At 38.4% G+C, this 72,089-nt stretch overlaps 2 protein-coding genes across 3 annotated transcripts in view; both read left to right on the top strand.

The window, feature by feature from the left end:
* The first annotated feature begins 31,394 nt into the window (after window positions 1-31,394).
* On the top strand, window positions 31,395-39,192 carry SPP1 (secreted phosphoprotein 1). Of its 2 annotated transcripts, XM_049630859.1 has the most exons (7): window positions 31,395-31,497; window positions 32,587-32,651; window positions 32,763-32,801; window positions 35,917-35,997; window positions 36,292-36,333; window positions 37,383-37,661; window positions 38,356-39,192. In XM_049630859.1, the coding sequence occupies exons 2-7, from the start codon at window positions 32,598-32,600 to the stop codon at window positions 38,758-38,760; spliced, it is 900 nt and encodes a 299-aa protein (XP_049486816.1). In that variant the 5' UTR covers window positions 31,395-31,497; window positions 32,587-32,597; the 3' UTR covers window positions 38,761-39,192. The 2 variants fall into 2 exon arrangements, with proteins under 2 accessions (XP_049486816.1, XP_049486817.1); XM_049630860.1 differs by lacking the exon at window positions 35,917-35,997.
* A 22,383-nt stretch (window positions 39,193-61,575) lies between these two features.
* PKD2 (polycystin 2, transient receptor potential cation channel) overlaps window positions 61,576-72,089 on the top strand; it is a 54,696-nt gene continuing 44,182 nt past the window's right edge. The window contains exons 1-2 of the mRNA XM_049630861.1: window positions 61,576-62,278; window positions 69,944-70,057. Of these exons, the coding sequence (XP_049486818.1) occupies window positions 61,678-62,278; window positions 69,944-70,057 (715 nt within the window). The 5' untranslated portion in view covers window positions 61,576-61,677. The remainder of the gene's footprint in view (window positions 62,279-69,943; window positions 70,058-72,089) is intronic.

Below are 72,089 nucleotides of genomic sequence, written 5' to 3' on the forward strand. Positions count from 1 at the left end.
TTCAACACCCCAAAAACAAATAATCCAGTTAAGAAATCGGCAGAAGACGTTAATAGACACTTTTCCAAAGAAGACATCCAGATGGCTAGGAGACATATGAAAAGATGCTCAACATCAGTCATCATCATGGAAATACAAATCAAAACTACTATGAGATACCATCTCACACCTGTCAGAATAGCTCAAATTAACAACACAAGAAACAACAGGTGTTGGCAAAGATGTAGAGGAAAAGGAACACCCTGGCTCTACTGGTGGGAATGCAAACTGGTGCAGCCAATCTGGAAACCAGTATGGAGGTTCTTCAAAAAGTCAAAAATATAACTACCCTACAATCCAGCAATTGCACTACTAGATATTTACCCAAAGGATACAAAAATACAGATTCGAAGGAGTACATGCACCCTGATGTTTATAGCAGCATTGTCAGTAATAGCCAAGCTATGGAGAGATCCCAAAATGGATAAAGATGAAGTGGATAAAGAAGATGTGGGGTGTGTGTGTGTGTGTGTGTGTGTGTGTGTGTGTGTGTTATGGAAGATTACTCATCCATCAAAAAGAATGCAATCTTGCCATTTGCAATGACATAGATGGAGCTAGAGTGTATTATGCTAAGCAAAATAAGTCAGTCAGAGAAAGACAAATACCACATGATTTTACTCATATGTGAAATTTAAGAAACAAAACAGATGAATGTATGGGAGGAGCAGGAGGGGAAAAAGAGAGGGAAACAAACCATGAAAGACTCCTAAAGATAGAGAACAAACTGAGGGTTGATGGAGGGAAACTGGTGGGGGATGGGCTCGATGGGTGACATATATTAAGGAGGATACTTATTATGATGAGCACTGGGTGTTGTAAGTAATTGAAGAATCACTGAATTCCACTTCTGAAACCAATATTGCACTGTATGTTAACTAACTAGAATTTAATTAAAATTTGGAAAGAAAAAATAGAAACCCATGTGCCTTCCCTATTTAAATTCCAGCAGGACTGGCCATATAATTTGCAGAGTTTGGCACAGAATAATAATGTGGGGTCTCCTGTTCAAAGAGTATTAAGACTTTCAGTGTAACAATAGTAGACCATTAAACCAAGCATATACCTTCCAAACACAGGGCCCTGTTTGACTGTACTGTTCCTAAGCCCCTGACTCGGGTTTCCTCTCCCAGGCTAAGTCCCACACATGAGAATTTTGGAGTGTTCTTTCTTCATCTGTTCTTTCCCTAACTTGCTTCGTTTTCCTCTTTTTTCATAGCATATACCTTAACTAAAGCATTTTTCCTCCTCCAACTAACCTCTGTCATCTCCAACATCAATTTTCTGAAAAAATACTTCCTTCAGAGACAAACAACCCATAAATGCCACATATGCTGCTTTTCCAGGATTTCCACAAAGTTGTCCACCTCAACTCCTATTTAACTGTTCCAAGACCACCCTAACTGATCCACATTTGTTCTCTTTTCAAACTAACTCTTATTAAACACCAGGCAAGGTTAACCAGGTGGCAGATTATGATGCCATTACAGGAAGCAACCAGTTCAGAAGATCGTCCAATAACAAAGACAAACACAAAGAGTCAGAAGACAGAGAAAGGGAGCAAGAATTCAAGAGACAGTCCTCTTTCTGTAACCACACAGTGCACTTCCAATGACCATGCATTGTGTACCTGTTTTTTCATAGAACAAGGTTATGATTCTAGAGAGGATAACCTGGAGAATAGAAGTCACAGAAAGGTGCAGTGTATATTAATCAGAATTTGAACTATCTCACCTATTTGGCTTGATGTTGGTAGGAATGCTCTCCACCATTCATGCAACTTTGACCTGGTTAACTCCTGCTTTACCTTTCAGGTCCCTTGACTGGTGTCACCAAATGAGGTTAGGTGCCCCTTTTACGTGCTTTTATAGCAATGGTGTGCTAGCAAATGTTTACAGCTGGCTCTCTGAGGGAAAAATTTTGACTTGCAGCAATTTCAGTGGTATACACACATACCCACTCATGTATTATATAAATACATGTATATATACATCACTATGGTGTGATGTCACTAAATTCAGAGTTGGAGAAAGATGCACAGTAACACATCATTATATGACAATTCCATCAAACAGATTTATATTAGATGTAAATAACTTCAAGATAATTAGGAAATGATGAATTTTGAGAGTTTATTACCTTTGCTTTTAATATAATTTATTTAATCGTAAGTTTAAATGATTTAATTTTTAATAATGGCTGTATTTAATAACAGCCTGCAAAGTTCCTAGAAATTTTATAATCAGTTCTCACAAACAGATAGGAACCAGTGTCAATGTACCACAGGCCACAGCATCCTGAATTTATTCTTACTTATAATAGCACCTATCATTGTTGATTTTAATTGCTTGTTTAATTGTCTGTCTTCCCTCATAGACTTTTTACCTGATAAATACAGACTCCTAACTTGCTGGTGGGCTACCATAGTGCCTGCCACATAATGTTCCAGAAATATGTGTTGTATGAACAAACAAAATGGAGAAATGAATGCCACATGTACCACACTGGGCCACTTTCAGCACCAGCTGCCACCAGTGTACCCTGAGATTTGGATCCTGTTTCAAAGAATCAGCTAAGCATCACCTAACCAATTTTCAATGAGTTAAGAAATCTATAGCATAATTGAATATAAGTAAAGATATTACAGTTTGAATGAATACAGAGTCACACATTCATTCTATGAATATTTTTTAAGCACCTACCATCTTTGAGGCACTAGTGATAAAATAGTGAACCCAAGGGGAAATGTCCTACTCTCATACACCTTACATTCTAGTGAAGGAGACAATGAACAAATTAATTAGTGTATAACAAAATTTCAAGTGAGGGTAAGTTCTATGAAAAAGAAAAATAGGGAAGAGGATAAAGAGTGAGAAATGCTAGGATGATCACCAAAGTTCTCTTGAGGAAGTAACATCTGTTCAGGGGACTTGAGTGAAGTGAAGGAGCCATATGACTATCTGAGGAAACATTCTAGACAAAGTACAGATACAAAGGTTCTGTGCAAAATTAGGCAGAGCATGTTGGAGAAATGGGACAGAGGTAAGTATGCCTGGAGTGGAGTGCTTAAGCTATGGGGGAGGATAGATGAGATAAGAGAGTAATAGAAGACAGGTAGTCTTGACCTACAGGTCAAGTAAAGGATTTGGTATTATATTGTGCATGTGATGCCATTCATTTGTTAGAAGTGCAGTTTAAAATACTTCGCCTAAGCAGAAAGAGAGAGAGAGAGAGAGAGAGAGAGAGAGAGAGAGAGAGAGTCACCCTGGAGGCAGTTACTTAATATACTCTGAGCAGTAATTTATACTCAGGTGCTTTAAGAGTTTAGAAGACCATAATCAGGACTCCACATTCCAGAGTTGTTTCAGCAAGCATTTCAAATATCACTAACTAAATCTCCACACAAAGTGTTACAAAACAGCATTAAAGATATTAGAAATAATCTTTCAGGGCACCTGGGTTGGCTTAGTTGGTTAAGTATCCAACTTCAGCTTAGGTCATGATCTCACAGTTCAGTTTGTGAGTTCAAGACCCGCATCAGGCTCTCTGCTGTCAGCACAGAGCCTGCTTCATATCCTCTGTCTCCCTCTCTCTCTGTCCCTCTCCACCACTTCTCAAAAATAAATAAACATTTAAAAAAGAAATAATCTTTCATTGTATGATTGGTAAAATTTAATAAATATATTTAACTAGAAAGTCTGTATAAGCACTATTGTCCTTGCATGAAAAAAGTGTAAAAGTCTGGCAAGCCCAAGACATCTGACTTTTACAGGGCAAGGCTTTTGACCTGGAGTTCCACAAGGTCCTGTGTCTCCCTACCCCCTCCCATAGCCTACTGCCATGGGTACACATACACCACATAAACCGAACAAAGGACTCTGTTGCCTGATCCTGTTAGAAGTCTGGCTCATTCTACATTGAAATAGTGACATGGCTGCCTTAAAGTGAATCTTGCAATGTGGCAAAAGGATAAAAACTAAATGAGATTAAATAACTGCTTTTATACTTGTTTGCTAATAACTGTTTATACATGTGGCAGAATTCTTCCAAACATTCCCAACATCCTACTAGGAAGGGAAACTATGGGGAAGAAGACATATATCATCATCCACCTCTAAATATAAGTGGAAAAATTGAATGGAAAGCCCCAGAAGGATGTTGAGCTGGGTGGTGATATGCTAAGACTTCTATTTTAAATTCTTCTTTAGTGTAACAGTTACTAAGTTTTGAAGATTTTTAAGTGTTCAATAGTAATTAGCCCATAGACTTCAAACTTCTTCACATATTCAGAAATATAATAAATAATTATTCCCTTCTGAGAAGAAAAATGAGCTGAAGAACAATATTAGAACATGAGTAACTATACTTTGCTATATGGGTGATATGAGTGTTCAATGGAAGCTCATGCTTTTGAGAGCCCTAGCCCCTTCCAAATCTAAAAGCGTTTCACATTTAAGTGTTTTTCTATAAGCAAACTTAAAATTTGTTCAATATGAAGTTATCTACGCTATTATTTTATAATTTACAGAAAACCTCTGTCTCCCGTTAAGCAGATTCAAGTGATAAAAACAGAATGTTTCATTACTATTATCGCAAAACAGATAATTACTATCAAAACATTTTTTTCACTCCTGGTATCTCTGTGTCATGAATTCAGAAAGGACCCAACTAGGTAGATCTGGCTTGGGGGCTCTTAGGTTGATGTAGGCAAACAGTGGTTGGAGCTGGTGTAATTCATGGGAAGTGGAGCAGCTGGGTGATGGTCAGAACTCTCTCTCTCTTTCTCTATCTCTCCCCATCCCCCTTTCCTCCCTCCCTTCCCTCCTCCCTCTCTTTCTCACACTTTCTCTCTCTTCATTTGGTTTCGGGGTCTCTTCATGTTTCCTCTACCTGGGCTAGTTTGGGCTTCCTTACAGTATGGTGCCTCAGGCCCAAGGGCAGCTGACTTCCTTGAGAGCAAATCTGCCAAGAGGGTGTGACAGAAGTATGAGGCATCTATAACCTAGTCTCATCAGTCACTTAGCAACACTTCCATCATACTCTCTTCATCAAGGTAGTCACAGAGGTCCCCCAACTTTGAGGAGAGGGAACTTAGGCCCGCTTTGATGAGAGGCATGTCAAGGTCACACTGTAAAAAGAACACTTGGATGTGAGATGTTATTATCATCTCTGGAAAATACAGTCTGCAACACAGAACAACACAGCTATGCTACACACAGACATGACTTCTGTGCCACTCATATCCTGTTTCAGGAATGATCCTATACATTGGGCCTTTACCATGTTCCCAGCACTTTCAAAGTGATTAAAATGCCTAATTTAATCTTCACAACACTTCTCTGAGGTAGAGACTACTAATTTTTACATTTTCCAGAGGAGGAAACCAAGTTTCAGAGAATTAAAGTAACTTGTAGTGGAAAGCTTCTGCCAATTCTAATAGTGGTATCATTAAAATATAAAACTTTAATAAATCAAAAAACAACAAAAAATATCCAATGGATAGAAAGTATATTACATATTTAGAAAAATTACATGAGAAAAATAGAAATAGTAAACTCTATCTTTTTAATTCAAGTATAATTAACATACATGTCATATTATTTCAGATGTACAATATTCAACAATTCTATACATTACTCAGTGCTCATCACAGTAAATATACTCTTAATTTCCTTCACCTACTTCACCCATTCCCCAGCCTATTTCTGCTCTGTTACCCACCAGTTTTCCCCTACATTAAAGAGTCTGTTTCTCTGTTTGTCTCTTTTTTTCTTTATTGTTTTTGTTCCTTAAATTCCATATACGAGTGAAATCATATGGTACTTTTCTTTCTTTGACTGACTTGTTTCACTTAGCATTATACCCTCTAGATCCATGTATGTTGTTGCAAAAGGCAAGATTTTATTCTTTTTTATAACTGAGTAATATTCCTATATACATACATATATATGTATACCAGATCTTCTTTATCCATTCATTAATCAATGAACACTTGGGTTGCTTCCATATCTTAGATATTATAAATAATGCTACAATAAACAGGGGTGCATATATATTTTTCAATTAATGTTTTCATATTCTTTGAGTAAATACCAGTAGTGGAATTACTGGATCATATGGTAATTCTAATTTTTTGAGGAACCTCCTCCATACTGTTTTCCAGAGTGGTAGCACCAGTTTGCATTCCCACCAACAGTGCATGAGGGTTCTTTTTTTCTCCATATCTTTGCCAACACTTGTTTTTTTCTTGTGTTTTTTATTTTAGCCATTCTGACAGGTGTGAAGTGATATTTCATTGAGGTTTTGATTTGCATTTCCCTGATGATGAGTGATGTTGAGCATCTTTTTGTGTGTCTGTTGGCCATCTGTATGTCTTCTTTGGAGAAATGACTCTTCATGTACTGCACATTTTTAATTGGGTTGTTTGTTTTTATGCTGTTGAGTTGTTTAAGTTCTTTGTATATGTTGGATATTAACCCTTTACTGGATATATCACTTGCAAATATCCTCTCCCCTTCAGCAGGTTGTCTTTTTGTTACTTTGGAGTAGTATTGGAGTGCTGGGGCTGCTTGCACTCTACCACGAGTGTGGTGCCACTTTGGATGGATTCCTGCAGAGGCCAGGTTGGAGGGGACAGGTCCATAGGAGAATATGGGGGTAGGGCATGTTGTTAGCAAGGTAGGTGGAGAGTTTTCACATTGTGCTGCTTCCTGCAGGTGTCTGTATATCTATTCTGGGGTGTTGGGGAAGGACATGGTGCCCACCAGCAATTTTGTTCTTAGAGAAGTCTCTCAAACATCCCTGCCCCTCCAGTACACATTCTGAGATTAGTAAGTAAATTTTCCCTTATATCCCAGACATTTTTCAAACTGCTGTTTCTATGGTGTATCTCAGTGGAGGTTTTATCATGCTGCCTTTTCAAGAGTAGGGACTCAGTGTCCTATCACCCTCCAGCTCTCCCAGAGCTGAGCCACTGATTTTTATAGTTCCAGGTTTTAAGCCGGACTGATTGCAAAGATCTCATGAAGTTAAGTCCTATGGTTTTCAAGTCAAATGTTATGGGGATTTGTTTTCCCAGTGTGGGTCCCCCTTTCTTTGTGCTTATGGTGTCCCTTCCTCCAGTGGACAGTCCCAAGGATCAGTTTGGTTCCCCACTGCATCTCCACCCTTCCTACCCTCTTCAGTGTGGCCTTTCCCCTACATTTAGCTATGGAGAGTCTGTTCTCTGGGTTATTTACATGTGCTGGGTATTTATGTGATGTGGGTGTTATCTAGGTGTATCCACGGGACAAGATGAGTTTAGAATACTAATCCTCCTATTCTGCCATCTTTCCCAGAAGTCTATTTTTTTTATATTTTTATTCTGTTGTGTTTTAATAAAATCCTGTTCAGAAATGTGATGTATTAATAATTAATCCCTTCAATGTCATTACCTTCCACGTCTACAAGTAAGTGTAATGATAATTACGGAATTATTCAGAATGACAAAATCACTTTTCAAAAATCTCCATTTCCTGAGCACTGGAATTAGCCATGGTTTCCCCTTAAATTCATTTGCTGTGTACACTACTGTAGACATTTTTTAAGCCTATGATCATACAACCTAAAACTAGGTGAAAACTATGGAGAAACTAAACCTTTCACACTAACTGACAAATTCTTGGGAAGATAATTTTCCTTGTCTGTTGAACTTTTCTTATGGGACGTTTTGTTAAAGACCCATGACCATGAAAAGGAAATTGAACTAATATTTATAGCCCAGTCTACTCTTATGCTTGGGATAATGATTACAGGAAGAACTATTCACAGGAAAACATTTTGTTCAGAAAGCAACTTCTCCCTTTATCCAAACCACTTCAAGCATAAAAATTGTCGTGTGGATTTTAACATGTTATCTGACTCTACTATTTCTTACAAAATGTTCAGCTCAGGCAATGAAAACTTATTCACATCTAGAATTTCTGTAACAAATGTTAAGTTGAATGGGACACCCCAGCCCTGTGGAATGAGAATGTCTTTAAAACTTGGAGGAGGGTTGGTAAACGAAAAATCAGGATGAATCCTTTTTCATGTATTGCTTTTAGTATCTGGGTAATGAGAACACTATCAAGGGTAATATTAATGTTACAGCACAATCAGAGGTAATGTTTACATGGGCACCAAGTTGTGAGATGACCCATAAGAGATATGGCATCCCATTAGCAGAACTCTCTCTGATCCTCATCCAAGAATAATTCACTGGATCCTCATTTGTTTATACTGTATCATTATTTTATCTCCTAAAACACTGCATAGTAATCAATTCAAATCCTCGCTAATCCATTTACCCATTGTGTAAACATGAGAAAGTTACTCAGCATTCCTCTGCCTCCATTTTCTCATCTGTACAATGAAAATAATAATATACTTCACTGATAGAGGTGTTAGGAGGATTTAAGCATGCAATTAAAATTTCCTATGATTATATTTGTGTCTCTTTTCCCCATCATGATGACTTTAGAAAAAAAGGAATTCAGAAGAACCACATAATACTCACCAAGCAGTTAACTTAGATATCTATAACACAAGAATTTCTTATCATAGAGAGGTAGACCCAAAATTCTAGTCTTAGTGACATTTTAACTGGGTCTTAAGGATATAGCTAAGAAATGCATAAAGGATAATGTCACCACAATCGAAGGTTTTGTTCCTGAACCACACTTCACCTTATGTTTATTTCTTTTGGCCCTTGGCCATCTTGTTTTAGTCCCTTGCCTCTTCTCCTGGGCTTTTCATCTTGATTCACCTTTTGAACTATTTCTTGGTTCATGAAGTTGCATTTATTTCCCGAAACTTTCACCAGCTTTCTGCTTCCTGGAACAATGTCTCAATAATTTACTTTCGTTTGCATTGATGCAGGACTCCTTCCCTTCAGTGCCTCCCACCAACTGCTATGCACCTCCTCCTGCTGTGTATGACCTTGACTGGCATGACTCAATTTTCTCCTTGAAAATTTCTTGTGGTTCATGAGTGCAAGCCCTGTGCCAAGGGCTGCCCAAGGAGGCTTGTCAATATGTTAACTGAGGTCAATCAGGATGGTAAGGTAAAATGCAAAATTAATGAGACTAATCTTAGGGGATTATTAGATTTGGGATAATCCTATCCAAAAAAAAAAAAATCTTTAATTTTTAAAAGAGGAGAAGAGGAGCATAAATAGGGATAGACCTTACAGTATCCAAATATTTGAAGAGAGGACTAAGAATGTTGAGAATTCTAAAATCTCATGACAATTTCAAAAATGGAAGTTTCTTATATCTGCTCTTCTTGTGGAATGAAAAGAGCAGGGACATTAGGTCAAATTCACACTCTGTCAATAAACAGCGTGAAACTAAGACATTCTATGAGGCCCTAACCCATAACCTCTCAACTACCTAATATGTTTAATAATGCCTATCTTGCAAAAATATCTAAAAGATCAAAGACAATATAGACCAATTGCTAATAAGAATTTCTTGAATGACTGGGTGCTGAGAGTGAACTTCAATTGAAAAAGAAGGAGAGGCTTTCAGAATGGGAGAGACTGGGAAAGGAAAGGTATGGAGAGTCAGGTTCATTCCTCTGGCTTGTTAATGTTAGGTTAACAGTTATGTACTGGATACCTTTTGTTTGAAAAAAAAATCTTGAGGCCTATATACTAGCAACTGACAAGATATTTCCTGACAGGATATTTCCTCCTGTCTCTGAATTAATATCTCTATAGGTTCTTATTGCAAGCCAAGTGAGTAAACTCAAGAGAAAATACATGAGCTCAAAAAAGAAAACCGGGCATCTCAGACAACTCCACCCATCCAGTGAGGGAACTTCACAATAGATAGTTATCACTTGGCATATTAGTTTACAATGAATCTCACATTAAGGCAAGACAATTACATAGACTCACTGAGACTTCACACCGATTCCTTCTGTAAAGGTCCAATGAAGTAAGTAGTCAATATTTTTCTGATTTAACATTAGCAGAAAACAGGAACTTAGAGGTACGTGTTGCATCTACGCTCCTAAATTTAATGGCGAGTAATCCTGATTAGACTAGTGTCTCAATCTGCATCTTTGTCTTGATAGATTGCCATATAATCGATAATAATACCCTGGTACATAATCAATAAAAAATACCCTAGTACATTAATGTGAAAGATACTGGAAAGAATGAAAGTAGACTAAAAAGTTTTTTCTTGGATATTCTCAGTACTTCAGTATCTCTAAAGGTCTTAACTAAGATGCAAAACAAATACAATGGAACAGGGTTACTTTTTTTAATACTTTATTTTTCCAGCCAGCTAAAGAAGGATTTCTATGGGGGTGCCTGGGTGGCTCAGTTGGTTGAGCATCCAACTTTGGCTCAGGTCATGATCTCGTGGTTCATGAGTGTAAGCCCTGTGCTGAGCTCTGTGCTAACAGCACAGAACCTGGAGCCTGCTTCAAGTTCTGTGTCTCCCTCTCTCTCTGCCCCTCCCCCGCTCATGCTCTGTCTTTCTCTCTCTCTCTCAAAAATAACATTAAAAATTTTTTTAAAAGAAGGATTTCTACATAACAGGAATAGAATTTTCCCTCTAATGACCAGTTTTTGAAGAATAAATTTTAAAAATATTATTGAATTTTGCTTCTAGTAATTACTATTTTAAACAACTGAGTTTTGGGGTCTCAAATACTAATCCTTTTATAATTATAGTCTTTTGTCAGTTTCATTTAGGTTTTCCAGTGTAATTCCCAACTTCTAGATTGGGACTTGGATTATGCAATTTTTGGTCAATTCAGCAAAATGTACACATGTGCTGTGGTGAGGGTTTCATCTTCCTAAGCCTATGCTTACGGGCAAGGGAAAAACAAAGTTCTCCAATGAATAAACTGTCATTATCGCTTGGTCATAATGGACTTTCCTAGACTTCTGTTTTATTACTTAAACAGGAAGTTAAAGAGATGAGAGCTTTATTCACAAACCTAACTTTGCATATTGGAAAAAAACTGCATAAACTAGAACCCAAAATAGGTATTTGATACCTTTTTTCTTTAGATCCAAGTTACCTTCCAAATTATTCCTTATTATAGTAAGCAGACTATGTTGATTGTATTTACAAAGAAGCATTCTTTCCATGATTTTCTAAAAAGGCAAAAATAAAAGATTCTATAATGGCCAAATTTGAATATAAGTATTTTGATAGTCAACACTATGAACACAATTCACTATTTAAAAAAAAATTTTTTTTTTTTACATTTATTTGTTTTTGAGAAACAGAGTGAGACAAAGCGTGAGAGGAGCAGGGGCAGAGAGAGAAGGAGACACAGAATCTGAAGCAGGCTCTAGGCTCTGAGCAAGCAGTCAGCACAGAGCCTGATGCGGGGCTCGAACCCATGAACTGTAAAATCATGACCTGAGCCAAAGTTGGACGCTCAACCGAATGAGCCACCCAGGAGCCCCATAATTCACTATTTTAATACATTTATCATTACATAATATTTTATTATATTTATTAAACATATATATTATATATTATATTAAATATATATTATATATATTAAAAGTTATTATAACTTTTTTATAGTTAGCCTTGCCATTAGAATTCAAACCCCTGGAAGGCAGGGGTTTTGTTTCACTGGGTTTTGTTAACCGAATAAATAAATAATTAATTAAATAATTAAATAGCACTATTGTGCTATTTAGAAAAAAGGGAACAGTTGCCCCATTTGAGTCCAGCGTCTTGTCCTCTGTAAGCTTTGTGCTATTGTTGTCCATTTGTCAAACTTCACTGCTTTTACTATAGTCATTTGCCTCTCCTATGCTCATAAACTAGTAACTAAGAAATTGTAATAAACCACATTTACCTTAGCTGCTCTGGGCCCTCTGAGTGTTTGCAAAATGGTATAGAGTCTCATGGTAGGAGGGAGTCAAGGAGCAGTGATGTGGTAGCAATTCCACAGAATATACAAACAAAATCAAGAGAAAGACAGAAAACTGGGTTTTGGAGCCTCCCACTCATCTCCCTTTAGGACAGGGCACATGGTGACTATTATCTTACTCACATCCATGTGCTCTTATTTCTAGTTCTGTAAATGTTGTTCTAAGGTCATCTTTAATAAATGTTCTGTGCTACCATTGCACACTTGAGTATTTAATTTTCTATTCAAAAACCACAGATGTTTCCAAATGCTAAAGAGGAGGGATTGGTGTCAAAACACAGTGTGTGTTCGGCATAAAGTGCCATAGGTAGGTCCATGAATCCACTATGAAGAAGGATTGCTCAATGCCTATGAACTCAAAATCACACTGATATACTCCTATCTTTCCTAGAAGAATCATGTGGCCATCCCCACACTGGCATATAGACTTGTTCCAGCCAAATGAATTGGATGAGATAGGAATGCCAACTTATTTGAGTCAACAAGTGTTAACTTTGTTCTGGAGGGGAAGAGTATGATCATAAGTTCCCTGAAAGCGTGTGCATGATCATTCACACTTTCCTAAACCTGACTGCATTTATAAATAGTGCTGTTTAAATCTTTTGTTTCCAGAGTCCTCATACTGAAAATTCTACATGGACCCTATCAACCATCCAAGTCATAGCAGGACTTGGTCAGCGCCTGCTACAAAACTGGTGTCCTAACAATGACAGTGGCAAAATGGATGTCCACTTAAAAATGAAGCTGGCAGCCTTTATTGCTGGGTTGATATTTGTTAATATGAAGATTGGGACCACTATCCATCAGAAGGAGGGAAGAAAGAGAGAAGGGAGAAAGAGAGCAGGAAAGAGTGGAAAAGAAAGAAGGTTTTTATCAATTGTTTTCTATCTAAACTGTTTTTCAAAGTTTCATTTACAGTTATGGAAAGGGTGATGTTGCCCATTAAGACACGTGGTTATTTCCCTAAATAGCTTACAAATTTCCATCTGTCAAAAAATGTCACTTGACTTCAGTAACCTAAAAATTCTCAGGAAACAGAGGGTACATATGCTAATTGTTACAGTTTCAGACCTAATATTCCCTACATATTGTCCATCTAAATGCAGTGACTTTATGCTGCTGCAGATTTCCCAATCCCAATTATTCTGCTTTTTTGCTACTAGAGCATATAGACACATTTCTTTTCAACATATATGTGCAGAACGTGCCTGAAAGAAATTTCATATTAAATGTTTTTCTTCCTGTCTGTCAACTCTCCCTATCACTGTTGAGTTTTGTTGTTTTGTTTGTTTTGTTTTGTTTTTGTTTTCTTTTGTCTTCTTGTAAGATAGAACAAGTTACAAGCCAACAGAATTTCTTACATTTAATATAATACATGACTATGCATTTATCTCAAATGTATTTCCCATATTTGAATTTAACACAAGCTCTAAAATCACAGGGATCATCTCTGAGTAATACTAACATTTAACCTTTATTGAGGGCTTACTAAGTTCCAGGTACTGGCCTAAGTTTTATGAGTGTGTTTAATTCTCACAACAACATTATGTAAGAGACGCTGTTTTTGTCTGTATTTTACAAAAGAGGCCCAGAGAGGTTAACTAGCTCAAGATGCCTCAGTTAGGAAGTGAGCAAGGCAGCGTTGGAACTGAGGCAGCCTGACTGCAGAGCCCTTGCCCTTCAGGGTAATGGTATATTGTACAACAGTCAAGCCTTGGAACATTTAAGAAAGACCTTGTCTTCTTTATATTTGATGCCAGAAAGCAGTGAGTGGAACTATGATTTACGCAAATCCTACATCAACATTTGATCTTTTTAAACAATTCAGCTAACAAGGCCCTTAGCTCACCAGGCTGTAAGTATTCTGGAGTAAGGCATTTTACACCTGTATATTAAACCAAGGACATGCGATTGCCTTCTCCCTTTCATCAGGTTTGTGCTATCGCTGCCCATTTGACAAAATACACTGCTTTCACTATGAAATGTTTTCCTTTCCTTTGCCAGCAAACACAGCTCACTGAGAGGTTGTGATTGCTACTATTTACAATGTTACAGCAAACATCATTTCCTATATTTAGTACGGTTTATGATTTCACACAAATATCTGCAATGTGTTAACGAACTTCAGGATTCTGAGTAACATTTCTGAGAAAATAGATTTTTTAATCCCCTTTTAATTAAAGTTATTGCCCTTCTCAAAGAAAATAGTTATATTATCTGACTCCATTTCATCTTCCTATAGTCTTTCCCTTATCTCAAAATTCCTTTTTTTCCCATTTCATTCTCCTTTCACTTATATATTTATTTTAAGATTTATTGATCTAGAAATGATACTAACCCCCCTCTATTAAAAAAAAAAAAAAGGAAATTGTATGTGTTCACAAAATAAAGGAAAACTTGGTTTGAGGCAAAGACAGTTTCATGCTCTACCAGCCCAAAACTCTCAGGAATCCTCTGCTCTGGAAGACCCCGAGCAATCTCTGATCCTTGAAACAGAGAAATCATTAGTGACAAAGGAACAGGTGTTTATTTGGTTATTTGAAAAGCCCTGAAGATGATGCCAAGGAGAGAGAAATGTGGATCCTTGATTTCTGGATATTCTTCTAATAACTCCCATGTTCCCCAAATCTATCTGGAAAACTAGAAACCATTTCAAGTACATATAACAGAAATAATTTAACTCAGGGAATTGATACTATGGAAGATGAAAGACTTGAGAAGACAAATAGTCTCCATGAGGCAAAAACATCAGGTAGCCATGGCTCTCCTTAAATCAAGGGAGGGAAAGGGAATGGCATAGCACAGGTCCCGGGGCACCACGTGAAAGCTGGGACCCTGAGGAAGGCACAGGCACTGTCAGAGATGCTGCCTTATGCAGGACAAGAGAGAAGGGGTGGCAGTGGGGGAGGGAGGCTTCCCATTAACTAAAACTAGCCAAAGGTGAGCTGACATGAGGGCTCGGTAATGCAGGCTCCAAGGTCATTCCCTCTGACCCAGAGCCAGGCAAGGAGGATGTGAGCCCTGGATCTGCGAGCAATCAGGCCTTGGACAACACACTCCAATTCTCTCTTCCATTTTTCTGTGGCTACACATAGTCATCCTTTCCCCACCAGAAGGCTGTTACTCAATCTAAAAATATGAAACTTTAGAAGTCATGCAGTAACTAACTGGTCAGTCATCCAACTATGTTACATCACTGGGATAAACTTCAAGGAATAATGTGTTTAAAACAGAAAAAAAAAATCCACTAAATCAAGGTACAAAGGAACTTGACACAAAGCTCCATCTCTGGGACGTTTATTAAAATTTAGTTGCACATTATTTCCTTATTGAGTTTTGCTTCTCTATTTTCCTGGAATATAATCATAAAGTCAAATTTGGCAAACTTATGTTGGTTAATCACATTCTACAAAATTATATTACTTCTTTATACTTCCACAGAGATATTTCAGTGACTATTTCAGAAGAATAGAAATAATGATAAGGACTCAAAGAAAACAAAAACTCTTTAAAACTATTTTTTTAATTTCTCAATTTTCAAAAATATTGTCTTAAGCATACTGTGCTTATAATTGTTAAAACCACCCCAAAGCATGAAATTTTGAGAGCTAAGAGACATTCACAACATTTTGATCTGTTTTTATCAGATTTGCTATATTCTTACCTTTAATAATCTCCCCAAATCCTATAACAAGTATTGGCCAAAAAAGGCTTTGAGTTTGGGGCACCTGGGTGGCTCAGTTGGTTCAGCATCCGACTTCGGCTTAGGTCATGATCTCATGGTTTGTGGGTTCGAGCCCTGCGCTGGGCTCTGTGCTGACAGCTCGGAGCCTGGAGCCTGCTTCAGATTGTGTGTCTCCCTCTCTCTCTGCCACTTCCCCATTCACGCTCTGTCTCTCAAAAATAAATAAACATTTAAAAAAATTTTTTAAAAGAAAAGGCTTTGAGTTTTTTGAGGGTGAGAATGGAAGCTTGTTTGATTTTGTATCTCCAGTAGCAGGTGCAGTACCTCACACCCAGCAGGCATTCATAAATGTTGGTTGAATGGATTGGGCCCTGGTAAGAAAGAGAAGAATGAAGATCTTCGGGTATCACAGACACTCATGAAGTAGAGAGTGATCCTTTTAAAATTCCTTTTTACTATGTAAGCCTTCTGCTTGAGAACCTACACTGCTTTTTTCATTGCCCAGAGGATAGAGTTCCAGAAAGAGTACAGGACATCTAGTCAAATGTGAGTTTCAGATAAACAATGAGCAATTTTGTAGTGTACGTCCAAATACTACAAATACGTGCATATTTGAGACATACGTATAATAAAATATTATTCATTGTGTATATGAAATTCAAATTTAACTGGGGATCTTATATTTTCATTTGCTTAATCTGGCAAATATAGCATAAGATAAAATACAGGGGTGCATAGGTAGCTCAGTTGGTTAAGCATCCAACTCTTCATTTCGGCTCAGGTCATGATCTCACAGTTCATGAGATTGAGCCATGCATGGGGCTCTGCGCTGACAGCATGGAGCCTGCTTGGGATTCTCTCTCTCCCTCTCTTTCTGACCCTCTCCCACTTGCACACTCTCTCTCAAAGTAAATAAATAAACCGAGGTGTCTGTGTTGGTGCCAGACACTTGGTAAAGTGTCTGACTCCTGGTTTTGGCTCGGGTCATAATCTCATGGTTCATGAGATTGAGCCCCTACTTGGGATTCTGTTTCCCTCTTTCTGCCCCTCCCCAGTTCTCTCTCTCTTTCTCTCTCTCTCTCTCTCTCTCTCTCTCTCTCTCTTAAAATAAATAAACTTTTAAATAAATAAATAAGTTTTAAAAAAACAATAAAGGAGAACTATGTTAAGCACTGCTCACACTCACTCTCTCTATTTATAAATAAATAAACTTTAAAAAATTAAATACAAATTTCTGTTTTATCATGGCTTAAAAACGGCTTACTTACCAGATATATTGAACAGAAATGGCCATCCAATGAAGATAGCCATGCATCACCAAAGGAACAAACACCCATAATTCTTAAAAGTAGCTTTTAAAATTGTTAACAATTTTTCTGAACAAAAAAAAGTTAGTTTTGAAGTAAATAAATAATATAACTAATAAATAGGAGAAAAAAAGTCTTTGATGTTCGGGAGAACTGTTTTGAATCTTGATCCTGCAATTAAGTTACCATATGGCACTGGAAAGCCATTTATCCTCTGCAACTTTATAAAATGATTCTAATCACTTTCTTGTCATATTGAGAAGAAAAAGAGATAGGTTAAACTATAAAATTCCTTTACATCCATTTCTTCTCATTTCCTTCCACAGAAGCAATTATTGCTAACTGCTATAGTTTGAATGTTTGTGCCCCCTTGAAATTCATATGTTGAAATCTAATCCCCAAAGTTAAGGCATTAGGAGTTAGGGCCTTTGGGATGTGCTTGGGTCATAAGGGTGGAGCCCGCATGAATGGGATTAATGCCTTTGTAAAAGAGATTCCAGAGAGCTCCCTCACCCCTGTCCTCATGTGAGGACATAGCAAGAAAATGGCTGTCTGTGAAATAAGAAGTGGGCTCTCATCAGACATCAGATTTGCCCATGCCCTGATCTTGAACTTCCCAGCATCCAGAAATGCGAGAAATAAATATTTGTTATTCATGGAGTGTGCTTGTTGTGAAGAGCACTGAGTGGTGTTTTAAGTCTTGAATCAGTAAATTGTACACCTGGAACAATATTACACTGTATGTTAACTAACTGGAATTTAAATAAAAACTTTTAAAAAGTATTTGTTCCTCATAAACCATTCAGTCTATGGTACTCTATTATAGAAGCCTGAATAAAGACACTAACCATTTGATTTATATCATTATCATTTTGTACATACATATATGTGTATATATATATATATATATATACACACACACATGTATATATGTATGTATACACATGCTATTTTTTATTTACAAAAATGAATCACTTTCCATATATTACACTAAGACTTTCATTTTCATTTAGTCTCGGATGCCTAAAAACACTTTTATTTACATAATTTTTCTAAATAGTTAAAACACACACATTATGGCAGGCAGACTCTAAAATGTATCTCCTATGATTCCCAACTCCTGGTACTCATGCCCTTGTGTAATACCCTCCCTTTTACCGTAGAATGGCCTAAATACTTGTTTTAACAAACAGAATGGGACGAAAATGATGTGATGTAATTTTCATGATTAGGTTACATAAAATTTGACTTCCATTTTGCTAGCAGACTTCTACTGCCTTCTTGGCTTTCTGGCTTTGATGAAGCTGGCTGTCATGTTGGAGACGAATGGGGGTGGGGGGAAGGCTCCAGCCAACAAACAACTAGGAACTGACGTTCTTAGTCCAGTAGTACTCAAGGAACTGAATCTTGCCAACAACCATGTAGTTTGGAAGCAGATTCTTCCACAAGCAAGCCCTTTAGGAGAGACTCCAGCCTTGGCCAACACTTCCCTTGCAGCTGTATTAAGACCCTGACACAGAAGACCCAGTTAACCAGGCCTGGATCCCTGACCCCCAGTAACTCTGAGTCCATAAATGTGTGTTGTTTTAGGCTGCTAAGTTTTTGGTAATTTTGCTGTGTAATAATAGATAACAAATGCACACATGATGCAAAATTTAAAAGCCATTAAATTTAAGTTTCCTTCCCATTTTATCTCTAGCCAGTCAGATCCCTTTCCCAGAGGAAAACCCTGTTACAACCATCAATTCAGATCATCAATCTGAAAGCACTTTAAATGTTTAAAAGACAATAAATAAAGTATTAATAGAATTATTCATACTAAGATTCCCAGATTTATAAATGATACTAAGATCTTTGAGGAAGGCAAGAACAGGAATATTTACAGAATTATCTTACATGGGACTACATGGAAATAGTAGAAAAAGTGACAGATAAATGACAGATAGAGTGACAGATGAGCCCATATAAAAAGGGATATTTAGGGGCACTTGGGTGGCTCAGTTGGCTAAGTGTCCGACTTAAGCTCAGGTCACGATCTTGCAGCTTGTGGGTTTGAGCCCCACGTCGGACTCTGTGCTGATAGCTCAGAGCCTGGAGCCTGTTTCAGATTCTGTGTCTCCCTCTCTCTCTGACCCACCCCGTTCATGCTCTATCTCCCTCTGTCTCAAAAATAAAAACGTTTAAAAAATAAATAAATAAATAAATAAATAAAAAGGGATATTTATATCTGGCAGAAATAACAAGTACATTTACAAAACTGTATCTAGTGAGCTATTGCTTATGACTAGGAAGAGATCCCAAAATCATTAACCACTTAACCTTAATATCATTGGTTCAGTGTCCTATGCTGACTGTAAATCAGAACATTATCAAGATGAGTGAAAACAAAACAAAAAGCATTGTATTGCATGGTTCAAAGCCACGTCTATGCATCTGACACTGACTGTACATGGAATACTGTTCATCACAACTCAAAAATGACTTGGTGTAGCCAGAAATGACAGGGTGGGAACTAGGATGAGAGTCTGACTCATATGCTTGAGTTAAAGAATAGACTAAAATAAGAAAGGCTTTTCATCTGGAACAGGTGTGAGCCCTTTTCTGTAAAGAGCCAAATACTAAATATTTTAGGCTTTGCAGGTTATATGGTCTCTGACCCAACAATTCAACTCTAATGTTGTAGCGCTATATAAATAAATGGGCATGGCTATATTCCAACAAGACTTTATTTACAAAAATAAACTTTGGTGGATTTGGTCCAAGAGCTTACTGGGCCCTTATCTAGAAAATTAAAACAAAGGATATCCAAGACAGCTGAAGTCTTTCACTTTGGCACCTGATTAAAAGACCCAGATGCCACGGCGCCTGGGTGGCTCAGTTGGTTGAGCATCCGACTTCAGCTCGGGTCATGATCTCATTGTTCCCAAGTTTGAGCCCCGCATCTGGCTCTGCTGACAGCTCAGAGCCTGAGCCTGTTTCAGATTCTGTGTCTCCCTCTCCGTCTCTGCCCCATCCCCACTCGTGCTCTGTCTCTCCCTCTCTCAAAAATAAATAAACATTAAAAAAAATCTTTTAATAAATTTTTTTAAAAAGACCCAGATGCCAAGAAGAACTCCCCTAGCTCATAATGCCAATTCCAGTGCTGCATTCTGAACACACTGATTTGACTACTATTGAAGACACTGGTTTTTATTTGAACCAAAACTTCTAATCTGATTTCCAATCTTAGTGATTTTCTGCCCATCCAGAACCCGAGTTGCCTTGGAGCTAAAATAAAGCCAGGTCAAGAATACCCCTTCTTTTCTGAATGCCCTGCCTTCTTACCATCCCTCCTCCAGCTTCTTAGGAGATTCCAGGACTAGGACAATAGTACCAGATTGGGAAATGTCATCCTTAATAGCCAAACAGATATACACAGTATATATTTTTAATCATATTGACTGCAATCAGTGTTTTTAAGCATTTGATGCTAAATTATGTTGTTTCAAAGAAACTAAATGAATATTTATTAACCAATGTATAGAACTAGGCATTTTATATTTTTATACTAAAATTTGCTCCAAAAGTTATAAATTTTATTGATTTCTTAGCATTCTTTCCCAAATCTCTCAAGTATGTATTATATGCTTTTATGTTTCATGGATTTTGTTAAAAAAAAAAAAAACAAAACTCAAATCCTTTGTGTGAGAGAAAGATCTACACACAGATAGCCATGTGTTCACACATACCTGGTACAATGGGATAAAATTTAACTGATTTTATTTCCTGGTTCTTGTCTTCTAGCTTACATGGATAAAACTTGGAACACACGATAGAACCATAAGAAATAAATCAGTTGCCCAATTTTACAAAAATATTATGAAAGTAAAATATGTTTTAGGCAAATTAACTTCCTGTGTATAGGATTCTTATCCTTCTTCTTAAAAAGAAAAATAAATTTTTTCTTCATTAATTTACGTCCCCAAAGATTATGAGATTTAAATGAAAGTGTGTCATTTTTAACCTTCTAAATTTAGAATGCCATCATCTCTGAGATACAAACTGCATTCTTAAGAGACCAACCTTGATGAAGCAAGATGTATGTTTGAAATCTTACTAGAGGTTAAGACACCGCAATTTTACTTGTGTCTGGACCAACTCCACATAAACAAAAATAAAATGAAACCCCAGTCTGAGATGCTTTGCCACTGTCTAAAAGCAGAAAAAGGCCCCTTGCCTGACCCCAGCCTCCACTTCCTCCCCAACCCAGACAAGTGGGTGTACCAGCTTTGCTGATACATTGTACATGACCTCTTTACTTCACTAAGAACTCTGGCTAACCCCCTGGCCAAGCTACGATCCACAGAACCAAAAGACTGTTATAAGTTGGGGAATATCAGTGAGATATACAGGACAGGGTCAAAACTGCAGCTTCCCACCATAAACAGTATCTAACGTAATCTATGTTTCCTCTAATTATGGTTATGTCCATATTAGGAACCATGGTGGAGTGCCTTAAAATTTTTCAAGTGCCTTAGAATTTACCACCCACAATATTTGATCTGGTAAAAGTCACCTAAGACTAAAATTAATCCAAAAACATACTCCCTCCAGGAAATAGAAGTCATCCAAAACCCTTAGAGAACATGACTTTAAATTTTCAAATATAACTAGGTAGGTTGATTTTAACTTCATTTCTACCTTCCCCTGTCTGGCCCCTGGTGAAAAGCAAAACGTGCTCCAAAAAACAAATGGCCTAATTAAGAAATAAAAGTAAATGATGTTGTGTGAATAATGAGAAGTTGCAAGGTCAGTTTATTATTTATTTGATCATAGCTTAGCCTCTTTCTTCTCAGAGGCAAGCTAATTTGACAATATTTAATGGAGTTTGTAGTCGAGATAAAGTCGAGATAATAGTCAGTAGTCGATAATAGTCGAGATAAAGTCAGGTTCCCTGGTTACCAACATTTGATGCTATCCACAAAAATCTATACCAAAGCTAATTCTCTTTGGGTAAAAGCGAGAAAAACAAAAACAGAGGCCCAAGAGAAACCTGCTATCCAAATTACTTAAAATATCTATTGATACTCCCTTTGGAATTAAGTGAGATATACACCATCTCCTTCTGGAGTTAAGTGGTCACATCCTTATTGTATAAAATAATCAAATCAAATTTTAACATATTAGTAATGTCACATGGACTAATTTAGAGTTTTAGGAATGGGGAAGCAAAAATGAATGAAAAATTCTCCATATAGGTAGAAATTATACTACAAAAATTATATATATAAAGTTAGGGCATGATAATGTAAATCCAGTCTCAAGAGTTTAGTGGTCTGGAGCCTAGCTGCTAACATTCAAAAACTATGGGTTGATCATTATAATGGAATGGAAGGGGTTGCATTAATTAAGGTAACACCTGCTATTGGAAGACATGTCAGGGACTTGAGGTCATAGAGCACATCGCTGTTTCATATAATATTTATATCAGGGTTCCTGGTCACCAGACAGCTCAAGCTATCTCCTCCTTGGGTCTCTGCCCTCCAAAAATGCTTCATGGTCCTCTTCATTCAGCCAAAAGGTGAGGAGGCAGACTGTGGAGGAGGCACAATTAACATTTCAGGCACCATAGCCTGAAAGTAAAGCATGTCAGTTGGTTTATGCTCCATTGGCAAGAACTAGTCACATGGCCATGCCTAGATGCAAAGGAAGCTGAAAAATGTAGTTTCAACTGGGCAGCCACTTCCCAGCAACTACTCTGAAGAAGATGAATTTTTGGTGTACACCCAGCAATACCTGTCCCAATTATAGTAGGTGCTATAACGAATCGAAAGGTAGCAAGACATAAGGCTAGCTATGAAATTGTGCCTTTGAATTTTCCCTTTATCTAGGTATATGGTGACTGTTAAAATATGACAAGCAATTCACTCAAAGTGTAGCTAATGAAAACAACTAATATTTTAGGCCATTGTATGTAGTAAGCATGAAGCTAATGATACTAACCCATAATCACTAATCTGTGTGTTTTGAATTGGTGATTCGTAGCAGCATAAGATTAGCCAAGATGTATTGACATCCTCTGACACCGTATGGCTCATAATCACAGCATGACACTAGCTGGTTGGCATGCAGGTAAATAAAGCTCTGCATTTTTATTAGATTTGAGCCTTTAAGAAACAAAACTATTCACTCTCTTTATAAGATTTCTCACCAATATCGCGGTAACTTAGAGCTTTCTCTGCATACTTGTTTGTTTTCAACCAAGTTTGGTCAAAGTTGGATGCTCATTGTTTTGATTCACATCTTAGAAGTTAGTCTCTAAACACCAGTTCCTCCTCCGTATTGCATCCCAGCATCCCGTAGAAAGCCTTTCCAACCTAGACAGGTGAAACTAGTCACTCCCTTCGCTGGGCCTCTACTGACCCTGGAAAATATATACTCAGGTTTTTGCAAGGAGTGAATGAAATCATGCATATAGATATGACCGCACAGTAATTGGCTTTCATATAATTATCTGAAAAATTGAGATCCTACTACTGAATTCATGCAGTTGTTAGGAATATTAGATAGAATGTGTATTTTAAAATCTAGATATTATAGGTTTCCCATGAAACATACAATTACTGCTACTATTGTTGTTGTTATTGTTATTATTTTGAATATTTTTCCTTTTCACAAGCAAAGGCAGAAGTTCTGGGCTCACTCTTTGTTATGATAGAAAAGGTAAATGCTGAGGGTATAATAATTATGAGGAAGTGTTTCTTAGGGTAAAAATAAGCAGTAGAAATTTGTTACGAGTGAATGGGTTAAAAGAGGACAAAATGTGATCACAAACTTTGATTTTAGATAACTCTTAGATGATTTCATCTCAAATTGAAATTAACAGGTTGTCTAGACCAGTCACATCTACAGATGCTTGGAAATGAAGAGGATGTGAGTGCGGGAAAGAAAAATCTAAAAACATCTCCAGATTATGGAGAAGCCTGATATTCTGGATCTGTTTGGCAACGAAATTGCCTCCTAAAACCACAGGAGGCATTTTCCAGGAAAGAAACAAGCCAACCTCTTCAGTCACTTTCTCTTCAATCTCCCACTCTCAGTGTAACAGAATCTGAAACAAATTCATGTGACCCACACTGAGAATACGCCTCAAGAAAACACATATTTGGGGAGGTAAGGATAAAAAATTCACAGAACTTTAAAGATTGAGTCATTAGAATCATTGGTTGGAAGTGATTTCCCTCTTAGAAAGTTTTATTTTTACTAACATTATTGTAAAATTGTTCTTAACTTTTTATCTATGATTTAAAATATAGGAAAAAAATACATGATAGTCTCCTTTAAAACATATTAAAGACTCTTCAACTTTCACCTGACTGCCAGTTTATTAGAGAAGTTTTGTGTCAAAATCTTCCCTTTTTGGTATTTCATCTGAACTTCTCTTACAATCTCAGTGTTGTCTCTATGTCTACAACTTGTTTTCTCTTCCTATTACAATGTCAATATTTTACTTCTCATGAATTTTAAAAAGATACATAAAATCACAGAATTTTAGAGCTGGAACTGACCTTAAAAAGAATCTAGATTAACTCTATCAAGAAACCTGAGACCCAGACAAGTTAAAGGTATAACAACCCCACAGATATGGGGGAAAGATCCTGGCTCTTCAGATTCTGCAACGGTGTCTTTAAATGTGTATACGGTCCCTCCCTTACCCGCAAAAATAAACTCCAATACCCCCAGCAGGTGCCTAAAACTGCGGATAGTACTGAAACCTTTATAAAAAGGCTATTTTTTCCTATACTTACATACCTATGGTCAAAGTTTAATTACACACAGTAAGAAATTAATAATAATAATAAAATAGAACAATTATAACAAATACTGTCATAAAAGCTACGTGAATTGGTCTCTCTCAAAGTATCTTGTACTGTACTCACCCTTCTTGTGATGGTGGGAGATGATAAAATGCCTATGAGATGAGATGAGGTACACGGGGGGAATGACGTAGCATTATGATGTAGAGTTAGGCTCGACTGACCTTCTGATGACTCGTCAAAAAGAGGATTATCTGCCTACAGATGTTGTTGACAGCCGGTAATTGAAACTATGGAGGGGCACCTGGGTGGCTAAGTTGATTGAGCCTCCGACTTCGGCTGGGGTCATGATCCCATGGCTTGTGGGTTCAGGCCCCTTGTCAGGCTCTGTGCTGACAGCTCAGAGCCTGGAGCCTGCTTCAGATTCTGTGTCTCCCTGTCTCTGCCCCTCTCCCATTCATGCTCAGTCTCTCTGTCAAGAGTAAATAAACTTAAAAAAAAAATTAAAAAAAAAAACAACTGGAAAGAGAAACTGCAGATAAAGGGGGATTACTGTTCAAATTTTTCTAAGAACCCAGCAGTTGTTCTAGCTCCTTAGAGTTGATGCTAAATGCAAGTATTATATGTAGCATCTATAGGATTAAGCATTATTATTTTTTTATTATTATTATTATTTTAGAGAGACAGCACGAGCAGGGTGAGGGTCGGGGGGGGGGGGGGGGGGGGGTAGAGACAGAGACAGAGACAGAGAGAGAGAATTTTAAGCAGGCTCCATGCTCAGCACAGAGCCAGATGTGGGGTTCAATTCCATGCCCCTGGATCATGACCTGAGTCAAAATCAAGAGTTGGTGTTCAACCGACTGAGCCACCCAGGCGCCCCTTTGGGATTAAGCATTATATTAAAGGTGTGCCCCTTTGCTCACTTGTTCCTCAAACATTCACTGAGTTGCCAGCAGGAAATGGTGGATACAAACATAAGACCAAGCCCCTGCCTGGAGGGAGTTCACTTAGTGTAAGGAGACAAGCATGTAATGGCAATAAAGTATCATGGGCAGGGTGCATTAGGGGTACAAAAGTGGAAGTGGTTATTTCTATTCAGGTCAAAAAAGGCGTTATAGGGGATGCCTTGATGTTATTGTGAATTAAGTCTGAAAAGAAAATACTTCACAAGCAGGTGTGGAGGGGACTAAAGAGATACTCTAGACATGGGTGCCCTGCAGTGTGAGCAAAGGCATGGAAATTTATACTAGCATAGTACTTTGTGGGGCTCCAATGGGTTCTGTGTGCTTGTTGCATGGAGTATAAGAAAGGGAGTCAGTGAAAGATAAGGCTGTAGAGGCAGGAGAACGCCAGTCCTCAGAGGACCTCATGGTCTGTAAAAAATAGCATTCACCTGGCTGGCCCTCTTTGTAGTTTTTTAACTATAGGAATCTTGCCTGTGGTTAGGTGTAATCCATTCTGCCTGATAGTGACTTCTAATAGGACCTAGAAGAGATGTTCAACTTGGGACTTTAAAAAGGCAACAGATGGGGCATCTGAGTGGTTCAGTTGGTTAGTCGGTTAAGCATCGGACTCATGATCAGCTCAGCTCATGATCTCACCGTTTGTGAGTTTGAGCTCTGTATCAAACTCTGTCTGCGCTGACAGTGCTGAGCCTGCTTGGGATTCTCTGTCTCCCTCTCTATCTCTGCCCTTCCCCTGCTCACATTCCCTCCCTCTCTCCCAAAAATAAACAAATAGACATTTTAAAAAAGGCAACAGAAAATAATTAGGAATGACTCAACTTACATGAGAATTATATATTTTTTACAATGAGTTTATTTTTTTTTTTCCATTCACTGAATAAATATTTGTTGGCACAAAACTATGGGATGACATATGGATTTTCATTTTATTAAAGAATTCAAACATTAAAGGACCATATTTTAATTACTAATTATTTTAAATCATATTTTTAAACCATAAATGTTATGCCATGGAATAGAAACATCAGTGTGAGCTCTTCCTTAATAGGAACTGGCAAAACAAACAAAAGAAAAAACCTTAGTCAGGTGTGGCTAGAAAGATAACTGATTTGACTCCTTTTTTTTTAAGTATTATTTATTGGGGGGGGGGAGTAGAGAGATAAGGGGAGCTTATCTGACAGCTTATCTGTGCTGACAGCAGAGAGCCTGAGGTGGGGCTTGAACCCAAGAACTATGAGATCATGACCTGAGCCGAAGTCGGATGCTCAACTGACTGAGCCACCCAGGTGCCCCTTAACTGCTTTTTTTGTTGTCCAGCTTTTGTCCTATTTCTTCAGATTTTCTTCTTCTGTTCTATTTTAAAATGGTCACTTTTTCATATTAACCTTAAAATGGATTTTCTACCAAAGCTTACTCAAATATCTTACTTTGAATAAAAATTTTCATAAACCGATTTCGAAGAATGCTTTTCTCCCCTCACATTCATTCTGCAGAATGCTAATTACTGGTTGCTAATTGTGGCAAAATGCATCTTCCATACCAACAGGAACCTAAGCTGCTAGACTTTTTATTTGTACATTTCTGCAGCTTTGTCCCCAGCCCTCTTTGGGTCCTCTCTAACTATAAGCTTCTGTATTGTTCCCCATACTGCTGCAGATATAGCCTTCAATGCTGCTGTGATTGAGGTTGGCTAGAAAGAGAGACTTCCTGTTTGAGACCAGTCCCAAAATACCCATCCTATTCTAGTGTAGACACAGGGTCTCCAACATATGACTTCCCTAGCCACGGTCCCACTGAGTTTACTATTTAACCTCACCCCCTTAATCTCATTGGCTAAACAAGTTCCAAATTTTTTAGTTGATTCTCATGAATAAAAGTCTCCATAAAAAGTGTCTTTTTAAGAAAAAAAATCAATAATTTAAGTCCACTTTAAACACTGTATCATTTAGGGGCACCTGGGTGGCTCAGTCAGCTGAGTATACGACTTTGGCTCAGGCAGGACCTCATGTTCTATGGGTTCAAGTCCCATGTTGGGGTCTCAGCTGACAGGCTCAGAGCCTGGAGCCTGTTTCATATTCTGTGTCTCCCTCTCTCTCTCTCAAAATAATAAACATTAAAAAAATTTAAAGAATGTATCACTTAAAGAGTGTTAGAATGCCCTTAGAGTCTGTGATAATACTTTAATAGAAAATCACTATCTGATTGGTGAGTATTGGCAAATATTAGATAACAGTATACAATATACTATGAATACAAGCATAGTTCATTGAATTGAGAAGCACAAACTATGTGCTCAGAATTTATTAAGGATGGAGACTTGAGTAATTAATCACTAACAACTTATTGATGTTTATTTACTCTATAACAATTCTGTGCATCTAAAATGAAAATTTTTCTTTTGTTTTAAGTGAAACTAACGTTTGACAATAGTGAGACCACTTTTTCAGGAGCTGAATTTCGTTATTTAAGTTATTGAGCAATGGACTAAAAGTTTTATGATGTTTGTTTCTTATATTTATGAAATGTTCTCATTTCATATCTGAACTTAAAAATAGCTTCCTCTTATCTTCCACCCTTGTGTCCTCTCCTCTAGTAAATAATGCCCCTCTTCCTTAGACTAAAAATGATGAATATTGTGGCTACAGTTCCCAACTTCTCTATGACAGATTAATGATGGTACCAAGATATCAGATTTTTATTTGAACATTGATTCAGGGGGAAAAAAAATATTTGCAGAGATGAAAATTTTTAAATAGTTGATTATACCTTCTAAGAATATAATTAGAAATATCCAAATAAGCTGGAAGTCAGTATTAAAAAATTCCACAAAACAATGACATGTGGACACTTAAATTTTCCCATTATATGGGAATTTTCATGTAATTCAAGAAAAAAAATATCATGTTCTTTATATGTTCCCGTATGTCCTCTTATAGTGTCTATATCTTAAAATCACAAATCACTGTCTACATTCCAGTTTAACAACTAAAGTTTTTTCTTTCCACATACAAGATTTACAAGGAATTTGACCAACTTGACCTTTTGATTCTAACAACCAGGCATTAGCCTAATCAAGAACGGAAATAGATCAAGCCTACAGATCAAGCCTCGCTGACCTCAATCATTTAACATGTTAATTCTGATAGTTGAAAAATCTTATTCAGAAAAAATAAGCATCAGCAGCATGTTTAATTGCAAAAAGCAAGAAGAATGAGCCTCTTCAAAAGTCAGAATGGCACACTATCCACTTCATACTTTACAGAACTGCCTCCATTGCAAACCACTTTATCTTCTCATCTCTGGAGCATCCCAGACGCATTCTTTAACTGTGAATTCACTGGTCTTTCCTCAGAATCAGTAACCTTTTGAGTGAGTGTGGGAAGTGGGGAAGGAGACAATGGTGTCTACCTGGGGCTGCAGAAAGCAATGACAGAGCAGAACAGGAATGCTTCAGTTCTCTTGGCCTCTGTGTTCCTGGTTATTGTGTCGCAGAGCCTTATTGGGAAATATTTTCTCATCTGGCATTCCAAGAAATGGAAGGCCCCACAGCTGTTTTATAGTTCTGTCATTAAATACGGGAATGTCCTAGCCTGCCAGAATAAGAAAACTGATAGAACCAGATTTGTGGTCTGAAATCCCTTTCAGAAACGCCATCGTGTGGCACTTTGGAGCAATGACCGGAAGAGTCCTGTGGTGGGTCATATGGTTCATCTCAACCTGGCTAGTCTCCAGTGAAATCTATTCCTATAACTCTCTAAGTTCATATTAAATCATCCCCGTGGGCAGAGAGTAAACCATGGTGAAATCTGTGGAAATCTTGTTGTTTTTAGAATTTGTGAACTTCCCCTCACAAAATTGACAATATGACAAATTTATGTGTGTAATATGTTTAAAGGGAAAAAACAATTTTTAAAAGCAGGAATAAGAAGTCTATTTTGAAACTTTATAACTGTGTGCTTTATATTTTATAAAGATAGCTGCCAGCTGAATTATTAAAATGTGTGATTAGAGCCCACAAATCAATAATATCAATTCATTTGGGAGACATCCAAAATAGACATACCCTCCCCCCACCAAATGTCCACAAAACCTATGGATTATGGTTATACTAATAACACTGCAAGAAATTACTTAATCCATATTTATATTAAAAGCAGCATTTAGTAAATAAGAGCTGATACCTTAGATAGAACTAATAATAAAAAGGACCATTTATCATTAATCTCATTTCACACATAATTCTTACAGTGGAGGTGTGAGATAAATAAATAGTGCAATCCCCATTTCACAAGGGAGAAAGGCAGATGAAGTAGTTAAGTAATCTCAAAACAATATTAAATACCTAAAATGGACTCAAAGCTTTGCTACCTCTCATTTCTGTTCCAATATTCAAGCTTCATCTGTAATTCTCTTTCATTTAAACACCTTTTAAATACCCAGTAAAGTTTTTTTTTTAATATAAAAAATGTTTTTAATTTTATTAAGTAACCGACTTTAAACATCCTGGGAGAAAAACTAGAAAAAGATAATTCATAAGTCAACCCATTCCTGTAGAGATGTGCAAATTACCCTATTGATGTACACAGTTTAAAGACCTTACATCTAGCCTCATTCTAATAACTGATTCCACTTAAAGACATTAAAATCATGACTCCCTGCTCTTCCTAAACATTTCAGTAATAGTTAACACACAAAGTGTTTAAAATATGCATATAATATGTGACAAGCATTGTTAGTTTTACACATACTAATTCATTTAAACTTCTCAAAGCCCCCATGAGCTAGGTAATAGTGTGTGCATGTGACAGATGAAGAAACAAATACCGGAGGCTAAGTGATCTGCCCAAGGCCAAATGGCTAACTGGTGGCAGGGGGGAGTCAAAGCCACACTCTGGCCCCAGAAGCAGCATTCTCAAGCAGTAACACTGCTCCCAGTCAGAAACTGCCTTACTTCTGTAGCATATAGAGTAAATTACCATTCCTCTATTTTATCTACTGAATTATGAGATTCGTCACCTCCAAACAATTCAAACAGTGCGACAAAAATTCACGTCCTTGAGAGGTCATTGTGAATCCAACTTAATGGGCATAGATTTCTAAACATAGTTTTTAATGTTATTAATGTCATTTGTCTAAATGACAAGTTGTTACATACTTGAAATCACAAAACTGAGCTTGAGTACTGAAGGATGGAAGGAGCCTCTCTGAACTTTTTGTACACCTCAACAGTAGCCTTGCAGCTGTTAAACAAGTATAATTGTGAGGCACATGTGGTTGCATTATATTACCTTAATCTGTTGTTTATCCCAAAAGAAACAAAAATCTATTCCATTTCATTTTATTTAGGACTGATTCATATTAATAATTTTTCTTCTAATTCAGAAATGCTAAAACTCTTTAAAAGAACTAGTCATTCCTCCCCACTTTTTTAGAGGACCCCTCAGTGCCCTTCCATGATGCTGAATGACAATCCCATAAATGAAAAATCTAGTTAATGATATTGTACGTAAGTAATGTTTTAACTGCAGAGTAGTTTGTGTGTTTGTTTCTTTGTTTTTCTAACCACAAAACCAGAGGGGGAAGTGTGGGAGCAAGTGGGTGGGGCAGTGACAAAAAAACCTCATGACACATTTCTCCGCCTCCCTGTGTTGGTGGAGAATGTCTGGAGCAGCATTTAAATTCTGGGAGGTCCTGGCTGTCAGCAGCAAGAAGAGAAGGCCAGGACTGCCACACTGTCCAGGACTGGGCTCTCTTCTCAGCAGCCACAGACCAAGGTAAGCCCGCAGTGCACTGTCCTATATACTCAGCTTCGTTTCAGGGCGAAGGGCAAGTGGTAAGGAAGAGTTTAACTGTAAAGCTGTTATGCAGACTTGTTCTTGTCTTTTCATTGAGCATGCCAGATACATTACAGATTTCCTGGAGGAAAGGTGACTGGCTGTTTTGAAAGCCAGTCGTCTATACAACTCAGAAACACTTTGAGTCCTCAAAAGAACTAACACTATTTCTTCCAATCAGAAAAAAATAAACATTCTATGCCCCTTTCAAATGTTTCCATATACATTAGTTTTAATGGACAGATGGTTGTGGAAGCATTTAAAAGGAAAAGGATCTTTAGTGGTAATGTAAGCTAATAATAATGCTATTTTTTGATGATTTAATGTATCCATCCTATTTTCAAGGGGAAAAAAAACCTCCCTGAATATTTTACTTCTGTATTTAGCCGTTAAATTTTTCACCAAAATACTTGTATGACACTATGTAGACTTGTTATCATGAATAGAAAAGCTGTTGACTGTTTTCAGTGTTTTGTTTTTTGTTTCAAATTTCTAGAATGTCTTTCTTAAATAACTGAGTTTTGAGATGGCTTCATTTTACCTAAGTAGTATCTTTTTAATAATTTAAGAATCACATTTAACATGCATGCTTGAAAAATGGAGAAAGCAAGTTTCTTTCTGTAGTTTTATGTTCTTTCTTTTTGTGTTTTTCTTCTCTAAGAAATGAGTATACTAACACTAGCTTATTATTTTAATTAAATTACTAATGATCTGTTTGTAGGTTTAGACAGCTGGAGATATCAGGTAGTATTGGTATAATCCCTGGAACTCTAAATTTTAAAGTTAAATATAGACTCGTAACATTCCTCTCTCCCTTACCCAATAGTGAGAGATGGAGAATAGAGGTGGCATTACAAATATTAGCTCAAAAGACCATAGTGAACGAAACAAAAGTTTTCTCCAAAAGGAAGAAAATGTTCTACAAAAAATATATTTTATTTGTAATTATTTTGTAATGTGGTAGCAAACAAAGGTATCACGGTTTTACCCTACAAAGAGATTAAATATTCCTTACAAAATGTTTTGCAGGAAAAATAACCATGAGAATTGCAGTGATTTGCTTTTGCCTCTTGGGCATTGCCTACGCCATTCCAGTGAGTACAGCTGAATCTAAAGGAAATTTCTCAAAATACATGAATTGTGTGCTCCCATGTGCTAAGAACACATTCACATTGTAATCTTTCTTCATCTTTTCTGTTTCAAAGATTAAACAGACTGATTCTGGGAGCTCGGAGGAAAAGCAGGTAAGCATCTTTTAGGTTTATCATGTCCTTAAATTAGTTATGCAGTTGTACAGGAGGCACCACAAACATATTTGTTGCCATTTTACTTATTTTCATAGTCATGCTGTTAATTGGTAAGTACTGACTGCCTGCTTTCAACCCAGGCCAATACTAAGTACAGTCACAGATGGTCCTCAACTTATGATGGTTCAATTTACAAGTTTTCAACTTTATGACGGTGAGAAAGCCATATGCATTTAGTAAAAACCATACTTCAAATTTTGAATTTTGACCTTTTTCTAGGCTAACAATACATGGTACAATACTCCCTTGTGATGCTGGGAAGTGGTAGTGAACTGCAGTGGTAGTGAACTGCAGTCTTCAGCCGGGTACATGATTACGAGGCTAATCACCAATATGCTTTCAACCATTCTGCACCAATACAACTATTCCGTTTTTCACTTTCAGTACAGTACTCAGTACATTACATGAGATATTCAACGCTTCATTATAAAATAGGCTTTGTGCTAGATGCTTTTACCCAACTGCAGGCTATGTAACCATTCTGAGCAGTTGAAGGTAGGCTAGGCTAAGTTATGACACTCGGTAGGTTAGGTGTATTCAATGCATCTCTGTATGACCTACCATATTTTCAACCTGCAATGGGTTTATTGGGACATAGCCCTTTTGCAAGTTAAGAAAGAGTTGGATAGGTTTTAGTAAGTATATGCTCTTAACATCAAATTAGATTTTTTTTATATAATAAAATAATGCTCTAGGCCATTATCACTTATGTAAGATGAATTCTATGAAGTCATGTGACTTTCTTTCCATGAGTCAACATACCATGCTAGACGTAGAAAATTCCACCCTTTAGTAAGTTTAAAATTTGTCTCACATACTGGATAGTTTGTGTGACTCTAATATTCAAAATATCTTCTAAGATATTTGCTAAGAAGCCCATTATAAAAAGAAAGTCGTTTACACTGTTTAGATCTTGTCAGCTAACTTTAGATAACAATTCTCTACCCAAACAGAAGACCAGATCAAACCCTTTATTACAGCTTTTTGACCAGCACCATAGATATATGTGCCTCTCCAAAACAGGTGAAACTGTGCCAGCCAAACAACAAATGGGCATTGTCCTGAGGAGCTCAGACAAAAAGGCACAGAGCTCAATGCCAGATGAACAGAATAAAGGCCGTAGAGAGTTGCCTGGGGTCACTGAGAATAGATTGCTTAATGAAGACATTTAGAGAAATATTGCTGTATGCACATTTGGGTGTGCAAGTAGGTGTTATAGGCATGTCCAATTATTTGAGAAAACAAGTATTGAATCACAATAATAAGCCAGAAAAATTAACATTTCCAGAAAAGATAGAGGTCACACTATCTGAGGCAAGAATTAGTGCTTTTAAGAGAACAAATATGGTACATGAAGCTATGACAGTACAAATTACTAAATGTCAGGGGATTCAACCTTCCAGAATCCTAGAACCTTAGAACTAGTAGGAAATATGGGAAAGTTAATAGGAAACACCTCTGGAGATGAACACTGGTTATTTGTGAGTGTTAGGACTATTAGGGGGTTTAGTCTCCTTACTTTGTTCATCTATATTGTCTCCATATTACCTTGTTTTAAATCATAAATTGAACTTATAAATACATTCTCTATGAGCCCATATTACATGTCTCATCAGGAAATATATATATTAATTATTAATTATATGTAAGTTCTAACATATTTGTATATAATCTTTATATACATATTTGTATATAATCTTTCCAAGAGGGAAACTTGAACTCATCTAGACCGGTAGTTTTCATATCGTTTTTAGGCAAGGAACCCCTTCTTTCAGCAAATGCTTTGAGAGAAGCCCACTGTGAATCTGCTCTGGTTAGAGCCAGCCGGCCTTGGGGAAACCCCAAGTGCCCCTGACTGGCTGCCTCCCCGCCCCTCCCCCACTCGGTGGCTGGCTGTGAAAGGGACTCTGTGGAACCACCAGGATTCTCATTCTCAATGACAGGGATGTGAAGGGATTGGCTCTGGGTGATACAGCCCATCAGATGACACTTACTCAGAGCAACTTCCGTTCCTCTGCACTAGGATAATCATTTTCCAGATAAATAACTTGGCTAGAGGAAAAACCATTCATGTCTCTGGCACCTTAGAGCAACAGAACTGTGTGATGATGTTAATATTCTATTTCTGCACCGTCCACTCAGAGAGCAGCTAGACACATGTGGCTATTGAATGAAAAATGTAGCTAGTGCAACTGAGGAACTGAATTTTTATTTTACTTAATTTTAATTAAATAACCACATGTTATATAGCTGGAGGATACCATATCAGACAGCACAGCCTTAGAGAGTTCCCCCTTGTTCCATAGAGGAAACAATGAAGATCACCACTAATTAAGGAACTTCTGCTTTAGCTGTGTTTTATCTGAGAGGAAATTTCAGCTAGCAAGCACAGGACTGCGCAGTATTCAGTATGCACAGAATGCATCAGTGCAAAGAGCCAGTTTGCCTGGATTTGAACCCTGGCTCTGCCACTTTCTACCACTAACCTTCCTTGTGGTTGAGTTTCTCCTGATCTGTAAAATGAGAATAATAATGATACTCATCTCACAGGGTGTTGAGAGGATTAAATGAATAAATATTTGTAAATCACTTTGAAAGAGTGCCTGGCCCACAGTAAGTGCTATGTAAGAGTATATTAAATGAATCTCGGGACACCTGGGTGGCTCAGTTGGTTGGGCATTTGACTTTGGCTCAGGTCATGATCTCGCGGTTCGTGGGTTCCGGCCCCTCGTCGAGCTCTGTGCTGACAGCTCAGAGCCTGCTTCAGATTCTGTGTTCCCCTCTCTCTCTGCCCCTCCCCAGCTTGGACTCTCTCTCTCTCTCTCAAAAATAAATAAACACTAAAAAAAATTTTTTTTGAAGAGTATATTAAATGAATCTGCAATGCAAATAAATGCTAAAAGAGGTATCTAAAGCTCTGGTTGACCATATACATGCATATTATTCTTATCCATCAAGGTCAGTGAAGTGTAGTTGTTTTTTTCAGCTTATCTCTTAGAGATCCTTTATGTTTCTTTTTTTAATAATGACAAATATACAACATTTTTTGTAGCTTTACAACAAATACCCAGGTGCTGTAGCTACATGGCCAAAGCCTGACCCATCTCAGAAGCAGACTTTCCTAGCACTACAGGTATTTTTAATTTTAACTAATTGTAAAAATTAAATTTTTCACAATTAGAAAACAGCAACAAGAAGTAGCCATCATGCAGGCCATTTGGGCCAGTTAAATGGAGCCTTCTAGCCCTTGGGTAAATGTGAGCTTCGGCTAGCAATTGATCTGGTCAAGTGGCTTCCTCCCACTTTAAGCCACCCACTTTTGAGGCTGAAAACTGAGAACTGCTTGGGACAGCAAAGGCTGACTGTTGAATTAAAATGTTAGGCACGTTTGATGTTCACTGCCTGATATGTGTCCCTCCTTCTTCAGAATGCTGTGCTCTCTGAAGAAACTGATGACTTCAAACAAAAGGTAAGTTCTCACCTCGAATCAGAGGCTGACCATGCCTTAGAGAGATGAAAGAAGCCACTCTTCCTCCGAATGACATTGCCCAGGTTCAAGTCTGACAAGATTCTGTTAGCAAATTTCCCAGTAAATTGCCAGTCTAAAACTTGCTCAGAAGAAAAACATGTATTTACCAAATGGCAGAAATATCAGATTTCTTCAGATAAGTTTAGGGTGGAAGGAAGTGTTTGCCAATGTCTGTTATTTGAAATACTAAGCCTCTTAACATTTTATTTAAGGTATTTTGAAGGTGTTTTTTCCAATATCCGATAAGCACCTAATTAATGCCTATGAAAGCCAAGATTTTGTCTCTAGGAACATTACTGTTCCTAACATAACTGTTTATGTGACAACTATCCTTTTTATTAGGACTATTAATATATTTGCTAAACAGAGAGATAAGTTAAATTTGTTTTCCTTAAGATCTGTTTGAATATGTTAAGAATCTCTAATTAGGAAAGCTACATAAATAACCCAGTATATTTGCGAATCAGAAGTTTAATAGACATTAACTGGTTAATTTAATTGACAGCTTTGAGCTGCAATTTACCCACCTTTTGTTTATCATGCTAATAAGGAGGTGGTTTTAGGTTTCGGTGCATGCATTAATATATGGGTGCTCCAATATCCTGAGAATTCTTATTTCAAATAGAACAAATAACCTCACAATTATGTATCTGTATTTATTTCATCATTGAATTTGGTCAGTTAAATAATATCTAATATGAACGAGGAAAAGCAATGTTATCAGTTTAAACGTCATACTCACATATATTGCTTGAAATTGTCTATGAAAATAATTGTTTATGGAAAATCAAGCAAAACACCTCAGATTATGATTCCACTATCCTTGTGTTAAAACGAAATTGGAAGATACTCACATTTGCTCCTAAAAGTCACTGAGTACATTGTTCTGAAGGCAAAGATTCTGAAAACAAAATAGTTTGAAAGACACTGTAAAGACTAAGGGAAAATAAAAACTTTACCCGAATTTTTCTGGCCATCTTGATTTTTAGACCCTTGCAAGTAAGTCCAATGAAAGCCATGATGTGGATGATGAAGATGATGGAGACGATGTAGATAGCCAGGACTCCGTTGATTCCCATGACACAGATGACGACTCTAACCAGTCTGATGAATCTGATGAACTGGTCACTGACTTTCCCACCGATGTTCCAGCAACCCAATTTTTCACCCCAGCTGTCCCCACAAGAGACTCATATGATGGCCGAGGTGATAGTGTGGCTTATGGACTGAGGTCCAAATCTAAGAAGTCCCACAGATATGAGGACCAGGTAAATCCTTTAACAGACACATCAGATATTTATGATTAGAGCCCAATTCTAGGAACTCCAGGTGTGCATATGCACATTCATTCATTCAGTTAGCATTATTAATTTATGACTCTAGAACACAAATATTTTTCCCATTGGTGATTTTATGTTTAAGGCCATGCTATTTCTCCCTAATTTTGCCTCTCAATCACAATGCTCTTTTTCCAAATCCTGGCTATAAAGCATTTATTCTATTCACTTTTTTAGATTAAAGGAAAAAAAACTTTGGAAAACAGCAATTATCTTCACAATATAATGGTCATGTTTTGAAGCTAAATACCTAAGATGAATTGGAGAGTGGCAAATGACACTAAATGTGTAGTGGAAGAATCTGTATTTGACACATAGCCTTGCCATTTACTATTCATTTTACTTTTTAACTTTCAATTCATTTTCCCTTTATGTAAAACAGGGATCATGAGACCTAATTCATAGTCTTCATCATATGCATAATTGATGTACCTGTTAAATTAAAGGAGATGAATATGTGAAAAGGCTTGGCAAAATGCAAAGTAACATGCTAGTCTTGGTTTTTGCTTTGGCCAAATTTAGACAATTTTTAGTATAAATTGGCCTAAAAGTTAGGAAGCAGAATTACAACGCGCCCATCCCTGACTATTCATTTCATCTTTCTTCCATTTGTTCTGTGATTCAGTATCCTGATTCTACAGAGGAGGACTTCACATCACTTGTGAAAAGTCAGAGTACGAAAGATGACTTCAATGCCGTCCTCCTTTCCCACACCGTGCGGCGGTCTCCTGACAGGGACAGCCATGTGAAGGACAGTCAGGAAACAAGTCAGGTGGATGACCACAGTATGGAAACCAAGAGCCGCAAGCACTCCAAAGAGTATAAGCTGAAGGCAAGTGATGAGAACAATAAGCATTCCCATGAGATTGGTAGTCAGGAAAGTTCTGATGTCAGCAGTGAGCTTGTTGGCCAAACAGTTCAAAGCAGTGAAAAGGAGCTAGACCAACACGCTGAGAGTGAGGAACAAGATAAACACCTGAAATTCCGCGTTTCTCATGAATTAGATAGTGCATCTTCTGAGGTCAATTAAAAGGAGAAAGTGCAGTTTCTTACTCTGCTTTAGTAAAAAGAAGAAAAATACATGATAGCAAGATGGGAGACAATATGAAATGTTTATTTCTCAGCTTAGTTGGTGAATGTATATGTATATGGATCTGGAAATAGATACTATTTTTGATCATTCGTTTAGTGTGTCGCTTCATGGTAACATCCTTGTAAACTAAAGCTCCAGGGTTTGGTCTATGTTCTTTCCATGTAAGAAATACAAACTATCACCGCATTTTAATGTTTGCTATTCTTTTATGAATGGAAATTTATGTAGAAGCAAACAAAATACTTTTACACACTTATAAAAGAGAATATAAAATTTTATGTCACTATAATCTTTTGTTTTTTAAATTAGTGTACATTTGGTTGTGATTACTTTTTGTGTGTGTGAATAAATCTTATACCTCAAGTATAATGAGAGTTTGGTGGTATCTGTGGCTTTTCTTCCCCCCACCCCCAGCTTTATTGACATAAAAATGACATATAACATTGTGTAAGTTTAAGGTGTACCACATGATGATCTGATACACTTATATACTGAAAAATTATGACCACCATAACATTAGTTAACACCCTCTATCTCGTCACCTCCTCTATCCTATCACATAATCATCACTTTTTTGGGTGAGAGCGTTTAAGATGCACTGTCTTAGCAATCGGTTGCTTTTCTTATTTTTATTTTTTCCCACAATTGCCCAGCCGTTAACAAGTGTAACTATTTTAATGAACCTGCTAAACTTAGTAGAGAGCAATCTAGGGTCTTCTGGATTAACTGTACAGTTTCCGGCTGAGCTAAAGTTCCTAGTTAAGGTAACAGAATTCAAGTGGGGGGTGATATTCAGCCAGGAATTCTCCAACCATGCAGGACTCCACAGGCCACATACTCCCAATGGAGCACCTTTTTCTAATTTTCACAAAGCTGATACGAAAGCTAATGAAAGCCTGTATGCAATATGCAATCACAAATCAATTTTATTGTTTCACTCACCATTAATTTGCTCAGCAAATTTATTGCTTTCTTGCCCTTGGAAGAAACCCTGATAGATTCAGTAGCTATTTTTTCCCATAGCTATTTTGATCCCTCATAGATAATAATCAGTTCCCTTGTACTGGAAAATTGTACTGGAAAATTCTTAAATGCAGTTTCAGGTAATAATCAAGATTTTCAATTTCATTCAAAACTAAAAGTTCTGGAAGCCTGAAGTTGAGCAAGCATTTTTAGTTCCATGGCTTGCTCCTCTGCTCTTTCTGAAACTAGAAATCCCATTTGGAAATTTAAAAATTCTTTATTAAATAACTTTTAGGACAAAGGGGGAAAAATTAAGAATTTATAAAAAGGAATTGTATGAAAACACAAAACCAATAGAGTATAGTTAAATCAGTGATCACAGAAAATCCATAGCCTTAAAATGCTGCAGCTACAAACACATTAATAAAAAGAAAATAAATTGAGCTCCCATCTTCAAAATTTGAAAAGAGCAAAAGAAACCAGAAGGAAGGAGATAATAAATAAAAGAGCAAAAGTAATGAGGTAGAGAACAGAAAAATAGTAGAAACTAATAAATAAAAATGTCTTCTGTTTGTGAAAAACAACAACAACATAATAGATAAACCATGAACCAACCCAGGGCACCTGGGTGGTTCAGTCAGTTAAGCACCCGACCTCGGCTCAAGTGATGATCTCATAGTTAGGGAGTTCGAGCCCCGTGTTGGGCTCTGTGCTGACAGCTTGCAGCTCACAGCTTGGAGCCTGGAGCCTGCTTCAGATTCTGTCTCTGTCTCTCTGCCCCTCCCCTGGTGGCGCTCTGTCTCTCTCTCTCAAATATAAATAAAACATAAACATTAAAAAAAATTTTTAAGTAAAAAAAAATAAAAACCACTAACCCAATAAAGGAAGAAAGCACAAATAAGAAACAAAAACAAGGAGATAACCAATGAAAGGTAAATTTTTAAATATCAAAAGACTACTTTATACAACTCATACAAATAAAATGGAAAACCTATATGAATTGGATTATTTTCTAGGAAAATACAATTTACCAAAATTGACCTTGCTATACATGGAAAGCATAAATAGACAGATTTCTATAAAGGAAAGAGAAGAAGTTATCAAAGAACTAACTGTAAAAATTAGACCCAAATGATTTTACAGGGGAATTCTATCAAACTTTCAAAGTCCAGATAAGCCCAATATCATTTAAATAGTAGCACAGAGGGAAAACTCTCATATGATCTTTATGAAACAAGTATAATTTTAACACCCAAACCTGGTAAAGATTACACACACATGCAAACACACATAGACACACAAGAGAAAACTATAAAGCAATCTCACTCATGACTAGGAATGGAATAATCCCAAATAATGTAAAATCAAGTTTAAGGAGTGTATCATAATTGAGGGGTGAGGTTATTCCCAGACAACGAAGCTTGAATATTAGTAAATACATTAGCAGTTCATCATGTAGTTAGATCTAAGGAGAAAAATGTTGATTAGATGTGTAGATGATAGAAAGGATTTTGTGTTAGTGAGCTATTACTACTGTGAAAATAGTAACAAACACCCCCGATATCTCAGTGGCTTACCACATCAAATATTTTTCTTTTTTTCACTCTCCAGTCTGTGGGTTGGCAAGGGTGGTTATGCTTGAGGCTGCAGGACGGATTCAGGTCTACTCCATATTCTCCTCTATTTGGATCATCAACTACTCAGGGCATGTCTTTCTGATGGTAGAGGCAGAAACACAAAAGGGGTGAGTAGAAACATATGATGCTTTGGACTCTGAACTTGACAAACTACTACTGTTGATCAAATTCCATCGTTTAAAGCAAGTCACATGCTCAAACCCAAAACCAGTGTATAGGTAAGTAGTCTCTCCCAACAATATATATCATGATAGAAGAAGGGAAAAAAGAAATAATTGTGAACACATAATAAAATGTAGCATAGCTTTTGACAAATTTTAACACTCATTCTTTTTTTTTATATGAAATTTATTGTCAAATTGGTTTCCATATAACACCCAGTGCTCATCCCAACAGGTGCCCTCCTCAATACCCATCACCCACCCTCCCCTCCCTCCCACCCCCCATCAACCCCCCGTTTGTTTTCAGTTTTTAAGAGTCTCTTACGTTTTAGCTCCCTCCCTCTCTAACCTCTTTTTTTTTTTTTTTTACTTCCCCTTCCCATGGTCTTCTGTTAAGTTTCTCAGGATGCACATAAGAGTGAAAACATATGGTATCTGTCTTTCTCTGTATGACTTATCTCACTTAGCATAACCCTCTCCTGTTCCATCCACGTTGCTACAAAAGGCCAGATTTCATTCTTTCTCATTGCCACGTAGTATTCCATTGTGTATATAAACCACAATTTCTTTATCCATTCATCAGTTGATGGACATTTAGGCTTTCCATAATTTGGCTATTGTTGAAAGTGCTGCTATAAACATTGGGGTACAAGTGCCCCTATGCATCAGCACTCTGGTATCCCTTAGGTAAATTCCTAGCAGTGCTATTGCTGGGTCATAGGGTAGATCTATTTTTAATTTTGTGAGGAACCTCCACACTGTTTTCCAGAGTGGCTGCACCAGTTTGCATTCCCACCAACAGTTAACACTCATTCTTAATTTCATAAAAATAAAATTAAAATTAAGAGATACTTTCTTGACATGATGAAATGTTTCACATCTCAGCTCAAAAACCAGCATCACACTTAATGGAGAAACAATAGAGGCAGCATTGGAGATAAGAGCCAATGATCACAAGTATATAGATGTGTAAGATTTGAGAAAGAATTAAATTATATCTCTATATAGATCATGTAATACTACACCTAGAAAACAGAACCAGTACTGAACAATTTCTGTAAGGTAACATAATATAAAATGTACCTGAAACACACATACCAAAATACAAACAGTAACCATTTAAAGATATGTCATTTAATATCAGAACAAAACCAGGGCACCTGGGTGGCTCAGTTGGTTAAGCATCCAACTTCAGCTCTGGTCATGATCTTGTGGTTTGTGAGTTTGAGCCCCGCGTCGGGCTCTGTGCTGACAGCTCAGAGCCTGGAGCCTGCTTAGGATTTTGTGTCTCCTTCTCTCTCTGCCCCTCCCCCACTTGTGTTCTGTCTCTCTCTGCCTATCAAAAATAAATAAATGTAAAAAAATAAAAAAAGCTATATTAGAAAAACTGTGAAACACTTCTGTAAGCCAAAAAAGACTTGAATAAATGGAAAGACATCATTTGTTCTCATATAGGACAACTGAATACCACAAAGATGACAACCCTCCCCATGCAATATATAAATGTAATTCCAATTAAAATGAAGGTAAACTTTTTCCTAGAGTTATGCAAACTAATTCTAAAGTTCATGCGGAAAAATAAACATACAATAATGGAAGGGAAATAAAAGCAGTAAGAGAGGACTAGCCCTAACAAGTATTAAATCAGGCTATAAAGCCTCTCTAATAAAAATACTGTGGTACCGGGGCGCCTGGGTGGCTCATTTGGTTAAGCGTCCGACTTCGGCTCAGGTCATGATCTCACGGTTCGTGGGTTCGAGCCTCATATCAGGCTCTGTGCTGACAGCTCAGAACCTGGAGCTTGTTTCAGACTCTGTGTCTCCCTCTCTCTCTGCCCCCGCCCCCACTCATGCTCTGTCTCTTTCTGTCTCACAAATAAACATTAAAAAAAAAATACTGTGGTACTGGCAAACAAATAGAGTGGGAAGGGAGTAGTAAATCTAAAAACCGACCCAAGTACCTATGAAAATTAGTATATGGCATCTAAGATCACTTGGGAAAAGATGGACTTTTAAATAAATGATGTTGAGTGACTGGATACCCATTTGGGAAAAGATAAAATTGGGTCCATAACTCACACTGTACATCAGAAAAATCTCCAAATAGACCAGAGATGTAAATTTAAAAGGAAAGTATAAAGGGCACCTGGGTGGCTTAGTTGGTTAAGCATCCAGCTTCAGCTCAGGTCATGATCTTGCAGTTCTAGAGTTTGAGCCTGCATCAGGCTCTCTGCTGTCAGCGCAGAACCCTCTTCAGATCTTCTGTTTCCCCTCTCTCTCTCTCTAGCCCTCCCCCCCACACTCTCTCTCTCTCTCTCTAGTGTGTGCACGCTCTCTCTCAAAAATAAACATTAAAAAAATAAATAAAAGGGAACTATAAAACCATTAGACAAATACACGAGGGAGTTACTTTATAACTTGGGTGTGGGAAAAGCTTTTTAACTATGAGAAGACCCAATCCCCTATCATCTGCTATAAACTAAATGTTTGTGTCCCTCCAAAATTCATTTGTTGAAACCTAATCCCCAACATGAGGGTATTAGAGGTGGGGTTTGTGGGAGGTGATTAGGTCATAAGAGTAGAGTCCTCATGAATGTGATCGATGTCCTTATAAAAGAGACCCCTGAGAGCTCCCTGGCCCTTTTCACCATGGGAGGACAAGGGAAGAAAATGGCTATCCATGATCCAGGAAGCAGGCCCTTACCAGACACCAGCTCTACTGATGCCTTGATCTTGAATTTCCCAGCCTCCAGAACTGTCAGAAGTCAATATCTGTTGTTCATAAGGCACTGAGTCTTTTTGGTACTTTGGTTACAGTAGCTCAAACAGGCTAAGACACCACCGTCCTTGAAGCCATCATTAGTGAGGTACAGCAGTCCCTTGGGACCTGCTTCATTTAGCACTTCATCACAATCAACCACAGGTAATAGCTTTACTAATTGTGTTGTCCCTGCCTGACAAAATACAAGCATCCCTTTTCCCACTGGCGAGCAGCTTAACACTATGCTCAAATCCAAACACATACCGATTTAATTCAGAAACTGTATCTCTGAATGGTGGCATCATTCAAACACTATTCTCTCAACTGTACTAGTCTGGGTTCAATTAGAAAACAGGAAACAGACTACTAATTTGAACAGGGAAAGTTTAACATAAAACATTATTAACTAGAAACAGAATATTAACCAGATGAGATAAAAGAGAACCTAAACAGCATCACAAGGCTAACAGTACCCAAATAAGGGACAATTTGCAAAGAGGGGCCCTCTCCCTAAAACTGAGATTCAGACTTCATTAGAGAGAATGTAGCTATAGCCCAGGAGATGGTAGAGAAGTTTGCTACAGCTGATCCATAGCTGGTGGGCTGAAGTTGGCAAACAGGACACTTCCCACTGGAGATCCAGGAGACTGATGCCAGCAAGCAGGAAACCATGGGCCACCACTGCAGAGCAAAATACTGCAGGCCCAGGTGCCAGAAAAACTAACTGGAGAGTGACTGCCACTGGGCGTTCTTGCACAATGCTTGCACAGGAGGAGCAAAAAAGAGAGGACACAGGCCAGCAAGAGAAGCCTGTTTCCTGCAGTGTCCCTCCAGTGCCATCTACTGACAAAGCTTCCCATTGTGCCAGCTGGCAAAGGAAGCATGTTTATAGGGTCCCATTCTAGTATTACAAAGCAGGACAGCAGTAAACTGATAGCTGTCACAGGCTTTGGGGGTGGGGGGAAGCTGATTCCTGTTCCTTGGGTAAAATGAGTAAAAAATGAGCCAGGGAAATCTCTTCAAGGATAGAATGCAAGGGAGACCTCAAACACAAAATGGGGTCACAACCGAGGGACTCAAGACCCAACTTGAGGATTTCCATTGGCCAAAACTGGAGTAATTTGAGAATAAAAAGAATAATGGCAAAAATGAATTCTAACAGACTGAAATTTTTTTAGTTTCATTAGTATATAGTGTACGCATAGAAGAAGGAAAGATCTTCTTTACAGATGAATGCCAGCTAATAGTAAATGTAGACAGGATGATGAAATTTGAAAATCATTTTGCCACCCACAGTGTACTATTGATTCAGGAAATGACCTCTAATGAATGTTAAAATAATTGCACGAAATGTCACTGGCAACAAGATTATCACCTGGTCTTAGAAGATCATCCCACAGGGGCGCCTGGGTGGCGCAGTCGGTTAAGCGTCCGACTTCAGCCAGGTCACGATCTCACGGTCTGTGAGTTCGAGCCCCGCATCAGGCTCTGGGCTGATGGCTCGGAGCCTGGAGCCTGTTTCCGATTCTGTGTCTCCCTCTCTCTCTGCCCCTCCCCAGTTCATGCTCTGTCTCTCTCTGTCCCAAAAATAAAAATTAAAAAAAACGTTGGAAAAAAAAAAAAAGAAGATCATCCCACAAATTAGTAATTCCAAAGGAAGAAGAGATTTGGTGGTCACCACGTTTATCCAGGAATCAAACTTAGCTTCACAAATGGGACGACTGGGTATATGTCCTAATGTCATGCAATAAGAAACATGCACCATCACCTGTGAAACGTTTTTGTAGAAAAATGTCTAACAGAATCAAATCATAAGAAAACAAACAGACCCAGAGTTTGAGTTACTCTACAATGCAACTGGTCTGAACTTTCCAAAAAGTTAAGTTTCCAGATAAAATACAGAACACTGTGTTAAATTTGAATGTCAGATAAATGACAAGATCATCTTTTAGTGTAAGCATGGAATATATTATACTAAGGGATGATTCGTTGTTTAGTTGACATTCAAATTAACTGAACATTCTGTATTTTTATTTTCTAAATCTTTCAATCCTGGAAAAGAAGGGTGTTAAACTATTCGAGATTAAAAGCATAAACAGGCATAACCAAGGGCAAAACATGACCTTTGTTGGCAGCTGGACTGAGAAAGAAACAAGACTATAAAATACATTTTGGGGACAATTACAGTAATTTGAATATACACAGTACGTTAGATGATATTGTGGAACTATTGTTAATTTTCTTAGGTGTGATCATGGCATCATATTTATGAAATGAATTTCCATATTCTTCAGAAATGTATAAATGAAATATTTAGGAGTGATGTGCCATGGTTTTTGTAATTTACTTTCCATTGATTCGGGGCGGGGGGGGGGAACAGTACACAAGCTAGAGAAACTAATGTGGCAAAATGTATTATTCTTTCAATTTTTCTCAAGGTTTTGAAATGTTGAAAAATTAAGGGTAGGAGGAAAGAGCTAGTAGAATAGAAAAATTTATGATGAATAATGTCCTTAAAATAATTCTTGGGCACCTGGGTGGCTCAGACTGTTAAGCGTCTGACTTTGGCTCAGGTCATGATCTCACAGTTCATGGGTTCGAAACCTGCATCAGGCTCTGTGCTGACAGTTCCGAGCCTGGAGCCTACTTCAGATTCAGTGTCTCCCTCTCTCTCTGCCTCTCCCCCACTCACACTCTGGCTCTCTATCTCTCTCTCTCAAAAAAATAAATATTAAAAAAATATTTTTAATATCTTATACATTGATACAAAAGTATTAGAGCAATTCCTTCATGGCTTACTTCTTACATAAAGTCAAGGAAAAGGAATTAATACATTTTTATAAATAAAAAAACTGTTTAAACTGTGTCCTATCACATATGTATCCATTAATAACCCTGTAGACACTCACTTCGGACGCAATCTGACAATCTTATCATCCTTTTTCCATGTCAATAGCATAACCTAACCAGGATTTGGAACTATTTTTTACTGGTCCCTGGCACAGCCTTTTCCTGCATCTCATACTCAATTTTTCAGGTTTCTAGTAACAATGGTTCCAAAGAATGTTTGATTGTAATTATAACGGTAACAACAAAACTCCCCGGGGGGACAGTCTCCCCTGTGGAGCAGGGCAGAGGCAAATAACTAAAGCAGTTCTGTTATCGATCTGCACTCAGCAGGCAAAAAAAAAGACTTTAAAACCCTGTTTGTAGAGATTGAAGAAAAAACTATTTTCTACTTCACAATTTCATGAGGCAGTTTTTTACACATCTTCAATTTAGTGAATTCACGTACTAAAGCATTATGTATTGTGTTCTCCACTTGCAACATCCAGAACCAGAGTACACATTCTCTAACACATCGCATGTTCAACTGCAGTATTGTTTCCATGCGGTCTCTTTGACTTCATCTATTTTATTCCAAACACCTTAATGATTCATGTCTGACTAATCTAATCTGCTTGTTTTAATCCAAAGTGCAGCTACATATTGCATATTAGGTCCAAATCTCCAATAATATACGCCCCTCCACCCCCAAGTGCAAACAAATAAATGTGGGAGATCCATGAGGCTGAATATACTCACCTAGTCAAATTGAAAGCAAAGGTCAGCAACTAAATAGACAAAAGCTCAGTTGCCTTTGAGAAACTACCAAAAGAATATGGGGCAGACCTAAGGGAAAATTCAAAAGAAGTGTCCTAAAGGTGACCTAAGTATTACCACCACCACTTATATCATATCAAGGTGATACTTTGAAGTTATTATTTGGATATTATTGAGTAAAAGTACAGAAGTTTTGCATGGAAATGATATATCCAACTTCTTGAAGGTGAGAAAGGGTGAGGGGAGGCCTACCCCTAGGTAAAACTCAAATACCTAACTTTCTCCACACATCACCCCTCCTTCTAGATACTGATGGTGGAGAGGAAGGGGATTAAGTGCTAAGGCTGACATGTTCTTCTAAAGAAGTCCCCCATTGTCTTAGTCTGTTAGGGCTGCTATAACAAAAATACCACAAACTGTGTTGTTTATAAATAAGAGAAACTTATTTCTCACAGTCCTGAAGGCTGAGATATCCAAGATCATGGCACCAGAAGATTTGGTGTTTGGTGAGAGCTCTGGTTCATAGACAGCCATCTTTTCACTGTGTCCTCATGTGGTGAAAAGGACTAGGGATCTCTCTGGAGCCTCTTTTATGAGGTTGGTCATTCTGGGCTGAACCCTCCTGACCTAATCACATCTCCCAAATCCCATCACATTGGGATTAGGATTTTAACATATGAATTTGGTCAGGGAGGGAGGCATACAAACAGTTGGTTTGTAGCACTTATCCTCCAGCCTCAAAGCATTTTGAGATGGGTCAAGCAGAATACAGGCAGACTCTCCCTGGCAGTGTGTCCAAAGCCCTTCTGGAGGTGTCAGATCAATAATCTAACCTAACTTAACAAACTAGACAAACAAGAGCAAAACAAACCCAACACAAGCAGCAGGAGGGAAATAATAACTATAAGAGTGGAAATCAATGAAAGTGAAAACAGAAAACTAATAGAGAAAAGTAATTAAACAAAATGCTGATTCTTTGAAAAAGAAATAAAATTGAAAATCCTCTAGCAGGATGGGCACAAAAAAAGAGAAGATATAAATTATGTCAAAATCAAATAGGAGATTACAACAGATCCTGCAGCCATTCAAAGGGTAATAAAGAAATACTACTGTTAGGAGCTAATTGTGCCCCCCCCCCCCAAGTATGTTGAAGTTCTAATTCCTACATCTATGAATGTGGCCTTGTCTGGAAATTGGGTCATTGCAGATGTAATTAGTTTAGTTGAGATGAAGATATACTGAGTAGAGTGGGTTCCTAATCCAACATGACTGATGTCTTCATAAGAAGGCAATTTGAAGACAGAGAGACACACAGAGAGAATACCATGTGACACCAAAGGCATCACATGTGATGTCACAGGTCACCCTGTGACACCAAAGATTGGAGTGATACAGCTGCAAGCTAAGGAATACCACGTGTTCCTAGCAAACCACCAGAAACTAGCAAAAGGAAAGCAAGAGTTCCATTATAGGGCTCAAGAGGAAACAAGGCCCTAATGATACCGTAATTTTAGACTTCTGGTCTCTAGAACTGTGAAACAACACATTTCTGTTGTTTTAAACTGCCTAGATTGTGATATTTTATTACAACAGCACTAGCAAACCGGCACATCTATGAACAATTTACCTTCCTAAGGGGTAAAGAAATAGAAGAAATAAATAAAGAAGAAATTTCTCGGAAGAAATAGAGCAACTCCTCAAAATCAACAAACTACCAAAACTCTGTCAAGATGGAATTGATAGGGGCGCCCGGGTAGCTCAGTCAATTAAGCATTCGACTTCGGCTCAGGTCATGATCTCATGGTTCACGGGTTCAAGCCCCTTGTCAGGCTCTGTGCTGACAGCTCAGATCCTGGAACCTGCTTCGGATTCTGTCTCCCTCTCCCTCTGCCCCTCCCCTGCTTGCACTCTGTCTCTCTCTCTCAAAAAATAAACATTTAAAAAAATTTTTTTTAAAGATGGAATTGATAACCTGAATATTCTTACAGCTGTTAAAGAAATTCAGTTTGCAATTTAAAAACTCCTGAAAAAAAAATCTCTAAGCTCAGATGGTTTCACTGGAGAATTTTCTCCAACACTCAAAGAAGAATTAACACTACTTTTACATAATCTCTTCCAGAAAATAGAAGAGGACAGAACACTTCCCAACTTACCTTATAAGACCAATATTACCCTGATATCAAAAGGAGACAAAGACAGTACACACAAAAAGAAAATTACACACCAATATCTTTCAGGAATATAGGCACAAAACTCCTCAACAAAATGTTAGCAAGTCAAACACAACAATGTGTAAAAACAATAGTACATTGTGACCAAGTGCATTTCAAACCAGGTACACAAAGCTTGTTCAATATATGAAAATCAAACAATGTATTTTACCATATTAACAAGCCAAAGGGGAAAAAAAAAATCACACAGTAATATCAATGATATAGTAAAAGTGCTTGACAAAATCCAATTCTCATTAATGACAAAAACTCTCAGAAAAACAGGAATGGGGGGAAATTCCTCGACCTTATAAATAGCATCTGGAAAAATCTACAGCTAATACCATTTTTAAGGAGGAATGCTTAACACTGAATGCTTCTACTCTAAGAATGGGAAAAAAAGAATGAATGTACCCTTTCACCATTTTTATCCAACATATAGCCCTGGAATTTCTAGTCACTAAAATAGGCAATAATAATAATAATAATAATATTAAATTAAAAAGTAAAGAGCATGCAAATTAGAAAAGAAAAAATAACACTACTTTCAGACAAAATGATTTGCTGTGTACAGAATACCAAGAAACCTACAAAATGCTCCCAGAACAATGAGTTCAGTAATACTGTAGGATTTAAAATTAACACACAAAAATCAATTCAATTCTTGTATACTGACAATAAACCAGTTAAAACCAAAATTGAAAATGGTGCCATTTATACTTGCTCCAAAAAAAGAGAAATATTTAGATATAAAACTAAGAAAATATGTATAAAATCTGTATGCTGAAAGTTACAAAATGCTGACCAAAAAAAAATGACCTAAATACTTGGGGATTCACAAAATGCGATATCAAAAAAAAAAACACCAAGCAATCTAATTAAAAAATGGACAGGGGAATGAATAGACATTCTTCCAAAGAAGATATACAGATAGCCAACTGGTACATGAAAAGGTGCTCTACAGCACTAATTATCAAGGGAAATGCAAATCAAAACCACATGAGATACCACCTCATACCTGTTAGAATGACTATCATCAAAAAGACGAGACATACCAAGTGTGGTGAGGATACAGAGAAAAGGGAACCCTTGTGCACTGTTAGTGGATATATAAATTGGGAAAACAGTAGGGAGTCTCCTCAAAAAATTAAAAACAGAACTACCATATGATCCAGAAATTCCATTTCTGTATATTTATCCAAAGGAAGTAAAATCACTATCAATTCATCAGGAAGATATAAAAGTTATAAATATATATTCACTCATCATTAGAGCACTTAAACATATAAAACAAGTATTAACAGAACTGAAAGGACAAATAAACAGCAATAAAACAATAGCAGAGGACTTCAATATTCCACATTCAACAATGGATAAATCATCAGACATAAAATCAATAAGGAAACAGTGGGCTTGTATAACATTATAGATCAAATGACCATAACAGACATTTATAGAACATTACTTTCAACAGCAGCAGAATATACATTCTTTTCAAGCACAAGTAGCACATTCTCCAGATAGATTATATGCTGGGCCACAGTACAAGTCCTAACAAATTTAGGAAGAGTGAAATCATATCAATCTTTCGCAATCATGATGGTATAAAACTAGAAATCAATAACAGAAGGGAAGTTGGAATGTTCACAAATATATGGAAATTAAACAACACACTCTTAAACAACTTATGAGTCAAAGAAAAAATTAAATGAGAAACCAGAAAGAATCCTGAGAGAGATAAAAATGGAATAACAACATGCCAAAACTTATAGGATCCAATAAAAGCAATTCTAAGAAGGAAGTTCATAGCAAAATGCCTGAATTAAGAAAAAGAGAAAGCTTTCTAATAAATAACCCAACTTTACACCTCTAGGAACTAGAAAAAAAAGAAAAAGAAAAAACTAAGCCAAAGTTAGCAGAATAAAAGAAATAATAAAGATTAGAGCAGAAATAATGAAATACTCTCCAGGTGAACAATAGAAAAGATCAACAAAACTGTATTGGTTTTTTGAAAAGATAAACAAAATCAACAAACCTTTAACTAGACTGACCAAAAGAGAGAGAGAGAGAAGACTCAAATAAAATAAAACTATAAATGAAAAAAGAGACATTACAACTGATACCACAGGAATATAAAGGATCATAAGAGACTATTATCAACAATTATATGCCAACAAATTTGGATAAATTAGAAGAAATTATTAAATTCCTAGAAACACACCACCTACCAAGACTAAATCATAAAGAAATAGAAAATATGGACAATTCAACAACAAGTAAGGACATTGAATGAGTAATCAAAAATGTCCCCGCAAAAAAACCTCGGGCCCAGATGGTTTTATGGGTGAATTCTAACAAACACTTAAAGAAAAATTAATGCTAATCTTTCTCAAACTCTTCTAAAATATTGAAGAGAAGGAAACACTTCCAAACTCATTTTACAAGGCTAGAATTACTATAATAATGGACATATGTCATCATACATTTGCCCAAACCCACAGAGGTACAACACCAAGAGTGAACTCTAATGTAAACTGTAGCCTGAATGATGATGTTGTGTCAGTGTAGGTTCATCAGATGTAACAAATGTGCCTCTCAGGTGGGAAAAGTTGATAATGGGGAAAGCTATGAATGTGAGAGGGCATCAGGGACATGGGAAATCTCTGTATCTTTCCCTCAATTTTGTGTGAACTTATAACTGCTCTAAAAAAGTAAAGTCTTGGGGGCACCTGGGTGGCTTGGTCAGTTAAGCATCCAACATCAGCTCAGGCCATGATCCAACAGTTCATTAGTTTGAGCCCCACATCAGTCTCTTTGCTGTCATTGGCTGAGCCCGCTTGGATCCTCTCTGTCTCCTTCTCTCTGCCTCTCTCCCCTGCTTGCTCTCTCTCTTTCTCTCTCTCAAAAATAAATAAATGTTTTTTTTTTTTAAAAAAAAAGCAAAATCTTTAAATAGGGGGAAAAACCATAATAGTAGTGAAAAGTTTTAGCATTTCACCTAGGATCACTTAGATCCTAGAACAGAACATGCAGAAATCAACTCATACATATATGGTCAATTAATTTTTAAAAATGGTGCAAAGATGATTCAAGAGAGAAAGGATTGTCTTTTCAACCAATGATGCTAGAACAACAGGACATTCATATGTAAGAAAAAAAATTGATTCATACCTCCCACCAGACGCAAAAATTATCTCAAAATGGATTATATGCCTAAATGTAAAACCTGAAAAACTTCTAGAAGAAAAGATAGGAGAAAATGTTCATGGCCTTGGATGAAGCAGGATTTTTTTTAAGTTGTTTTTTAATGTTTATTATTTATTTTTTTTGAGAGAGAGACAGAGCACAAACAGGGGAGGGGCAGAGAGAGAGGGAGACACAGAATCCAAAGCAGGCTCCAGGCTCTGAGCTGTCAGCACAGAGCCTGATGCGGGGCTTGAATTCACGAACTGTGAGATCATGACCCAAGCCAAAGTAGGACACTTAACCAACCGAGGCACCCAGGTGCCCCTGAAGCAAGGATTTTTTCTAAAAATATTACACCACATGTACAATTCATAAAAGAAACAATTTATAGACCGAACTTGATCAAAAATAAGAACTGCTATTGAAAAATACTGAGAATGAAAAGACATTTTTATTTATTTTCATTTTTTTAAATGTTTATTTATTTTTGAGAGAGAGAGCACACATGGGCAGGGAGGGGCAGATAGAGAGGGAGACACAGAATCTGAAGCAGGCTCCAGGCTCAGAATCCAACAGGGGCTCAAACTCATGAGCTGTGAGATCATGACCTGAGCTAAAGTTGGATGCTTAACCAACTGAGCCACCCAGGCACCCCTGAAAAGGCATTTTTAAAAGGACTTCTGGAATGTTACAGCAAAGATTTCAAAGCTGTAATTTAATTATATAAAAAAAGAAAGGTAAGGTTTAACATCCTCTAAAGTCGCTAATCTCCTAACTCTTGCAGAGTGGAAAGCCAAAACAGCTACCCTATATGCTCAGACCAAGGGGCCTGATCATGTGGTCATATAGCATCTTATGCACATAACTAACATGAGTCTTAACAGTTTGTATGACTCACTTTTATTGAAATCTGTTAATTTTTTAATTATAAGGGACAGAAACCCTAACCTAAAATAAATTACTCAGAAAGGAAATGTTAGGGCTAATGAAGTCCAGGGTTAGATCTGCCTTCAATTAGTGCTGGTTCAGGGGCTCAAATGATACCATCAGAAGCTGGTCTTTCCTCATCTCCTAAGACCTACATAAGACATAATAAATCAGAATCCTTAGGAGTTAGGACTCCAGAGTCTTAAAAACAACAACAACAAAAAACCCTTTCCAGATGAGAACCACAAAGCACTTATCAGTAATTGCGTTATCTGTGAATAGCTTGTCTTTGCAACTTAATTACAAGTTTCTTGCATGCAAGGACAATTTCCTCTGCACCCTAATTATATCATCTAAGATTGTGCTCGATGGATATTTAACAGGTAATCTGTAAATTCCGGTAGATCTAGGGATGCTGTAAGTCTCATTCATGTCAGCATCAAAAGGCATTTGAAAAAAAAAATTCTGATATCCTTTTGGAAAATCTGGGCTAGTGAAAATACAGTGGGATTCAAAGTTTTTTAACAACTACATCCAAATGGAATTAGTGAATAAATTTGAGTTGGTAAAGAAAAAAGCCTCACACAGTATTCCAAAGCATTCTATTCTTAGCCCTACATGGTTCAAAATTCTTTTGAACTTGGATAAAGATATAGATGATAAATATCATATCTGTCACTAACAAAACCAGAAGATGTCAAATGATAAAAATGTATTTCACAATGTTCTTGAATAGCATGGCCACCCAAACATTACCACTAGATCAATTTTGGTATTCTTCCGGCCCTCACATTATACTTATTTTTATGTATGTATAATATTTTTGGCTCCATTTCTCCCATGAGTATCAACATTTTGGCTGCCAGCTTGTCTAGACTTATATCCTTTGACTTTAAATCTAGCAGGAAGAAAAGCTTTTCTTTTCCACAACTTGAAAAAAAAGTTCTGTCCTGATTTCCATTGAACAGAACCAGATCCCACACCTGTTCTTAAATACCATTCACAGGGGCCAAGAGTTCATGATGCTCTGGTTGGCACGCCTGAGTTCCACGCTCATCACTTGGGAGCCAGTGCTGATGTCAGCCCCATCTGAGGCATGCATGGACTCAGAACAGGGGAGCGTGGTTCCCCCATGAAAACCTGATTACTGTTTTGATAAGAAAGGGGAATGTCTGCTGAACTGCCAAAAAACAAACCAAAAAAGTCAGGGTCTCTTCTTCTCTCTAGGAACTTACATTCTACTCAGGAAGACAACTGTTAACAGATATTTGTAATATAAAATGACAAATGTTGAGATAAAGTTTTACAGTGTAGAGGGGCAAGTAAATTCAAGCTAGGGGCCAGGATTATGGCTACATAAGTTTCCAGAAGGAGACGATGCCTGAGTCCAGAAAGATTTTAAGTCTTTACAAGGTGTAGAAGAGGGCTTGGGAACGATGTAAGGATGTTTCCAGGCATCTCTGACTTAGATTTTATCCCCTTGCAGGTAGAATTATGTCTTATCCTTTCCCCCCTTGGGATTTCCCCCGTAACATGGTGCCTGGTGTCTAGTGGATGAACTTGTCAATATTCCCTCATTATATGTTCAGCAAAATTCTGTGGGAATTCATAAATTAGATATTTAACCACATTATCACAGAAGGCAACTGAGATAGAGAAGTTAGGTCATCAAAATCACAGTGTTACCCAACAACAGTGCGAAGGTAACCAACCCCCCACAGAAGAAGGGACATATCCAAACCAAACTCTAGACATGAAGAAGAATAGCACAAACCCTAGCCTTGTATTAGTAGTGCAGTAAATAGAGAAATAAAAGCAAGTAAAATTTTCAGTATGCTTAGCAGTTCTCACAAAGCCCAAAACACCAAATTTTTTTCTAATGATTTCAGATGTCAAGTGGTAAAAACTTATTTTACAGTGTTCTTGAATAAATAAGGACTGGGAAAAAATTGAGAGGGAAACATGTTTGTTTGGGTGGGTTGCTAAGCAACACCACACACGCCAGAGGCTCCTTTTGGATTTCCTTTGGAAGGTGGAATCTGCAGGACCAACGGTCCTTCTGCTGTGTCTGCTTCGTTTGTTCACATGGGGAAATAAAAGCAAAACAGGAAACAAACAGGCAAGTCTGATAATACAGAAGCCAGAGGTGTGGGGAATACTAAGCATTAAATCAGACCGCACTGTTTGTAAAGTTGCCTTTTAAATGGCTTTTCTAAACGGCCACCACGGCACTGAGACAAAGAGATGGGGTTTGTATAGCATGTTCCAGAAGAACGTAACCATGCAGATGAAATGAAACCAAATAGTATCCAGCTCTGTTATCTGCCCCACACAATATTTCAGGCCCTGTAGATTATTGTAATATATAATATTATAATAATATTATAATATGGCAATAGGCAATAGGATTGTGGCAACTGGGTGAAGAAAATTATGAGTGTGTCCACCTCATTTATTTTATAAAGGAAAACTTCTTATGAGAAATAGCGTTTTAAGATGGATATTAAAGGAAGGAATTCTGTGGTAAGGGAGAGAAATTTATAGCTTCAAGGTCTGCTAGAGGAAAGGCAAGGAGCTCCGAAGGGGAAAAACATGTCAACGAAAAAGGACAGAAGAGAACATTAGTAAGCCAGAAAGAGTGAATGCGTTTTTGAGCAGGAAACATATTGCATGGCTGGTGGAGGGTTGATGAAGATGAAGATTTAAATTCGCAGTGAAAGTCCTGGAATGTAGGCTTTAGGATGCAGTGCATTAAATACCATCCAAGTTATATTACACAAATAATTCTGTGAATTTTTAAAAAATCACATTTCTTGTGATAATTTGTAATTAAAACTTGTGTTAAGCACACATTTAATTCTGAATTATCTATGGGTGAATGCATTTTTGTCCAGTCTGAATTCTTTTTTTTTTAATGTTTATTAATTTTTAAGAGACTGAGCATTAGCAGGGAGGGGCAAAGAGAGAGGGAGACACAGAATCTGAAGAAGGCTCTAGGCTTTGAGCTGTCAGTCATCCCACAGCCTGATGTGGGGCTCTAACCAGTGAACTGCAAGATCATGGCCTGAGTCGAAGTCAGACACTTAACTGACTGAGCCACCCAGGTGCCCTGGTCCGTTTGAATTCTTTTGGAGACAATGGTATGGTCTTTAAAAGAATGTTTCAGATTTTGTTTTAAATAATTGACACTGTAACCAAAAAAAAAAAAAAAAAAAAGGAGGGGGGAGCACCTGGGTGGCTCAGTTGGTTAAGCGCCAGACTCTTCTTGATCTCAGCTCAGGTCTTAACCTCAGGGTCATTTAAGCTCCCCATTGAACTCCATGCTGGGCATGAAACCTACTTTAAATGAATGAATGAATGAATGATACTGTAAATGAAGACACACTATTATCATTATTAATTATAGAATACAGGCTATACTCTTGAACATGCATCTGAGACTTTCCATGATCTAGCCCTGCCTACCTTCCTCTCTCATGCCAGCCTGAGTAGTCTCTCTGTCTCAATCCTTTCTTGTGTTGAAAGCCTTCGTATGGACTTAATACTGTAGGGGCCAAGGGCAAGCCACCCCAAAATGTGCACTTCGGAGAACTGATTATTTTTTTAAAAGTTACTTAATAAATAGCAGGTACAAGGACACTCAGAAACTTCTCCATCCCCTGAAAGCAGGAAATCCTTCCTGGGGCTCCTGGGTGGCTCAGTTGGTTAAGTGACCAACTTTGGCTCAGGTCATGATCTCGCAGTTCAAGCCCCACATCAGGCTCTCCGCTGATGGCATGGAGACAGCTTGGGATTCTCTCTTTCCCTCTCTCTCTCTCTCTCTCTGCCCTTCCCACACACACACTCTCTCTCACTCTCAAAATAAATAAATAAACTTTTTAAAAAAGGGTACCCTTCCTGTACTAGGCAAAAAGACATCACCAGAGATAGAAACTTTAAAGCTGAGAAAGGTGTAGCAAAAACCTCATTACTTTTTTTCTAATCTACTACCTCACCCAAATTCCACTTAGAATTCCTTGTTAAAGTTCCTAAACATCTGTTTTCTTCATCCTGTCAATTCCTCACAAATTTATTGTCTCTTTGTCTAAAGGGTGCCTGAGTGGCTCAGTTGGTTAAGCATCCAACTTCGGCTCAGGTCATGATCTCACAGCTAATGAGTTTGAGCCCCGTGTGGGGCTCTGTGCTGACAGCTCAGAGCCTGACGCCTTCTTCAGATTCTGTGTCTCCCTCTCTCTTTGCCCCTCCCCTGCTTGCACCCTGTCTCCCTCTCTCGCTCGCTCTCAAAAATAAACATTAAAAAAAAAAAAAGGAACTCTACATGAAGAATTAGAAAACCCAGTCTTAATCAAAGGTCTGTCTGTGTGACTGCAAATGATGACACCTGACTAGGTTCACTCAGTCCCTCAACAGGTCCACAGGGAATGCAACTCCCCCGGGGCTGGGCTGTTTGCTACACCAACTGCATTCTCTCCTAGTGTTGTGCCTGTTACATAATAGGTGCTCAAGAAGTATTTGTTGTAGAATCCTCTGTGCTAGGCAGCAAGCGTCTGTCTTAAGAAGCTCATAATCCAGTCGTGGCAAAAATTTCCAAGTGAGTTATTGTAATAGATGAAAACATTTATCATAATTAAGATATAAGAGCTAATAATAGCTTGCACTTGAGCATTTACCACATGCCAGACAGTGTTCCACCGCCTTACATGAACTCCTCACAACAACACCATAATGGTAAACACTGTTAGTACTCCTGTTTGTCCAGGCACAAGGAGGTAAAGTGACTCACCCAAGGTTACACAGGTAGGAAGTGGCAGAGCAGGATCTGAACCTGGCGTTCAGATTTAGCACACTGCAGGGACAAGATAAAGAGTACCTTTGACTCAGGAACCGTGGAACTTTCTTCTTGGCCTGGGATTCCACACTGATGCATCACAGGTGATAACAAAGCACTAGGAATATGGGAAAATGTTTCATGAAACCCCATTGGCTTGGAATATATTGGTGCTTCTCAAATTCACAACACCCCAGAATCCTCTATGATTCAGAATTTCAGGCCTGTAATCCTGGAGTAGAGATTCAGAATCCATGTTTTTAACATTTGCTGTAAGTAGTGCTAAAGGTCTTCTGATCACACTTTAAAATACTGCACAAGATCTGTTCCCCAGCAGACCCTGTTAGCCCCGATCCTATACTCTCTTTTCAGGCCTGGCTCTCTTCTGGCATGTGACTACTAAGAATCCTTTGACTACACAGCCTCATTGTGCTGTTCAGGGCATTGGCATCTTTAGAGGTTGCTTAGATGGCAGCATCATAACCCTTACCCAGGACAGTTATTTGTGATTTGTCTATCTCCTCCCGAGGGCATGGGCTATCCAGGAAACATCTCGGGAATTAACTGATGGATAGGATGAGCCAGGCCTGTTCTCCAGACCCACCACCAGCCCTGTCTTTAAGAAGCTCAAAGTTAAGTAAAGAACACAGATAACTAAAGAGATAAACAGCAGAATCGGTGATAGGCAGCCATGATCCCCAAAATAAAATCAGCATGTTATGAGCACATGGAGAACCAACAAAGGATGCTACTCAAATGGGATATATACAAGATGGGAAACAATGCTAGAAAAGTAGATTGGGAGCTGTTATGGCCTGAACTATGTCCCCCTCAAAAATTCATATGTTGAAGTCCTAACCCTCAACAACCCAGAATGTGACTGTATTTGGAGACAGGTTTTTTTTTGTTTTGTTTTGTTTTGTTTTTGTTTTTGTTTTTAAGATAATTAAGTTAAAGTGAGGTCATTAGAATAGGCGCTAATCCAATGTGACTAGTGTCCTTATGAGAAGAGATTAGGACAGACACATATAAAGAGATGACCAAGTGAAGACACTAGAGGAAGACCACCATCTACAAGCTAAGGAAAAAGACCTTGGGAGAAAACAATCCTACCAACATCTTGATCTCACACTTTCAACCTCTAGAATCGTGAAAAAATAAATTTATGTTGTTTAAGGCAGCTAGTCTGTGGTACTTCATTATGTCAGCCTTAGCAAACAAATGAATACAAGGGTAGATGAAGAAAATTTGCTAACCTAACCTACAGAAATTAAATTGTACCCTTTAAGCTGTCGGAAGCCCCAAGAGGTATCTAAGCATCATGTGACATGAACGGTTTTGTTTCTGAACACAATTTGGGCCTGTGGACACCTTGAAGTGGAGAATGGAGGTGGAATGGACAGGTTTGTTGTTCCAATGAGAAATATACAAGAAAACACAGATGAGAGACACAGATCCGATCAGAGATTTGTGGGGCAGAAGTAACAAGATTTAGGGAGATGAGGTGTAGGACGAGAAGAGCAGACAGATGAAGGTATCATGGAGAAGCATAGCTTGGCAAGCTTCAAGTGAGGACAGCGATGCCTCAAATCTCAACTGAGGTTACAGGAGGTGACGCAGGCTTAAAAGAAGAGGGGTGAAAGGACAGCATTTAATTTGAGACAGGTTAAGTCTGAGACCATTGCAGAACATCCAGTTGGCTGTGCTCTGTAGAGTAAGAACAAAGTTCTGGCCCCGGGGGGCCTAACGTGAGATTGCGACCTGGAGGCCAGAACTGGCTCAGGGCAACAGCGAGGAGAGGGGATGGATGAGCTCACGCTGGGAGCCCCAGGGATCAGAGAGTTCCAGGACAGAATCCTTGGGGTCTCCACAATGTGTGGAGAGAGGAGCCGACCAAAGCTTGAAGAAACCATCCAAAAGGCAGCCGCCAGGGCAAGGGACAGGCGGCCGCCAAAATCAGGGACAGGCGGCCGCCAAAGGGCAAGGAAGTCAGCGTTAGTAGTTTGTTGGTAGTTTTCAAATGAACTGAGGATTTCTTTGCCCCTACTGCAGACCAGCGCAGACTGGATATCGCTAGTCCACACCATCTCACAAAATGGTTTTCTCTCTTCTCTCTCTCCAATGTGGTAAATCGAGGCAGAAGGGGCTGGCGATTACCAGGGACCCAAGCATTATGTCAGGGTCACGCACGCAGCGACAGCTCCAGAAGCCCTGCCCCCCTCCCCGCCCCGCCTCCGCAGGTCCCCCTCCCTGCCCAAGCCCCTCCACCCGCACGGAATGTGGGCGCCCGCCCTGGGCGCCGGCTCCACTTGGAACGTGGGCCCCGGCCCAGCTCGCCAAACGCGCCGTTCGCGGGGGCGGCTTCCTCGCACCTCCCCCTGCCGCGCGCCGCGGCCGCTGGGCCAGGCGAGGCGAGGGGAAGGCGGGCCGAGGGGGCGGGCGAGGGACGCGGGACTGCGGGGAGGTCGGGGGCGGGGAGCAGGAGGCGGCGGGCCCCGGGAAGAAAGGAACATGGCTCCTGCGGCGGGCTGCGCCGAGCGCGGCCCGGGGCGAAGGCGCGCCGGGCGCCAGTGACCGCGATGGTGAACTCCAGCCGCGTGCAGCCGCAGCAGCCCGGGGACCCGAAGCGGCCGCCCGCAGCCCGAGCGGCCGGCCCCGGCCGGCTGATGACGGGCGGCGCGGCCGTGGGCGCCGGCCTCGCCGCTCCGGGCGGCCTCCGCGAGCAGAGGGGCCTGGAGATCGAGATGGAGCGTATCCGGCAGGCGGCCGCGCGGGACCCCCCGGCCGGAGCCTCGGCCTCTCCCTCCCCGCCGCTCTCGTCGTGCTCGCGGCAGGCATGGAGCCGTGACAACCCGGGCTTCGAGGCCGAGGAGGAGGAGGAGGAAGAGGAGGTGGAAGGCGAGGAAGGAGGAATGGTGGTGGAGATGGACGTGGAGTGGCGCCCGGGCAGCCGGAGGTCCGCCGCCTCCTCGTCCGTGAGCTCCGTGGGCGCCCGGGGCCGGGGGCTGGGGGGCTACCACGGCACCGGCCACCCAAGCGGGAGGCGGCGCCGGAGAGAGGACCAGGGCCCGCCGAGCCCCAGCCCGGCCGGCGGCGGGGACCCGCTTCATCGCCACCTCCCCCTGGACGGGCAGCCGCCGCGAGTGGCCTGGGCCGAGAGGCTGGTTCGCGGGCTGCGAGGTAAGAGCGCGACCTGCAGCGGCTGATGCACAAACCAGCTGCGGGCGGCTTTCCGGGGCTCCACCTCGCATCCCTCCTGTGTCCCCGCCTCCCTTGCAGGCGCGTACCCCACCTCTGCTACTTGTGCCCTACTTCCGGTACCCATGGCGGACCGCCACTGCGCCCTTGTAGGTGCAAATTTATGGGATACCTCCTTCTTCTAAAAGAAGAAGGTGTGTCAGCACATTTTTACCGCTGGATCTACGTGAAAGCCGTAATAGAATGAAAGGGTACCTCTGGAGATTTTTCTTCTTGTAGAGAATGAAAAAACATTCTGATACAACTGACTGGTTGCAACTGCATATCTGGGGCTTCCACTGGTCTGGATGCCCTATTGCCCCTCATTCCATTCTGGAAAGGGTTAACAGTAGTGTTATCCAAGTTATGGGAGGAGTGTCACTGAGTTGTCACTGATGTTTTGGTGATGTGTGTAGTTGTTTTGGGGAGAGCGGGCTGTTGAGATCACCACAAACAATAAAATAATGTCTGAGAAAAACAGTTGTGCAGCCACTTCTAATCTAGGCATTTTTCTGAAACAGTTGCAAAGAACAAGTTACATTGTCTAAAAAACTTGGTAGTATGTTTCTAAATAATTAAATCAATGTTCTTTGAAGTTCCAACAAATCAGTGGAGTCACCAGATACCAGCAGCGTGTAAATGTGTCAGAGTTCGGTGCGCCCAACTTTCCAAAAGGCAGGAAAGGAATTTTCAGATTTGCCAGTGCCTATTTAGAGGACACAGATTTTCCAGAAGCAGATAGGATCCTGTTTTTGCAAAGTTTTGTCAGAGGCATCCTTGGAAAAGAGTTGCATTTGCTCTCGCCGTTCAAATTATTTTAATCTCCACTTTTAAGAGTTTCCATGCTCAGTTCTTTTGAAAGTTTCTCTTCCCCTCTCTTCCCTGTCAGTTTTGAAAATCTTGCACAAAATAACCCAGGTGTTTTTACAGCAATGTGATTGAGACCAAGTCAGTCCTTTACCCACATCCTAGTTCCACCACACATTGACTCTATGACCTTGAGCAAACTGCTTATCCTCTCTGATCCCCAATTTTTGTTTTTCTTAAGAAGAGATCATTATAATACTTAGTTCTTGAGTGGGGAGAATTAAATGAGATGAAACTTGTAAAATGCATAGCATGACTCTGTCATGTTGTGAGTGCTTCATAAATATAAGTTAAATCATAAATTTTTAATTGTGTACACTTGGGTACTTTCATGTAGGTGCTTATGCTAGGTAATCTGACTCATGGTGTGACAGGGAACAAAAGATCCTTTTTGAACAACCTATGTGAGTTAGTGAAAAGCCCTAATACTTTTTAAGGTTCAAAACTGTATCCAAACAAATTATATATTACTTTACCTTATTTTAAATGTGCATATTCACTGATGTGAGAGAAGTTTTTTATAAGCAAATGAATAATAAGTCATGATCCTTTTAACTAAGGTTAAGCGTCTGATAACACATTTAACCTTCTTTGAATAAACTCGATAAAAGAATATAATGAAGTGAAATATGTATCTTTGTATGCGTTTATATACAAGTTTATTTCTTCAAAAATTTTTAAATTTTTTAAATTTAAAGAAATTAAAAAGAAAATTGACAATGTATAAGCTCATAGTGAACTTCTGGTCAATGGTCTAATTAGTAGGGGAAGAGACTCAGGAAAATGTTAATTTTGGAAAATTTTAGAATAAATTTTATTTTCTTAAATGTTAAATATATTAAAAATTAAACATATACTTGTCACTTATTAAATAAGTGACATTTGTTGAATCATTGGCGCTGCATTAGGTGCCTCCCTTCCCCCTACCCCCCTCCCCTCGCACACACAAAAGAACTAAACCAGCACCAGCACCATTTTCTTATGGACAGAAACCAAGAAAAGTAAACTAAATAACCATGAATGAGTTGTGATTTTTTCCCCCCTCATGGATACCAATGACAAAAATCTTACATGCAATATGTAAGTAGTACCCTAGGATCAAAGGCAGAAAGTAACTTGCAATTTATAAAGGTAGGAGAGATTACTCAAGCTTAGAGTGGTCTAGAGTTTCCCTGGGGGTCTCCTACCTTCGTGGTTTTATACACTCAGATTTTCTGGGCCTCAGTTCCTGATTTATAAAGTGGAAGAGTTGAACTTAATCTCCAAAGTCTTTTCCAGCTTCAACATACTCTGTGTTGTTCTTTAATGACATGAATCCAATATGGACAACAAATGGTCATTTTTGCTCTTTGTGCAGTAGATAGATCTACTTAGCAGAAGTAGGATAGTAAAGAAGAAATGTTTGAGGCCTGGTTGTGGAACACCTTGTGTCCAGCCAAGGAATTGAGAATTTATTCCTAAATATTAGGAAGTGGTTGCAAGTTTTTAACAGGACCAGAACATGCAGAAAGGGAATATCAGGGGGTGTGCTGTGCAGGAGATCTTGCACAGGGAGACAGAGAGACAGGAGGGCCATGTAGGAGGCAGCCAGTGAAGAAGTGGTAAAGATCTGGACCAAAGGCAGTGAAAGATGGCTGAAAGATTTAAAGACTGCCCCCAAACTTAAAGACATCCTCACTGGTCTTGCTTACTTTTTTTTTTTTTTTCTTCAAAATCTTTAGAGCAAAAATAAAATCTGATACTTTGCATGAGTTATCAAATTTTCTGAATTTCCAGAGTTGAATGTGTTCTATGGATGTATCAACCTGGTAAAGTCATTTCCTGTTTGTTATTTTAAACACCTATGCTTGGGGTTTGGGGTTTTTGTTTTCCTAGAGAAATCCTAAAGTACTGATTGTATTGGTCAGGGTAGGCTAAGCTACTATAAGAAATAGATGCCTCCTCTCCCATTCACTATGTTGTATGATCACTGTCCATTTCCAGAACTTTTTCATCATTTCAAACAGAAACTCTACCAATTACCACATCCCCCTGCTCCTGGTGACCTCTGTTCTACTTTGTCTCTGAATTTTTCTAATGTAGGTACATCATATTAGTGGAATCATATAATATTTGTCCTTTAGTGCCTGACTTATTTCACTTAGCGTAATGTTTTCAGGATTTATCCATATTGTAGCATGTATCCAAATTTCATTCCCTTTGATAAATGAATAATATTCCATTGTATGTATACAACACATTTGTTTATCCATTCATTAGTTGATCAACACATGGGTTGTTTCCACCTTTTGGCTATTGTGACTTTCCCTTTGTTTTTAATCTAAACCTCGCTCTATCACTTCTTCCTTTTGTTATTTGCACTATAATTTTGAACAAATGAGATTTTGTATTTCCATAGCTGTGGAGAATTTTTTGAGGGAGGGTTGCTACTGTGGGGTTTGTGGAAAGGTTATGCTAGTATCAGAATTTGGGCAATCAACAAACATTTGATGAGAATCTCCTTTGTAGTGGGTACTAGGAATACAAAGGTGAATTATCATTCACCCAACTCTCAAAGAGCTCAGTTTAGTAGGGGAAACAGATGTAAGTAAATAATTGCAATGCCAGGTGTCAGGTTTGGAAGGGACCCAATGAAGAGAGGGCCAGCTTTACCTGGAGAGGTCAGAAGAAGTGAAACTTGAGTTAACATTTTGAAGGATGAGGGGAGAATTTAAGGAGGGAAAAAATAGCAGAAGTAAGACCAAGCAAGCCTGTAGCTTCTTGGTACTTTCCCTCTAAAAAGTTAGAGCTCTTGAGGGCTTTACATGTCAATCTGAAGATGATTCTAGCAAGAATGTAGAGAATGGGGTGAGGCGCATAGTACTGGTTGGTGGGAGAATAGGTCAGGAGAGGCTTAAGCAAGAGACAGAGGGGTGAAAAGGCTGCATCCAAGGCATGTGAACTGGGATAGAGGGAAGCTGGCCTGGAGACAGACGGAAGCCATCAGAATTGTGGACCAATTCCATATGAGGGTTAAGAAAAGGGCCTGTTTTAGGATGAAACCTATGTTTCTGGCTTGATACCATTAACTCAAACAGGGCAAGTAGGTTTCTAGACAAAGAAAAATCTCAGTGCATGGGGCATATGAGTATGAACTATCTGTGGGATATACGGTGGAGCTGGCTGTTATCTGTGGTATCTGCTTGTCTGGACCTCAGGAGAAGGCTAAGAATTCAAGATTCAGGAGTCAGTATCAAATAAGGTAGCAACTGAATCTTCTATATTAAATGGCCCAATAGTAGTAAAAAGTCTCTTCCTTTTTTAAAAAATATTTTATTCTTTTTTTTAATGTTTATTTATTGAGAGAGAGGGAGAGGGTGAACACAAGTGGGGGAGGAGCAGAGAGAGAGAGAGAGAAAGAGAGAGAGGGAGAATCCTAAGTAGGCTCCACGCTGTCAACATAGAATACAACATGGAGCTCGAACTCACCAAACATGAGATCATGACCTAAGCCAAAATCAAGAGTCAGATGCTTAACTGACTGAGCCACTTAGGCACCCATCACTTCCCATTTTAAAGGTGGCCATGAAATTCAAGTAACTATTAAGAAGGATTGCATTTGTCTTCCTAAACAAAGCCCACATGTATCTAAGCACAAAAGAACAGGATTCTTTTATGATATAAATGCAGTGAGAATTTGGTCAGGCAATTCACAGTGAAATCCAAATTCATATGGATTTGGGCATTTACACTGTTCTGAAATTTAGACCAACTAGATGTCAGAAGTAGGACATTTTTTCAGATTTGTACCTGTTTCTGGAGCTGTAGACAGGCCTCTTCCAAGCACTTTATGTGCTTTACACATAATATTGTAATTCCCAGAGCAACCCCACAAAGAGGTAGTCTTACCCCATTTTCAGATGAGGAAATGGAGCTCATGATGTCAGATAAGATCTCACAGTTCTGAGCCCTCATTTGAACATAGCCGACTCCAAAATTCCACATTATTCCTCATTGTCATGATCAATGAGTCATGAGCATTCAGTGTATTTCCGATGGGATGGGGTTAGTGTAAGGCAAATGATCCACACTGAGTCCTATAACCATAGAACTGAAATATTCAGGATGAAATGACATGATAGCTGGAATTAGTTTCAAAATTCAGAGGAATGGGTGAGGGTTTAGATGAATCAAAGTTGGCATTGAGTTGATAACTGTTGAAGCTGAGTCAGAGATACATAAGAATATGAGGAGTTCATTATGTCATTCTCTCTTTGTGATTTTTTTTTTTTTATATATTGCAAAATAAAAAGGTTTTGGAAGTATGTGAATAAGACAGTTGCAACAATGACATTTTTTTCACAGTTATTTATGTTTGAGACACCTTTGGTGTTTTGGATTCTCCATCTCAGAGTTCCCCTATATTCATATCAGTACCACTGCCCAGGGGAATATACACTGTTTAGATAAAGTGCTCCAATTTTGGGCTCTGAAGTTGAATAAGTGCCTTCTTAAACATGAGAGAAGTTGGATATTGTCTGATTGTCCCCCTCACAGCATGTTCTCCCTAACAGCTGGAGACATTTTATGTACTGAGCGTGAGTACCTAAAATGCCAGGCAGGTATTCCCTCTGTAGCTGGGCCAATTGTGGGAAAAGACAACAGCTGATTCTGAAGAATGCTGCCATTTGGGACATGAGCTCTGTCTTTATTCTTATTTTATCAGCTGTGCTAAACATGGAAGTAGTTGGTTACAAGACAGCAATTATTTTCTATTTGTGGATGTAGCCATTTCTCACCCATCAGAATATAAACAGGTCCCTGTGTCCTCAGACAGACCCTATATACACACCCAGTGAGGGAATTGGATGAAATTTTTAAAGCAATAAGCATTTGAGGAAGTAGACTAACTTAGAAAAAGTCAATCAAATGCATAAAGTATATTAAAATATAAATAAGGGGACTTTGTTTCTTTTTATTTGAAATATTTCATTTGAGGGCTAGAATTAAATTGCGATAGGCTCTTGCAAGTTTAGCTTGAATAAAATTTGATGGGAGTTTGGTTTTTCTATTTATAGGTCGCAATACCATTTGTAAATATTAAGAACTGTGACTATTCCTTAGTGCATAATTGTTTATAAACCATGGGAAAGAGTGAAATCACTGACCAAGTGAGGCAAGACAACAATCTTTCCTGATTAGATAAAGAGACTAGTAATCCCTACTTATGTGTATACTTTAGGTCTGGCCTCCAAAAGAAATATATCCAAAGAAAGAGTGTGATTGCCTCCAGGGCTACTGAGCCTAATATTTGGCTGCCTCTGTGTTATTCTGAGTTGTAATTTTCCATGTCATCTAAATTTGTAATAATTTTTAAATATGATAGAGTTTGAGCGAACAAACATTCTGCTTGCTGCATTTCTTCTGAGTGAGTAATTCCCTGACAACTACCAGATCTTGGCAGAAGCAAACCTGGTCATAAGTCATGCTCCACTTTCCGTGTGTTGAAACCTGTGATGCGTAACACAGTGTCTTTGAATTCCGATGTTGATTTTCCTAAAGGAAATTTGAGAGAAAAAAGAAAAGGAAATGAAATATCCAAATTTAGGAGTAAAATTAATGTATTATTCTAAGACTTAAAAAATACATAAACACTAGTGATGAAGTCATTTTTATGAAGTAAAAGCCTGGATACCGTTTCTCCCTGTTCTCTGTGTGGTGTCATGGTGGCTCCAGTGGCTGTGTGAGTTTCAGTGACTGAAGGGGTTCAAGTCTGTGGAATAGGAGTGTAAGGCAGAATGCAGGGGCCAGGTTGGCTGCCATTCATAGCCGACCTAATCTAACTGAGAGGATTGAGAAGTTTGTCTTTTTTGGAAAATACTAAGTCTCTTCCAAGTAACCAGAAATGTGACTTTACCACACTGTTCATTAATGGGGGTTTTGGATGGCCACCATGTCTTTCTGCTGGCTGAGTCCAAAACTGCGGTAACTGCCTCCAGCAAGCTCACGGAGGGTATGTCATCCCACTCAGCCAGCCGAACACTTTTTCCATCTGCTAAAATGTGGAACATGGTTGCTGATTTTACTCTTTCTCCAAAGAGAGAGAGAGAGAAGTTGGATGATTGTTGCTTTTAATTTAAAGATGATATGTTAATTAGCATTTTAAAAATCTGTTAAGCTTAGCATGTTTAGTGTAGTCAGTCAGCATTGAGTTTCTTAAGGACAAAGATGGGTACAGAGTAGAGAGATTTTATGCCAGCGTGCTAGAAGTTTAATGGATATTCCCCTAGTGAAATGATGGTCCAAGCAGCCCTTCTTTTCATCAGGGTGACCTGAAAGGTATCATGTGCCATGCAGTTACATCATGTACTAACGGTTCAGTAATAGGATAATTGCCAGGTTGCGTCCTCCCCCCACACAGGAAGAGGTGATGTGTTTGCACAAGTATTTAATCTGCTCTTCTAGGCTGCCCTCATTTCCTGTTCTCTTCCTAAATTTTTATTAAGCCATTTTCTAATAGGATTGGGAGTTTAGACAATGATCAGATTGTCGCCTTGTGATTTGCATATTTGGGGGGACAGTAGAGGTTGATATATTCTAAAGTAAAAGGCACTCCTGCTAAACAATTTCCCAGTTACATTCAGAGCATGCCAAGAAAAGTGCAGGAGAATCTCCCTTAAAGGTTATGCTATTTATTTTATATGTTTTTTCTGCCATTCATTATTTGAAAAATAAAATGTCATATTTTTCATTATTTTAAAGGTCTCTGGGGAACAAGACTCATGGAAGAAAGCAACACTAACCGTGAGAAGTATCTTAAAAGTGTTTTACGGGAACTGGCCACATACCTCCTTTTTCTCATAGTCTTATGCATTTGTAAGTAGAACATTTTCTCCTACTAAAAGAAAAGTTTTGAAAATATTTGACCTGTCAAAACTATAATTGAAGGGAATTGTGTATGCATCAGAGGGGTTAATTCAGGAGTTCTCTGTTTTCAATTTCAATTTAGAATTTAGTAAAGCCCTCCTCTCTCCTCTGGTAAACATTAATTAAAATTCAGCATTATCTGATTGGCCAGTTCATTGCCAGTTGTGACCATTTTCACTATGACACGCATCTCGCAAACTGCCAGACACCAAGAAACCAAGTAAAAGGATTTTTGTATTAGATTTCCTGGTAAATACACAGTCACTATTTTTACATCAGTTAATGTAAAGTCTACATAAGAATTATTTTTAGCAAAACGGCTTTCCAAGTGTAACTTTCAGGAAATACAAATAATGTCACCTAATACTGCTTTTATGGATATACATATACATATTTAAAAGTCCCAGTCTTTTGGATTTTGATATGTTTGTTGTGTGGGTTCCTTCATTTAGTTCTTAATATCTTCCAAATCTTCAATGAGCACTGGACATGTACTCTAAGGAAACTTACTGCAGACTCACCTCTTTCTTCTTCTCTTCTTTCATATGTCCATGCGTCCTTGGGGAAAGGAGGGGAGTCCAGCCTTAGCCAGAAACAAGTCTTAGAAACCATTTGCTTCTGAGTCCAGAAGGTCATAGACAATGGGTTTTATCTTTTCAATCAAAGAGGACTGAATGATGGGAGTCCTGTCCTGTTCTCTCGAAAGCCCTTTATGAGAACAGACAAGGAAGCAGATTTATGGCAACCGGGACCTCTTACCATACTCCTGGGAAAGGAGTTCATTCTTATCGTGCACACTTAGAAATGCTGAAAAATTAACGCCAATCTTGAAAGGACTCCCCTTCTTTGTATATGGAAAAAATCAAAATTTAATCAACAGTTTGATAATGCCATTCCTAGTACATTAAAATTGACCACCTTGAATTCAGTTGACTAAGTGCAAAAAGTTTTTTGAATTTATCAGATTTATATAAAAAGAATAAAAAAGGTTTCTAAGTTGAACATAAAGGATTGAGGAAACATTTAAGTTTCAGTTGTAATTTTAAGAAATTGAATACTGATTGGGGCGCCTGAGTGGCTCAGTCAGTTGAGCGTCCGACTTCGGCTCAGGTCATGATCTCGCAGTTCATGAGTTTGAGCCCCACATCCGGCTCTGTGCTGACAGCTGAGAGCCTGGAGTCTGCTTTGGATTCTGTGTCTCTCTCTCTCTGCCCCTTTCCCACTCATGCTCTGTCTGTCTCTGTGTCTCAGAAAATGAATAAACATTAAAAAAAAATTAAAAAAAAAAAGAAATTGAATACTGATTTATTTACTATTCCCACACACAGTTTTTATTAATGCTAGTCAGCTCTTGATGAGCTTTAACAGGGAATGACTTCTTTTTATATTTTCTGAGACTTTGCATTTCCAAGTGGGAACTTAAGCAAAAAAGAAGTTATTTAAGCTACAAAGTTTGTATGTGTCAACAACATCCATCTTCTTGGTTTTTTTCTGTTACTTGTTTAGAAAGGAAATGTCATTAATTATTTTTTATTTTTATTTTTTAAGTTTATTTATTTTGAGAGAGAGGGAGAGAGAGGAGAGAGAGAGAGAGAGAGAGAGAGAGAGAGAGAGAGAGAGAAAACGCGAGTGGGGGAGGGGCAGAGGGCGAGAATCCCAAGCAGGCTCCATGCTGCCAGTGCCAGAGCCCAACTGGGGACTTGAACTCAAAAACAGCGAGATCATAACCTGAACTGAAATCAAGAGTTGGACACTTAACTGACTGAGACACTCAGGCACCCCTGTCATTACTTTTTGAAACATTCTGTCTATGATAGAAATGCTGAAAAGCCTGAAAAGATCTATTCATTACAATAAGAGTTGTAAAGGCAGAGATGTGGTATCTTTAACTTTTATGTTCTAAGCTGTTAGAGCTTAGAATATTGAAGGAGATTTTGCTCCCTGCATAGGAGCTTAAATATTAAACTACAGTGGCCTTAAA

Source organism: Panthera uncia, chromosome B1 (assembly GCF_023721935.1).
Source record: "Panthera uncia isolate 11264 chromosome B1, Puncia_PCG_1.0, whole genome shotgun sequence".
Taxonomy (NCBI): domain Eukaryota; kingdom Metazoa; phylum Chordata; class Mammalia; order Carnivora; family Felidae; genus Panthera; species Panthera uncia.

Excerpts from the sequence above, each read along its gene's own strand:
- SPP1 (XM_049630859.1), top strand. The coding sequence starts at position 32,598 with ATGAGAATTGCAGTGATTTGCTTTTGCCTCTTGGGCATTGCCTACGCC. Across the intron at positions 35,998-36,291 it reads AGACTTTCCTAGCACTACAG|AATGCTGTGCTCTCTGAAGA; the intron begins GTATTTTTAATT and ends CTCCTTCTTCAG. Across the intron at positions 36,334-37,382 it reads CTGATGACTTCAAACAAAAG|ACCCTTGCAAGTAAGTCCAA; the intron begins GTAAGTTCTCAC and ends CTTGATTTTTAG.